This window comes from Aspergillus caelatus (genome assembly GCF_009193585.1).
Source record: "Aspergillus caelatus strain CBS 763.97 unplaced genomic scaffold BDV27scaffold_224, whole genome shotgun sequence".
In the NCBI taxonomy this organism is placed as follows: Eukaryota; Fungi; Ascomycota; class Eurotiomycetes; order Eurotiales; family Aspergillaceae; genus Aspergillus; species Aspergillus caelatus.
In genome coordinates this window covers 1-61,347 of record NW_022475487.1, presented here as the reverse complement: position 1 = coordinate 61,347, position 61,347 = coordinate 1, and the positions used below count along the sequence as shown (strand labels likewise).

The 61,347-nt window shown below is 48.0% G+C and overlaps 19 protein-coding genes across 19 annotated transcripts; 8 read left to right on the top strand and 11 right to left on the bottom strand.

Moving 5' to 3' along the window:
• Positions 1-686: 686 nt before the first annotated feature.
• On the bottom strand, positions 687-6,410 carry BDV27DRAFT_134933 (ATP-binding cassette glutathione S-conjugate transporter YCF1). Its single transcript, XM_032068400.1, has 9 exons — positions 5,983-6,410; positions 3,110-5,923; positions 2,944-3,047; positions 2,842-2,887; positions 2,008-2,792; positions 1,799-1,953; positions 1,665-1,733; positions 1,495-1,586; positions 687-1,403 (listed from the first exon to the last, which is right to left on the bottom strand). The coding sequence occupies exons 1-9, from the start codon at positions 6,265-6,267 to the stop codon at positions 1,149-1,151; spliced, it is 4,605 nt and encodes a 1,534-aa protein (XP_031923284.1). The 5' UTR covers positions 6,268-6,410; the 3' UTR covers positions 687-1,148.
• A 1,635-nt stretch (positions 6,411-8,045) lies between these two features.
• BDV27DRAFT_134930 (putative C2H2 finger and ankyrin domain protein) lies at positions 8,046-10,393 on the top strand. The gene is made up of 2 exons (XM_032068399.1): positions 8,046-8,215; positions 8,294-10,393. Exons 1-2 carry the CDS (start codon positions 8,164-8,166, stop codon positions 10,162-10,164), a joined length of 1,923 nt encoding a protein of 640 aa, XP_031923283.1. The 5' UTR covers positions 8,046-8,163; the 3' UTR covers positions 10,165-10,393.
• BDV27DRAFT_168061 (uncharacterized protein) lies at positions 10,364-11,592 on the bottom strand. The gene is made up of 6 exons (XM_032074669.1): positions 11,259-11,592; positions 11,133-11,185; positions 11,020-11,079; positions 10,889-10,966; positions 10,759-10,836; positions 10,364-10,700 (listed from the first exon to the last, which is right to left on the bottom strand). Exons 1-6 carry the CDS (start codon positions 11,504-11,506, stop codon positions 10,546-10,548), a joined length of 672 nt encoding a protein of 223 aa, XP_031923282.1. The 5' UTR covers positions 11,507-11,592; the 3' UTR covers positions 10,364-10,545.
• Positions 11,593-12,626: 1,034 nt separating this feature from the next.
• Positions 12,627-14,710, top strand: BDV27DRAFT_161908 (FHA domain-containing serine/threonine-protein kinase; the record flags this gene model as incomplete). The annotated part of the gene is made up of 6 exons (XM_032073305.1): positions 12,627-12,760; positions 12,817-13,102; positions 13,156-13,467; positions 13,525-13,571; positions 13,618-13,911; positions 13,963-14,710. The coding sequence occupies 6 exons, from the start codon at positions 12,627-12,629 to the stop codon at positions 14,708-14,710; spliced, it is 1,821 nt and encodes a 606-aa protein (XP_031923281.1).
• A 3,605-nt stretch (positions 14,711-18,315) lies between these two features.
• Positions 18,316-19,693, top strand: BDV27DRAFT_43893 (uncharacterized protein). Its single transcript, XM_032076642.1, has one exon. It carries the CDS (start codon positions 18,720-18,722, stop codon positions 19,509-19,511), a length of 792 nt encoding a protein of 263 aa, XP_031923280.1. The 5' UTR covers positions 18,316-18,719; the 3' UTR covers positions 19,512-19,693.
• A 533-nt stretch (positions 19,694-20,226) lies between these two features.
• On the bottom strand, positions 20,227-22,128 carry BDV27DRAFT_134913 (AP-2 complex subunit mu). Its single transcript, XM_032068398.1, has 3 exons — positions 21,689-22,128; positions 20,567-21,545; positions 20,227-20,489 (listed from the first exon to the last, which is right to left on the bottom strand). The coding sequence occupies exons 1-3, from the start codon at positions 22,023-22,025 to the stop codon at positions 20,483-20,485; spliced, it is 1,323 nt and encodes a 440-aa protein (XP_031923279.1). The 5' UTR covers positions 22,026-22,128; the 3' UTR covers positions 20,227-20,482.
• Positions 22,129-22,758: 630 nt separating this feature from the next.
• BDV27DRAFT_161905 (uncharacterized protein) lies at positions 22,759-29,045 on the bottom strand (the record flags this gene model as incomplete). Its single annotated transcript, XM_032073304.1, has 6 exons — positions 22,759-24,147; positions 25,528-27,968; positions 28,027-28,414; positions 28,474-28,522; positions 28,575-28,704; positions 28,760-29,045. 6 exons carry the CDS (start codon positions 29,043-29,045, stop codon positions 22,759-22,761), a joined length of 4,683 nt encoding a protein of 1,560 aa, XP_031923278.1.
• A 60-nt stretch (positions 29,046-29,105) lies between these two features.
• On the bottom strand, positions 29,106-29,719 carry BDV27DRAFT_134907 (uncharacterized protein). The gene has a single exon (XM_032068397.1). The coding sequence runs from the start codon at positions 29,512-29,514 to the stop codon at positions 29,332-29,334; it is 183 nt and encodes a 60-aa protein (XP_031923277.1). The 5' UTR covers positions 29,515-29,719; the 3' UTR covers positions 29,106-29,331.
• Positions 29,720-31,134: 1,415 nt separating this feature from the next.
• On the top strand, positions 31,135-32,183 carry BDV27DRAFT_134904 (single-stranded DNA-binding protein). Its single transcript, XM_032068396.1, has 3 exons — positions 31,135-31,500; positions 31,617-31,705; positions 31,771-32,183. Exons 1-3 carry the CDS (start codon positions 31,211-31,213, stop codon positions 31,824-31,826), a joined length of 435 nt encoding a protein of 144 aa, XP_031923276.1. The 5' UTR covers positions 31,135-31,210; the 3' UTR covers positions 31,827-32,183.
• Positions 32,184-32,512: 329 nt separating this feature from the next.
• On the bottom strand, positions 32,513-34,018 carry BDV27DRAFT_161903 (pheromone receptor; the record flags this gene model as incomplete). Its single annotated transcript, XM_032073303.1, has 3 exons — positions 32,513-32,858; positions 32,912-33,401; positions 33,457-34,018. 3 exons carry the CDS (start codon positions 34,016-34,018, stop codon positions 32,513-32,515), a joined length of 1,398 nt encoding a protein of 465 aa, XP_031923275.1.
• A 4,775-nt stretch (positions 34,019-38,793) lies between these two features.
• BDV27DRAFT_134903 (uncharacterized protein) lies at positions 38,794-40,494 on the top strand. Its single transcript, XM_032068395.1, has 2 exons — positions 38,794-39,198; positions 39,260-40,494. Exons 1-2 carry the CDS (start codon positions 38,849-38,851, stop codon positions 40,275-40,277), a joined length of 1,368 nt encoding a protein of 455 aa, XP_031923274.1. The 5' UTR covers positions 38,794-38,848; the 3' UTR covers positions 40,278-40,494.
• A 13-nt stretch (positions 40,495-40,507) lies between these two features.
• On the bottom strand, positions 40,508-44,411 carry BDV27DRAFT_134902 (phosphatase family protein). The gene has a single exon (XM_032068394.1). It carries the CDS (start codon positions 43,934-43,936, stop codon positions 40,829-40,831), a length of 3,108 nt encoding a protein of 1,035 aa, XP_031923273.1. The 5' UTR covers positions 43,937-44,411; the 3' UTR covers positions 40,508-40,828.
• A 130-nt stretch (positions 44,412-44,541) lies between these two features.
• Positions 44,542-45,761, top strand: BDV27DRAFT_134901 (Dcp1 family protein). Its single transcript, XM_032068393.1, has one exon. It carries the CDS (start codon positions 44,700-44,702, stop codon positions 45,627-45,629), a length of 930 nt encoding a protein of 309 aa, XP_031923272.1. The 5' UTR covers positions 44,542-44,699; the 3' UTR covers positions 45,630-45,761.
• A 134-nt stretch (positions 45,762-45,895) lies between these two features.
• On the bottom strand, positions 45,896-47,135 carry BDV27DRAFT_148905 (bifunctional triacylglycerol lipase/ester hydrolase; the record flags this gene model as incomplete). The annotated part of the gene is made up of 4 exons (XM_032070984.1): positions 45,896-45,957; positions 46,029-46,261; positions 46,332-46,492; positions 46,587-47,135. The coding sequence occupies 4 exons, from the start codon at positions 47,133-47,135 to the stop codon at positions 45,896-45,898; spliced, it is 1,005 nt and encodes a 334-aa protein (XP_031923271.1).
• Positions 47,136-47,959: 824 nt separating this feature from the next.
• BDV27DRAFT_43805 (SMEK family protein) lies at positions 47,960-51,658 on the bottom strand. Its single transcript, XM_032076640.1, has 9 exons — positions 51,403-51,658; positions 51,180-51,276; positions 51,024-51,105; positions 50,909-50,958; positions 50,503-50,829; positions 49,649-50,449; positions 49,416-49,583; positions 48,916-49,352; positions 47,960-48,855 (listed from the first exon to the last, which is right to left on the bottom strand). Exons 1-9 carry the CDS (start codon positions 51,514-51,516, stop codon positions 48,253-48,255), a joined length of 2,679 nt encoding a protein of 892 aa, XP_031923270.1. The 5' UTR covers positions 51,517-51,658; the 3' UTR covers positions 47,960-48,252.
• A 378-nt stretch (positions 51,659-52,036) lies between these two features.
• On the bottom strand, positions 52,037-52,568 carry BDV27DRAFT_43824 (uncharacterized protein). The gene has a single exon (XM_032076641.1). The coding sequence runs from the start codon at positions 52,366-52,368 to the stop codon at positions 52,084-52,086; it is 285 nt and encodes a 94-aa protein (XP_031923269.1). The 5' UTR covers positions 52,369-52,568; the 3' UTR covers positions 52,037-52,083.
• A 1,418-nt stretch (positions 52,569-53,986) lies between these two features.
• BDV27DRAFT_43767 (DUF914 domain membrane protein) lies at positions 53,987-55,686 on the top strand. Its single transcript, XM_032076639.1, has 3 exons — positions 53,987-54,452; positions 54,519-54,709; positions 54,779-55,686. The coding sequence occupies exons 1-3, from the start codon at positions 54,223-54,225 to the stop codon at positions 55,648-55,650; spliced, it is 1,293 nt and encodes a 430-aa protein (XP_031923268.1). The 5' UTR covers positions 53,987-54,222; the 3' UTR covers positions 55,651-55,686.
• A 1,148-nt stretch (positions 55,687-56,834) lies between these two features.
• Positions 56,835-58,594, bottom strand: BDV27DRAFT_148902 (uncharacterized protein; the record flags this gene model as incomplete). Its single annotated transcript, XM_032070983.1, has 5 exons — positions 56,835-57,619; positions 57,795-58,016; positions 58,073-58,177; positions 58,381-58,437; positions 58,510-58,594. The coding sequence occupies 5 exons, from the start codon at positions 58,592-58,594 to the stop codon at positions 56,835-56,837; spliced, it is 1,254 nt and encodes a 417-aa protein (XP_031923267.1).
• A 10-nt stretch (positions 58,595-58,604) lies between these two features.
• On the top strand, positions 58,605-59,204 carry BDV27DRAFT_134894 (uncharacterized protein). The gene has a single exon (XM_032068392.1). It carries the CDS (start codon positions 58,733-58,735, stop codon positions 58,895-58,897), a length of 165 nt encoding a protein of 54 aa, XP_031923266.1. The 5' UTR covers positions 58,605-58,732; the 3' UTR covers positions 58,898-59,204.
• The last annotated feature ends 2,143 nt before the right edge of the window (positions 59,205-61,347 follow it).

Genomic DNA, 61,347 nt, shown 5'->3' with positions numbered 1-61,347 from the left:
AAACATTAGGTAAACAATTGTACTGCAGTTGTGGTGGCAGTCCGGAATATTCAGGGTTAGAGAAATCCTACGTATACTATCTATAGAAATTTTTTTTTTTTTCTTTTTCTTTTGTTCGTTTAAGTAACTGTGCGCATGGCTGGCAGGTGATTAGATCATTGGAAGTTAAAATTCGCGGCCAATAGTGGGGGAGAGATATCAAATTGCACCTTCTTTGCTTTTCCTTTTCCTTTTTCTTTTTCTTTTCTGTTTGCCTTTTTGACATTTTTTATAACCCAAAAAGAGTGTGTGGGTGTGCGTGTGTGCGTGTGTGCGTGTGTGCGTGTGTGTGTTTTCTGCGGGGTTGTAAGTTGTTGGGTTCTGGATGGTGGCTGGTTTCTTGGTGTTGTGTATTAACCTCTGTTTTTTTCTACATTGAGCCTGATAAGGAAGAGATGATGATAGAGGCATATGGATAATTAGGTGTCATTTCTCTTGCCCGTTTGGGAGAATTGGGATTTCTAATCAAAATCGGGTGGTTCCGACTACTTCCTAGTTGCTGCAGTGGCATCCATTTCAATGGTTGAAGGTATGCAGATAATTGCTGCATTGGCTTACAGGGGATCCCCTACACCGCTATTGTTGACACATCGTTTTTTGTTTCTTCTGCTTCTACTTGATTCGAGTGGAAATAAATGGCACGCGAATTCGCACGCAATTTCAATCATTATTGGCTATGTGCAGTAGATACAGGACTTTTTCAATATAGGTAGACATCGAAAGTGAAAAAAGGCAACCAGACAATTAATTAATTAAACTCCTTCCGACGCCATGGGTACGAAGCGATCATCGACCCGTACTTTTGGTTCCTCGTCTAAAAAGAGAAAAGCTGGGAACGGATCGGCTCTCTGTGATCTTGCCGAGCTCGTATAATAGAGGGAAAGGGCCCTTGATCCTTCATCAACCCCTCTCCCGTGCGCACAGACGCTTAATGGATCGCCTAGTGTTGGTGGTGTATGCGAGTTCAGCCAAGATGCGGTCATCCTCTTTCTCACCTGGTCTCCTACGAGGTCCAGATTCGAGAGATCGGCCCGAGATTATAGAGAAGGCTCTCTCGCTTTGGCCCAGCCACTCACAGGTCTTCGCCACTCTGTACGAGAGGTCTGCAATTATTGCACAAGGGCAAGTCCTTCGTTATCAAGCAGACCTGCTTCCTTGACTAGCTCGTAGAATTTCCCGCCAGACTTAATCAGATTGGCAGGTGTGTCAAATTCGGCCACTCTGCCCTTGTCCAACACAACAATTCGGTCAGAATCGATGATCGTGTTGATGCGATGGGCGATAGTGATAATAGTGCGATCCTGGAAGATACTACTGCGCAAGGTGCGTTGCAGTAATGCATCTGTTTCCACATCCACGGCCGCCTAAAGTCAACCGTTAGTAAATACTAAAAAAGTAAATTGGAAGGAAAAGGCGGTAGAGGGGAAAAAACGGTGTGGCAAACTGGCCACTTACTGTCGCTTCATCGAGAACCAAAATATTGCTAGGCGTCAACAATGCCCGTGCTAGAGACACCAGCTGACGCTGGCCTTGACTCAAATTGGATCCTATTGTGCCATGTTAGTCCAGCCCTAGGAAGTCCAACGTCACGCTGCTGCAAGCGCGAAAAGCGGCCAAATTCTTACCTCCTTCTTGAATTCGGGCATCCAGCTGGCCATCCATGCTTGCAACGTGATCTTTCAGTCGTGCGTGTTCTGCGAGTTAACGGGTTAGTCAGTCATTCACTTTCTCCACATGCAAAGAGGTGAGCCCAACGTACCGAGCACACTCCACAGCTCTGTGTCATCATGCACATGACGAGGGTCCAGATTGTCCCGTACGGTACCCTCAAACATGGCCGGGTCCTGAGGAATGATGGCAAGGCGGCCTCGCAAGTCAAACAGGCCAATAGTAGACACATTTAGCCCATCAATGCTATCAATCAAGTTAGCGCAGCACCAGCATGAACAGTCGGGCACCAGGACTCACCTAATGCTGCCACCATCTGGCTCGATGATGCGAAAGAGCGCCAGAGTAAGAGAACTTTTTCCTGCACCAGTGCGGCCAACGACACCAATCTTCTCGTGAGGCTTGATATCAAGGTTGATATCCTTAAGCACAAGGTCGAGCCCAGGACGGTACCGTGTGCTGTAGTTTTTGAATGACACCGCGCCTTGCGCTGGCCAGCCAATGGCGGGACGGTGCTTGAATATCACTTCAGGCGCCTCACTTGGCAGGTTAGCGTACTCCAGAACACGTTCCACGGACACGATGTTCGTCTCGACCTCGACCGTTTGACGAACGATCCAGTTCAGAGACTGTGTAATTTGAAGGGCGTACGACATGGCCAAACCAACCATGCCTGGTGAGATAGGGGTGCCAGTGCCGACTGCGATGATAGCAAGCACCGCAGAGGCCAGAATAATGATCGAACCAATGAATTCAAGGCGGACTGCCAACCACCTATTCGCGCTAATGGAAGGGAAGTAGGCGCGAAGGTTTTCATCCATTCGCCACTCATTTTCGAGCGTAAATCGGTTTTCCTGCTTATACGCGCGGATAGTCGAGATACCTCCAAGAGATTCTTGGAAATGAGCATAGATGGGACTGCGTGTAACACTGTCCAAGCGCTTCAATTCTCGGGAAGTCCGCAGATAGTACTTTTGATAACTCAGATAGATGTAGCCCAAAGGAACAATCAAGATAAGGAACGCAGGCGTTGCCGACGCGATAACGCCCATCGTAAACAGTGCCTTCGCTGAGTTTCCAAACAACTAAAATTGAGTTAGCTCGAAGTTCCCTCTAAGAAGATGCAGGGCTTACCATGTTAAATGTGCGCGCAAGGACTTCATCAATACGATATACATCACTAGAGCAACAGCTATCAATTTCCGTATATAACATGTCAACCTCACACACACTCACCTTGAAAACCTGTTGAGGATTCTTCCAGACGGGGTAGTTTCGAAAAAGCTCATGGGAGAACGGAAGATTGCGAACGCCATTCTCTCGTGTAATTTTCGAGATGCCTGTTAATGTTCATTAGTATGGACACGGTCTGGACTAGCCAGAGCGCTAAGGGTAAACGTACTTCAATTGAGCAGAAGATCCATAGAATAAGATTCTGGACTATAACTAGGATAGAAGATCCAAGTCCAAAAGCTAGGTAGACGCCGATGAATTTGCCAACATTAGGGTTCACTTGCACTTCGCTAGCCTCTGACCAGTACTTGAGCCAGTAGCTGCCAGCGACCTGGGCTGTCTGTGCACCCAACAGAGCAGCAAGGTAAAAACAGACGGCGACGATGTTGCTGTTCTTGGCATATTCCCCATATACACTCCACTTGACCTTACCTTGCTGTGAGGTCTCCTGGGTCTGTTTGCTCTTCAAAATATTCTCCTCGTCTCCTAGCTTGCGCCTAGGGCCTTTCCAACTAACGGTGCTGGCGCGTCGCAAAGTCACCGTACTTGTTCTCCGGTTGGCACCAGATCTAATGGGAAGGAGTGAACCAATTTGCTGTTCGGCTTCGTCGGTATCCGAAAGCTCATCAGAATCTGCGTTATCGATTATCGTAGTAGAGTCCGAGCTTTCGGGACTGGCAAGGCCATTGTCACTCGAGTTATCATCGTCCGAGTCGTTCATAGTAGTACGAATGAGATTAGCAACTTCGCCTTTCATAGCCAGCAGCTGGTCATAGGTGCCCTTTTCAACCAAAGTCTTATCTCGTAGCAATCCGATGAAATCCGCCTCCTTCAAAACGGGAATGGCATTGGTCGCAAGAATTCTAGTCTTGCTGCCGAGTATTCCACTTGGCCCAAGGACTTTGTTGATAAGGTGCCGACCCACATGCTGATCAACTGCCGATAAAACATCGTCGAGAAGATAAATATCTGCACGAGCGTAGACTGCTCTAGCCAAAGTTAACCGAGCCTTCTGTCCGCCGGAGAGCGAGATACCCCTTTCTCCAACTTCGGTTTGATCACCATCCGGCAGGTTCTTGAAATCATCCAGCAAGGCGCAAGCTTCAACAGTGAGCTCGTAAAAGTCAGGATCCCATCGATGCCCGAAGACAATGTTCTCTCGGACACTAGCGTTCATCACCCAAGGTGACTGTGCAACGTATGCGATACGGCCACGGATAATGACTTCTCCTTCCGTTCTCCACAAATCGCCTAAAAGTGACTGGAGAAGAGATGATTTGCCTGCGCCGACACGGCCTACTATGCAGCTCAATTCACCCTTACGAGCACTGAAGTTGATGTTCTCCACGACGTGAGTGCCATCGTACCTGTTCCAGGTGAACGACGCATCACGAATCCGCACAGACTCATCCCCGACATGAGACACTGGGTCCTCGCGCTTGACCGCATTGGTTTGTAGTTCCTCGGCGCTGAAATAATCAGTCAACCGCTTAACAGCCACGGAAGCCTCAATGATTGACGTGATTACCATAGGCAAAATGGAGAGCGGGAAGGTAAGTAGGTTAAAAAGCGTCAGAGCTGGGAACACCACCGAAGTAGTCAGAGGCCGGGGGTCCGTCAAAGCATAAACAGTGAATGTAGAACAGGAGACAAGGAAGGGAGTAGACTGCCATGTAAAGTTTGCAACCGACTGCGTCGCTCCAATTTTGCGAAGGGTATTCAATTCCAAGTCGTTACGAATGTGACTAAGCTTATTCATAAAGGCAGTGTTCCAGGCATAAAGCTTGATGCTCTTGATGTTGTTCAAAATCTCAGTCATCAGCCTCGACCTCGAATCCTTGTTCTTCATCTGGACGAGCTGAAGCTTTTTCATCATCCGAGCTATGACACCATTCAATGGGATCATAAGAATCATGACACCGATACCGGCGAACATGCTCACGCCGACGAGCTGATAAAGCGATAGCATGCAGAGGGTGATTTGGAACGGCGCAGACCACAGCTGCGTACCAAATTGAGTCAGATCAGATAAACGCTGCTGGTCGACAGCCATATGGTTCACAATATCGCCGGTAGTCTTCGATGTACGGCCCTCGCTTGAAAGCCGAAGCGACTTGGCATAGATCATTGCCGTCAACGACGACTTCACGCGCATACCAGTGTCAAAGGCCCTCTGGAAATATTGATGAAGGCACATTGTTTGCGACACCGAGACAAAGAACATCGCCAAGGCAATAGCAACACCCCGTATGATTGGCTGGGGGTTGTCAGTTCTATACGAGCTGATGAAGTCAATCAGAACTCGAAGAAGCTGAGGCTGGACAAAGGCAAGCATATCACTGCCGCATTTAATGATCGCACCTCTGGTATATGAACCACCAAAAGACTTGAAAAGTGCAATCCACAGAGATGGTTTGTCCTTTTGCAGCTCCTGTTCCCAGTTTTCCGCCAAGGTCTCCCCAGTGACGCGAGTGGTATCACGATGTCGTAGATTCCACAGGTCATCTTGGGTCAGGAAGTTCTTATAACCAAACTTCATCATTGGTGTCATCCAGCTGAAGCTGAGCACCGAGAATATGTCCGCATACTCATAGGGACATTCATCTTCGTCGCCCAAGGCATCGTACGCGCTCTGCTTCTTGGGAACGAGGTATTCCAGTCCAAATTCCAGTAGCGCAAGCCCTAAGCTTATGTTGAAGCAGACGAAGTATGGCAGGTTGTCCTCATAGGTCTTTTGTGCAACAAGCGAGCGCAACTTAATCCCATAGGCGATGGTAAAGAAAAGCCAGTAAAAGAGAACGACACCGTTAGGTTGCCTACTCCGCCAATGCTCGTGGTACTGGACTGCGAATATCACACAAAGAGAAGCAAACACAACAATCGAACTCCAAAACCGAACATCAGCCAACCAGTTATTCGCAAAAGTCTCGACTTGAATCGCTGCTTGAAGAGCCGTTGTGAATATCAGAGCGGATAGCACGATCTATTTTAGACGTTAGGTTAGTCCCAGATAACTTGATCCAAAAGGGTCCCGAAACCGACCAGTTTAGCGTAAAAATGCCAATTCTTCGACACGGGTTGGGGGATTCGCTTTTTGAGCAGAAACCAAATGGCACCTGCTCCCATGATTAAGCCCCATGTTGCAACAATAGCCACCCCAAGGTCTAGGAAGCAGGGCGTCAGGTCAAACCTGAATTTGCTTAAGGGTCCCCATCCTTCGACATTGCCGCAGAAAGGCTCTAGTTTAGGCGATTGCAATGCTGACTTCAAGGTTGACGGTCCCGGGGCAGAATCCCCGAGGATCGCCTGGGAGTTGCCTTCAAGCATCTTCTAACCCCGACTGCAGGATCCCTATTCCTTTCAACCCACAAGAAGGAAGGAAGAGGGAGTCAGAAAAACTCCCAGGGTGCTCTCACGCAAATGATGGACGCGATTACGGGTGGGGAGAACTTTCTGATCGAGGATGATAACTGCGAGGCCAATCCTCTTGTGAGCTGCAAGCTGCTTACTAAATGAGACGGCCTAAGCTTCGGCGATAAACCGATAGGACTTTGCCGGAGATGCGGAATTTCGCCTAGCTTACCTTACTATTTCTCCTCCTATGACCATTGCAGTCTAGTCAATGGAGTGGATTCGTAAAGAGATTTTCTCTCCTTCAATCTCAAGGCTCTGTTTCCTTGCTTTCTCTTCATCCTGAGGCACAAAGCGTGACATTTGCGTTCGGTGCTTATGACATAAGCCGGGCCATTACATGTCTTGGCATCTTCAAAGCCTCCCGTACGTCATGAGGTGACTCAAAAATCCTTTGAGTCAAGCATTCTAGAATTCCAATTGCAGGCCAGTAATTTTTCCGGGGGTAAACCATTCATTTCCGGGTGCGAAACAGATGGGTTTGCTTACAAATTGCAATTGCTTAGACTATGAACGAATACGAAGAGGCTGCAAATGGAAATTGATTATGGAGTTAGCAGCATGATGACAGACTAGGCCAGAACCGGCAAAGCGCCATCAACCCGGCCAGTGCTCGGCATTAATTACCACATCCATCAATGACATTCATAACAAAGACTCGAGTATTTATATTGTCTAGACTGTGATGATCGAGCTGATAAGAAGATGGAGAATATATTGATGAGATAACTTAGCTGGGCATGAACCTCAAGTGAACTGGCAATTGGTGAGTCGCAGTAATCACATAGGATGTCGGTTCACATAGACAATGAGTGGATATGGATATGGATATATATATATTGAGTACTCCGTATTAGTTCTGTAGTCAATTATACTTTACATGCCCTTAGTTCAGGAAAAAAGCTTTGAAGATGTCTACATACAATCTCTCTCTCTCTCTCTTTCTCTTTATTTTACTCTGCTTTTCTTTCTTTCTTTCTTTCTTTCTTTCTTTTTTATTTATTTTTTTTTGGGCAACGTAGTTGAATAATACTAGGTTGCCGATATCCAACTAAGGGCGCCAATATAGCTTTGAGCCTGCGGTTGTCCGATATGAGATGTAGCTCTGTCGAAAGTATTGATAGGGCCGTGATATAGAGGCATAAAGGTAGGTCTCTTTCATGACACATAATTCATATTTTAAAAGTTGAAAGCTGTGACTGCTCCTGTCACCTAGACTCATAAGTTCCTAGCACGCCAAATCGTCTTCCAGATTCAAAGACTTGAAGAGCTCTAGGTAGTAAGTATATATTATCAGAACCTGATAATGGTCATGTGTAACGACTGTATCCAACAATAAGCATATATGCTTGAAGAATTTTTTTCGACTAGGAACAATGTGATGTTATTATGAATGGATCGGATTAGTTACTATGCGTTACATAAGTACAATATGTCGAGAGAGAGACTGTATCGCTATATCCATCAGCCGAGGAGTAAACATAAACGAGCCAAGGCGGATTCATGAGAGTTTAGCATACTTTCAGTAGCCTATAAAAATCGGCGAGCCAATAATAGAGCCGTTAAAATACTTACTCCGTAGAGTGGACTGAGTCACTGTGACTCAAGATTACACCTGTGGATCGAACGTTACGTCACACATTTCAATGGTCGCAGATTTAATACAAGATGGAGTACTACGTACATTGAATATTCTTTATTCGGTGCCTTAAAGGCGGTAAAGCTCCAACAAGAGGGGCATTTGTTCTGCCATCGCATTGCACTCCGCGATTTCATCGGCGCAACTCATCGCTTGTACATAATTTAGTCAATATGGCCACGGAAGCTTCTATCGCGGAAGAGCTCCTAAAGAGGCCGCTATATGGTCCGTATTTCTTTTGACTTCGTTCCGTGCTGCGCTTTCTGTTTTGCATACAATTCCGTCACTAACTCCCAGATCTAGTGTATGATCTTCCGCAGCAACTACTCGCAACGTTAAGCGCCAAAAGCGAGGATGATGCGATAAATACGTCAGACAATGCAATTAATACACCTGAGAAGCCCCAAGATACTGTACAAGAATATGCGGTTGCTACATCTACCTCTTGCGCTCTCTGCAATGTGTCTTTCCTGAACGTCCAAGAGCAGCGGGGTCACGTCCGGTCAGATCACCATCGGTACAATCTTAAGGCCCAACTTCGAGGGAATCCCACCTTGGACGAGGTTCAGTTCAACAAGGCTGTTGGGGAGTTGGACGAATCTATTTCTGGATCCGAGTCGTCATCGGAAGAGGATGAAGATGCCGGGACGCAGCTTACTGCCTTGTTGAAAAGGCAAGCGAAAATTTCGCAAACAGGTGAAGAAGAGGATGCGCCATCGAAGAAGCGGACCGGAAAGCATCCTTTATTCTGGCTTTCGAGCTCTCTGCTACCGTCCAACACTTCGTTAGGTGTATATAGGGCTTTGTTCTCTGATGCTGAACAGGAAGAGCCTAGGTATCTAGTTGATTCTCTGCGGAAGAAACAGCTAGCCCCCATCAACGCACCACGGAATAATGGCCAGAACCAAATGCCTTCCACATCATATAGCCCACATGTATTCCTGTGCATGATCGGTGGTGGTCACTTTGCGGCAATGATCGTTTCCTTGGCTCCTGAGATTCATCGCAAGCAAGGCGGCGTAGACGAGAGGCAGGCTCGAGTGATCGCGCACAAAACGTTCCATCGTTATACAACTAGGCGAAAACAGGGAGGATCACAATCTGCTAGCGATGCTGCTAGAGGAGCTGCACATTCGGCTGGTTCTAGCCTAAGACGTTACAATGAGGCTGCGCTGGAGAAGGAGATTAGAGAATTGTTATCGGAATGGAGGAATATGATCGATAATTCCCAATTGCTCTTTGTTCGGGCCACAGGCAGTACAAATCGGCGGATTTTGTTCAGTCAGTATGATGGTCAGGTTCTGAGACAGAACGATCCTAGATTGAGAGGGTTTCCCTTCAGCACACGCCGCGCTACTCAAGGAGAACTTATGAGATGCTTCAAGGAACTGACTCGCGTAAAGGTGAGTCAGATTGATGAAGCTGCCCTTGCAGCAGCTGAGGCCAAACAACGAGAAGAAAAATCAAAGCCATCTACTCCACGGCCTCAACAGCAAAAGCCAAAAGTGTCCAAGGAGGACGAAGCTGCTATGCTTCATACAACCCAAATACAGGCACTCATCCGTCGCTCTAAAATCCCGGCATTGATGTCGTATCTCTCTAAGAACTCGATTCCCTCTTCCTTCACATTCCAACCCTCAGATTCTCAGCAGAACTTCCGTTGCCCTACTGCTCTTCATCTCGCATCAAACCTTAATTCGCCAGCGATGGTTTCTGCCCTTCTTAATAAAGCGGAGGCAGACCCGACAACCATCAATGGTGAAGGGAGAACACCCTTTGAGCTCGCAGGTGACCGGGCCACGCGTGATGCCTTCCGCGTTGCCCGTCACGAACTTGGCGAGTCGAAATGGAACTGGGAGGCCGCCAAGGTGCCATCGGCAATTTCAAAAGCCGACGTTGACAGCAGGGCCGAAAGGGAGCAGAAAGCTGCAGAGGAAGAAGAGAAAAACCGACGTAAAGCTGAATTACATCGCTTGAAGATGGAAGATGCCGCCAAGGAAGCTTTACAAGCAAAGCGCTCGGGTGGCAGAGCCTTAGGATCTGTAGAGAAGACTGCTTCCGAGAAAAGGGAGGAAGAAATGCGTGGCATGACGCCAGAAATGAGGATGCGATTGGAAAGAGAGCGTCGGGCACGGGCAGCTGAAGAACGTATCAAGCGGATGCAAGGAAAATAATGAGGACTTACCAGTTGCAGTTGATAGACAGAACAAGTCGAGGCTCGCTCTTCAATCACGATGCGCAAGATAAAAGGTATGCTGTTTATTACGAATAACATAGACGAATATATAGAGATACTCGCTTTCTAGATGTATGTATTGACATGATACGAGAAGCAGGCTTTGCCTTACCTGACTTCCCCATGTCAACCGAATAAGCCTGTTTGCAATATAATTTGAGGCAAATCACGTCGGAGTAAACAATTCTATCCTCGTCTTAAGGAAAGCCACACCTTTCGTCAATCCTATGTACAATATATCAAGGGTAGAACGACAATGAGAATATATAGGAGGGACGAAAACGTCCTTTGGTACATATACACAACGCCCTTTCATGTCTTAGAAAGAGTGCTCATGAATGTTGATGGTAGTCACCTTCCAGGTCTTGCCATTGTCGGAGGTCGTCAAGCCAGTGGAGTCAGCATCGGTGAGGCCGAGGGTATCACGGAAGGTCAGGTCAGCGGCATCGAGGATGATGGTAGTATCAAGGTACTCTGCACAACGGTTTAGTTCTCTTTCCTTAGGAAGACGCCGAGATATGGTAGTACTTACGGTGTGCAGCAACAGTGCTCTTAGAGGCGTTGTCCTGGGCCTCAACGGCAGTACCCCATCCTTGGGCCTGGCCAGAGCCTTCGCGGTGTCAGTCATTGCGATTACGAAGGAGTAAGAATTATGAACTTACTAGTTGAGAGGCTCGAGACGACCTCGCCGTTGATGGTCACTGTCTGGTCATATTTGCCGGTACTATCGTTGTACTTGTCTGCATTGTTTTTTGATTAGCTTCAAACGGGGTGCGAGCGCAGGGTAGCTTACAGTGCATGACAAGCTTGTCGCCTGCAGAGGCCGGAACTTGTTTCCCGCCCAGTTGGGTTCCTGTTTCCGCTCAGCATTATGCACTTCTATATCTGTTTATTCGCATCCTTTACCCTGAAGAGTGCTTGCCCATGTGCACCATTGGCCGGAGCTAGCGCCGCAGTTTCTGTATGGAAATTAATTAGTATGTGTGACTTGAGTTGTTTCACAGCAAATTATTCTTCAGTTTAAGCACTCACGCTGCAGGGTCTGAGAAAGAGACAGCGAGAGCCTGGATCAGGTCACCACCGCTGGTTCCCATTCCTGGCCAGAGTGCAAGGCGATCTTCCTGAGGGCTTGGTGCTTCGGGCAGCACCAGCGTAGTAGTCGCTTCACGGATCCATGACTTGGTAGGGCCGAGGGAGAACGCAGGGCCGAAGACGATGTTATCCTGGGCTTGGACCAAGCCGAAAACGGCGAGGGAGGCAAGGCTTCTGAGACCGCGCATTTTCAATTTCGAACTTGTGATGGACTGGTTTGTTTTCCGTATGGAGCGAGAGGACAGAGAAGTAAAGCTTGCACCCTGGGCCTTAGTTGCATTTATATGGTAGACAGGCTCATCCGAAGAAGGCCCGTGGAAGGGTTTAGATCTACGTAATTTCTCCGTTTGGCCCGTCAATGTGAGTCGGTAGTTTCATTCCTTAATATCCTGAAACTGGCGGTGGATTAGCCCGCGGGTCATGGTGCAGCTAAGCTCCGGTCAGGGGCACACTAGTTTCACATCGGCAGATATTGTGGTGTGGTCATTCTTGTCCTGTCTCAATGTTATACTGTGTTTTGTCTCCACGGATGTTTTGGACAAAGTCCTGATAAGTGGAAGAATCTGTTCAAAACAATGATTGGTGGGTTGTTGAGGTAGGGTTATTGCCGTGAGGAGTTTGGACAAAGATCGGCAGTTGAATATCCCAGGTCCTATATTTAACTTATTCTAGACCCAATGCCATATACTCTCCAAAGAAGCGTTCGATGATTAATATAAAATAGTCAATGTACCATCCTTGCGGTAGATTGGCCCTCCTATTGAAATATGGTTTGATACTAGTATTTCTATAGTCATCTAATCCTCTGAAACATTCGAAATTGCCCTGCACTTTTCTAATATTGTAACAACGTTTTTTCCCCCTGAGCTCCTATGCCGAAGCTTACCTGGGAAAGGCGAATGTGTTTGCGAAGAATGGGTTGGGGTTACCGAGCTTTATAGGGTCGAAACCAGATTTAAAAATGCTGATGTTATAGGAAACCTCATATGGGATACTCAGAGCTTCCGGATATTGACCAGACTAATATCTTCTAAATGTGTAGAAACAGTAGATTAAATAGTCACTAGCGGCTTCGAGGACGATATGGAAGGCTGGTTGTGCTGTGACGTCGTGATTTGATACCAGGTGACATGCACGAGATCTCTAACTTCCTCGACACGTCTCTCTTCCAGTAACGAATCACAACTCCTACAAATTCATTCATACTATCCCCTCTACACAATTCTATGTTATCTATGTAAAATCGCATTATCAAATAGACAACAGGTGATCAATTAGCCCCATTCAACGCTCCTATACGGTTGCACTATGTCGTTCTTGTCAACACCTATTGACCTTGTTGGTACTGTTTCAGTGTGGGATGCACAGCTTAAAAGGGCTACGAATTCTTTCCCTATATATAGTAACGTGGAGGTATACGTGGGTCGTGATCAAAGGCGCTGGTATGTTGCCCTTTGTTTTGCTTCATTGATGCTTCCTGACACTGACTGAGCTTAAGTAACCATGTTGTGGACGATCCAGTCATCTCCAACATCCATCTGCGGATCTACACAATAATATTTGACCGAGAAAACCCCGATGAAGTTGCACCTTTAGTATACGCTCAAGACTTATCGATGAATGGCACCTCATGGAACGGTTACCCTATGGGAAAGGGCAAGGAAAGCTTTCTTCTTAGTGACGGTGATGTACTACGGCTGTCTCCGAAGCTCTCTCTCCATTTTCGTTGCGCTGTACAGGGAAAAGAAGACTGCTTTGACATGCTTCAAATGATAGAGATGAGGGTATTCTTCCCTATATCCGTGGGCCGTGTTGTGTTTGCTGATCAGCGGCACAGGTGTTTGAAGACCAGTACAGCGTTACGCCGCAAAAGTTGGGATCTGGAGCTTACGGACAAGTACATATGGCATTCAAGAAGGACACTGGCCAGCAACTCGCCTGTAAGATTGTCGACCTCCGAGCTCTAAAGAACAAAGTTGTTAGGGAAGCCGAAGATCAGCACTCTAGGCACTTTAAAGAGGACGCGTTTCCCCCCAACAGAAACAGGTTGCTCGTTACTCGTGCTTTCAAGAAATCCCTTCAAAGGAAGATCCAGGAGAAGCTTGACGTATACAGCCGCGAGGCTAGAATACTTGAGAGCCTCTGTCATGTAAGTTTCTTACACACAAGTCGATTGGAAGTCCATTGTCGATCCTGACATGGTTAGCCCAACATCATTAGCATTGAGAAAGTCATCGAGTCAAGCAATACAATGTGGGTTCCTAGATGCTTTCTCTTAGAATTAGCTAAACCTGGACAGTTACCTTTTCCAAGAACTCGTCACCGCTGGTGATCTATTCTCCTACATCCAGTATAAGGGCGGAAAGCTAGACGATATTGAAGCCGCAGTCATCGTGCGACAGGTCCTGATGGCCTTGGACTATCTGCATCAACGGGAAATTGTCCATCGTGATCTAAAGCCAGATAATATTCTTATGACATCTCTAGCTGATGGATGCAGAGTCGTACTCACCGATTTCGGATGTGCCAGGTTTGTGCGGCCAACTGTTGAGCGGATGTCTACGCTGATCGGCACATTCGACTACAGCGCGCCGTTAGTATGACGCAAGCAAAATTAGCCATAGAAGCTAACATTCATAAATAGTGAAATGCTAAAGTCCAAGCAAGGCTACACAAAAGCTGTAGATTTGTGGTCACTGGGCTGTGTAGCAGCTGTTCTCCTGACCGGAGACATCCCATTTAAGAACTCATTGACTACTGATCCGACAGATCTCTCTCGAGAGCGTGACCTTGAGAAACTCGAAGCCGATATGGAGTGGAACAAGATCAGACAGCGCGCGAGGGACCTTGTTCGCAAGCTTCTCGTGTTTGATGAAGCGAAGCGCATAGACGTTAAACAAGCGTTAAATCATAACTGGTTCACCAACCCATCTCATCGGGTGGAGTTCGAAGCTCTATACCGACGAGCGATCAGGGGCTGGAAACCTCGTACGCATAAGGGTTCTCTGATTAGCAACCTGGGCAGTTTAATAAAAATACCAGAGCAGGACAGCGCACCCATGCAGACTCTGTGCTCTGACGGGTATTCAAGGGTCGATTCGGGGCAGTCGTATGCTGCTGAAGAGATACCATATCAAGCAAGAGATTCGTCAACACCTCCAGTCTCACAGGAGTATGAGTTATGTCGTGGACATTCCGCATCCATGTCTACGACTCTTTCAGACCCTGAACTCCCGCCGCACTGCTGGGTAGGACACGCAGACACGAGGCCACCAGGACATCCACATAGAAATCAAGACCGAGATTGCTTCTGCCCAGATCCATTGGAGTTTATCTTGCAAGAGCAAAGTTCTCATATGCAAACCTTCAGTGCAGGATATGGCATGACTTAGTCCGCCTGGTAACGAGCAGTACACGGATACATACCTATTCACAAACGATGGAATCAAGGGTTCACGTCCTACATTGAATGGGACTCAAAGTCTTGCAGCAAACACCAAACGGGGCACTGCATAAAAACAGCAAAAGCACCCTGGAGGGATGTTCTCAGGGAAACCACAAAAATGTCTAAGAGCAAGTAACCAAGTCGATAAAATCACTGAGTCCAGCGAGTTGAGATAGTCTGCACAAAGAAGACCTAATAATAGAAAAACTTCAGATCGGAATGTAATTTGACTTTCAATAGTTCATCTCCCGCATAAAGCAAAAGACTCGGGTAAGCATTGCATTGAGTTCTTCACAGCCCAACTTTAACCTAAGGCTTAAAAGCTATCGCTTAGGCGACGCAGGCACAGCGCACGGTAAGACCAAGACGCATGCATGCATTTGAACTCTAGTTGAATGAGGACTAGAAGGAAATAAGAAAGGTTTTCTTGTTAAAATCAGGAGGAAAGAAAGACAACAAAGCCAGACTTGCATCGATTCTATTCTTTCCGAAGCAGGCACTTCGCCCCTGAGAGGCGCCTCAAACGTACACTCCCTTTCGAGAGTCGACGTCAGCAAAGCTGCTAGTATATGAGACAAAAATAGATCATAGGATACGGCAACTAGGAAGAGCAAAGGGTAGTCAAGAAGGGATTAGGAGAGAAGGCAAAACTAGCAAAGGGGCCAAAGAAGAAGAGGAGAGAAAAGCAATACGGTGTACAGGGTGGCCTTCTATGGTGTACCACAAAAGGGCTGAGACGGGCTACTGAACTCGGGCAGCCATATTATGTTGCAAATAGGGAGAGCTAGGAAGAGGCGAAGAGGGAGAAGGAGGTGTATGGTCTCAAGGCACCTCCTATCCCCTTCTCAAAGGACGATGTTCAATGGCTTGATTGTACTCCGTACCCTTGATGTTGCAATTCTAGGTCTATTATTAGGCACTTGTTTCCTTTGCGCTAGGCAATCAGTCAATCTCGATTGGAGGATATGAGGTTGTCAGGTGGTGTCATGTAAGGTGCCACAATGGTGGACTTATTCATTGGATAGCTTTGAGATAATGGAGGGTGAAGGGGTCAAGGAGAATTAACATGGGATGCGTGGTGACATCAGCCGGGGGGAAGACATTCGCTCGACATATCTTGTTCTGTTATCGATAGGGGGAAGTCAAAGAAGGTCGATCTTGAGGGAGGTTTACAACCCCAAAGACAAAGAAGAGGGGCGAATCGTGCCATTGGAGGAGCAGAGAGTGAAAGCAATCAGTCTTACCAGCCACCCGAAGGCACGAGAAAGGATATCATCTATACAAAGGATCTACGCATGGCATCATAGGTGGAAAGGGATCAGGCCTTACCACAACCGGTAATACAAGGACTTGCATCTGTCAAATGATAATGCAAGTGCGCGTTGAAATGTTCTGCAGACTCGTGCCCTGTGAGTGTGTTCTCCACTGTGCGGCGATTTTCTCGCATCTGGTTGCACCGGTTCCTGATACCCCTTGCATGAGTCTTGGATTGCACTCGGAGGCTGGGGTACAGCTGAAGGGTCGGCGTTTTTTTGCGTTTAGCTGTTTCGCAGTAAGCTTTCCTTAGAGTTCAGAGTCTATGTCCTTTAGTTTTACCTGCTACCGGAGCGAATAGTAAGTAGTCATTGTTGGACCATTGTATGAGGGGTGAGTAACCCTTCCCAACCTCCTGGGTTCCTGTACTCCTCTGTACTCCCATAGAGTATCAATGAGAGGGCTTGGGCCATAGTTTATTTTCTCGAGGACCATTCACATGATGTGATTTTTTCCAGAAAGAGGTTTATCAGCTTTGGCTAATGAACTTGAACTGTGGATTGTCATCTCTGCTGACGTCGATGCAACTGTTCCGTCCACCAAGTGATACCGTGGCGTATTCGTAGAATTTGTTGCAGCAGCAGTCTGCGAGATAACGCGACATTGTGGATTCCCCCGACCAAATCCCCGAGATCAAGGATCAGGACCACCTGATTGTAAACGCAAGGCACCGCAATTGCCCGAATGCGCGTCCGTGACGGGTGGTGGCGGGGTTGCAGCTCAAGACAAGGACGCCAATAGATCTGAATCAGGACAAACTAACCAACTGTATACGTTCCAGGACACAATTAGAAAGGGACAGTCATGCAACCTCAGGTACTGCCAATTGCAGCATCAACTGATTCGTTTTGAGTTTCATCGCACCTCGAGCAAGAATGCGGGAGCGACGACCCTTGGCCCTTCAGGGAAGCAAGGAGGCCGCGTATCTCTGATAAGATCGCGCACGATAGGAGGAAATTCATCTAGCCACTTCATTTTCTCGGACGATTAACCGGATCAGCGGCGCCTTGAACAGGGGGTTGGCTCCTGTTCTCGTTCTTCTTCTCGCCTAGTCCGACGACGATAATATCGCTCATGCAGGTGGTGGGTTGATGTTCGTAACGTGACCTTGTCATCTGAAGCCTTCAACGGACCCGAGCCTTATCAATGCCATCTGTGATTGGCGGACGCGTACTGTATCGTGACGCGGGATATACGCGACGCGTTCGCGATTCCGATAGTGTGTGAGGCAATATAACCCGATTGGGAATATGGAGTATAGAGATGTGCCAATGAAGTCGAGTCAATTGGGGACAAAAGAGTTGCCTGATAATCGGTTCTACGTTCGGGATGAAGGCGCTCTTTAATAATAAATATCCTGAAAGGGTTTCTGAGTGGGATGAATCAATGTTGAAGCTCCTCAAGGAAGAATGGGAGAGAAACGGAATCTAGGTCTACACTCTAATCTTTGATCTAGGGTATATCGAGGAGCTATTGTACTAGTTGTGGGGTGAGTAGAAGATAGAGAATGACATAGATATGTTCTAGTCAACATTACATTACAGTATAATGGTCTGTCTAAGTGGCTACAGCAGAGCTTGGCCAATATCGAATTCAACCGCCACACATGCTCCGCTCTGATGAAGAACATTGTTGCTGCAAGTGACAATTCGCATGCATTGCAGCTGCTGCAATGCAGCTCGAAATTCGTGCCGCAACGGCACGAGCCACGAAAGAGGATATCGTCACGGACTGCTGACAGGAAAAAAAAAAAAAAAGTGGGATGATGCATGGTAAGCAAGGGCGTGAGACGGTGCTGGTTGCACACCCTGTCTTCAGTAAAGTCAAAAATAAACCCGTCTCGTGGGTGGCTTTTCGGCGGTTTTTTGCTCTCTCAGATAATGCCTTGCTTCATGCATCCCTCTTTTGAAGACTCCCTTTTGTCCTTGTCTCACTGCAGCCGAGAAGAGGGTGAGAGGGGAAAGATTGTAGTCTTTGTAGACCTTCATAATGGAGCCATTCCCCTGGAACAGGGAGAAGAAGACAGCAGCAACCCTGAGTAGAAAGAAAGAAGGAGAGCAAAGAAACCCTGAGGGGATATGATTAGACTTGAATCATCAGTCATTCTTTGCTAAGACATTCCTGCCTCATTGAGAGGGAAGTTCGTTTGCTTCACTTTCATTTTTCATCATTGTAATTGAGCAACTTGCACTAGGAAGTTGGTTTCTTTCGTCATTCTTTTGACATAGTTGCAGACCAGTTTTCTGGAGTGGCTTAACCACTGGAACGGAGTCGACAAAGCACTTTGTCGTTTGCGGAACATTCCTCTCCTTTTCCCGCGCCACTCCCACTCATTTCCCAAACGTTGATCCATCTACCCACTCCCTCATCATCTATCTATCAACGCACTTTTTCACCTCGTCGCATCACTCGGAACCAGCCGATATTGAAGCGCTGATATTGAAATTCCTATCGGTCTGAATTTCACCACCCAGTCTCTCCCTGGTCTTAACGTGACCTCCTCCGGCGCAAATCCAGCGCTGCCCGCGCAACCGGCGCACATAACAATCAGCGATCTTGACCAACCACCACACTTTCTACCATCGCACATTCCTTCGTCTCTCAATATCTTTCCCACGCGATAACCACACCTCTGCGCAATTATGTTGCTCCCATCCGCTCTACCCTGCGACATGCGCCGCCCCGCGACTCAGTCGCGCCTGGATCCCAGCCGCCTATTCACAACCCCCCCACCATCCGACGATGAATTCCCATCTAGCAATGGCCTCTTGGGCACCTGTCGCGCCCTCCAATCGCTTCTAAACAGTTCTCCCGCTCCTTCGCCACGAAGCACAAAACCAGAGCGCCTTCAAAGTCCCCTTCACATCAGAATCACGCCTTCCGCCCGGTCGCGGAGGCAAAAGGATCCCAAGCCATCACCCAAACCTTCGCGAAGCATCAACAAACGCAAGCGCGATCGCTCCGAGGTAAACGATGACACCAGCGACACAGAAAGCACTACTCGTGGCATGCGATTCTCAACCCCGAAGCGCACTCGTCACGCCCCCTACGAGCTTCCTCTGGGTCTCTCGCAATCAGACTTCTATGCCCTTCACTCTCCACCAATCTCACAGTCGCCTCCGTCGCCTGTGCATTGTCGCCAATTGGAACTGAGTCCCGAGCAAAGCGCGCAATTATTTAATCCTGACGCAGTATTGCCGTCTATCGAAGAGACACAGGAAACTCCGTCAAACGAGACCTGGAACGCAGACGACGACCAGCGACTTGTCGAGTTAGTTCTTCAAAATTTCCAGCTTTCCCAGCGAGATCTGGAGGACTGCGCCCGACGCATGGGCAAAGATGATGCTAGCGTCGGACGTCGATGGCAGGACCTCGTGGGAGAGGGAAATGTCGGATTACTAGATCGGCGAGTGGTTCGTCCTCGTTGGCTATAGATGCCCTTCTTCTCATGACTCCCTCTCCCTCTCTTTTTATCCTTCCTCCTCATATTTTCTTCACCTTTCTATGAACATCTTTGACGGATATCCGGTATCATGTATTCTACGGGCTCACGGTTCGCTTTTCTTCAACTCCACACCGATGTATTACTACCCTATCGCTTCTTCACACTTGTCTTTTATCCCCCCGTCGCGTCTGGACTGAGATCGTCCTGTTCTGTATTTCTTCCATTCAGTTCACCTGATGAGTTCTATGTATTATTTACGTGCTATTGACTTGGGCTATCGATTGTACACCATCGATTTCTTGTATGATTTACATTTTTATTTTTATTTTTCTCTGGTACCATGATGTGCATTATTAGTTGCTTTTTATCTTACTATATGGACGATGGTCCTTATGTCTGGGGATGAATGGGTTGGAGTTCAAAATCAAGGTTTCTTCTTCTACTGCAGTATTAGAATGGTTTTCGTAGTGTACTTAAGCTTGTAGATATTAATCTAGGTAGATGGATGACCATTGGAAAACAAAGGCCAAGTTCTGATATGATTGTTTATTTATTTGTTTATACCTTTTTTTTTTTTTTTTTTTTTCAATGTGATGAACTTGAGTGGATGTAACATGACTAGACTATTAGTGTTACGTATAAGTTGCCTCGGACTTGCCCCCGGAGTGGTGGAAAGACTAGTTCTTCTCGTTGATATTTCCCGTGCTTACTATAAGTTCCAATGGGCAAAAAGCGGTAGTAAATTGGGCTGAACGTTTATTATAGAAAAGGTTCCACAGAAAACTATACAATTATAGTCTCGCTCATACAGTACATATCCAGGAAAGAACAAGGACCACAACGCCATACACCCAGCTCATGGTTAGTTAATAGATATTGATATTGGTAATGATGTTGATAATGCCATTGCTAATGGTATAGATGAATGGTGAATCTGGCTGCCTGGCCTGCAGTGACAAGCTAGAATCTATGGTAGCGTTAGTATCCCAACATTATAAATGGTAGTAAGATGGGAAACGGAAGGGAGGAGATCAAAAAACGTACCGAATCTCATAACTTCCTGCTCGAGTCATATACCGTACCCATTTCACACTGCTATAGTTGCTCTTCTCGAAGACCTTGAGATACCGAACCAAGAGTCCGCTACTTGTGAACATAAGGAGACTGAACGAAAGACTGAGCGGCGGCCGGCTCCAAGCCTTCTGATGTGTCATGCTGGTGAGCGTTGCCTCGGCCGTCAGCACGTACTCACTTCCACCGGAGAAACGGGCGATCTTCCAGACAATGTTGTTGTGTTCGGGTTCATATTTAGCACGGCCTTGACTGGTGCGCTCGGTAGTTTTGGCTGTGTTGAGCGGCGTAGGGATGCGGATGACGACGTTTGTCGCGAAGAGCTTCGAGCTATAGTTCGCCTTGATGGCGACGCTGTATTCGACCTTCGTCGTACCCACTTCCCTCACGATGGGGTGCACTTTGAATGGAAGATTTACGTTTTCCGTTGCGCGGTATCGCATGAGCTCGAACTCGCCGTCCGGCGGAACAAACGAGATGATCCGGTCTGCGTCGAAACGGCCCAGTTTCACGCACTGGTGGAATTGACAGTCCTCAAGTGTGACCGAGCCCGCTGCGGCGCGAGTCCCCTTCGTTGCTAGGCCCCGGTTACCGGATTCTGAGCCACCGGCCGCATCGGTATCGAGCAGCAAACGGTCGTTGAGGCCGAACTTGCACTCCGGCGTGCCGGAGAGGTAGGCGCGCATGATGATCTGGCCGTTGACGTCGGCGCGGAGCACAGTGCCAGTCGCTGACATTAGGAGGTTGACATCTTCGATCACGTCTACGAAGGCCTCGTTCTTGCGGTATTTGATATCGGAGCGGCGCCAGGAGAGCGCGCCGGTGGCTTGCATGGTGATGCGGCTTGAGTCGGTGGGGTTGTTGGTGATGGCGGATTTGACTCCCTCCGTCGTGATGTACATCTTCAGGGTGTCCGTTTCCGTGTTTTGGGGATATCCGAAATCGAGGATCTCTGGATCATATCTGTTAGTTATCTGCCCTCACTGTTGGTTCCCCTTTTCCTGGAGTCCTTGCTTCCATGCCACATTCACCCCACCACCCACATGACCAGCTATATCATAGCTCACAAGAAAACAATGTGCAAAAAGAACTCACCATCCAGCAACTCATAAACCAAAACGAAATTATTCTTGACCGCCTCCTCATCGAACTTTCCAAAGTAGCTCTTCCCCAGCATCACCAACCGATACAGAAACTCAAACACGAGCGCCGCATTGGCGTTGCTCTTCGTCACCGCCACCAGGTAGATATTCTCGTGCTTCACATGGCTGAACGTCGTGGATCCTAGCGTGAGAATGGGCGAGCGTACTTGCGGGTTGGAGATGACCTGGATGCGGAAGATGTCGGCCAACCGGGGGCGACAGTCATTGCGGAAGGCACGGAAGATGAGATTTTCGCCTTTTTGATTAAAAATTAGGATACCGGAGAGCATTGTGAAGGAGTGGGAGGGGAGGAGAGTAAAGGGGAAGTGTTTAGGGAGGTCGCGAAAAGTTCGGGGGTGGAAAGTTGGGTTTAGAGATCGGCGTTGAGTGGAAGTAAGCTTCTGGACTGAGAGACGTGGGGACTTAATTTAGCTGCGGTCCCTGTTGGAAATATACCCTCCGTCCTGCGAATAATAAGAATCCCGACTACAGTTCTTCTGTGTACCGTCACTCATGCACTTATTCACTCAATCATGATTGTATTATTATTATTATTATTATTATTATTATTTTTTTTTATATATTCACTATTGTTATTTTCTAACTTGTTTCTGGCGTTCAGAGCCCTCTCTCGTTATGCACAACCGGCATATCTGACATACACCGAACGAACCGAACTATAGACACAGACAGTATACAGAATATAAACAGGAACTCCCATCCCATAACAGGCGAAAACCAGAAGGGGTTTGGGGCAAATTCAGAGACATGCTATCAACGATCTGAAATCAAAGACGTGGATATCGTCAAATCGAAAAGAAGGAAGGGTAATCAGGAAGAACATCCCAAGTCGCTAGAATCGTGCAGCTGCAGGTCGCAGTGGAGAAAGCAAAAATTAAAAATGGGGTTAAAATCAAGGAATACAGGAAAAGAAGAAAAAAGAAGAGAAAAGAATAAAATAAGAAAAAAAAAAGGACTTCGAAGCATCAAGTCCTAAATCGTCCCCACCTTTTAGCCTCAAGACTATACACCACTGCTTGGTCGAGTCCCGGGCAGTGATGGCCCACGCTCACTGGGAATGATGCCAACCTTGGGGTCAGGAATCTGTATGTCCAACGACATGTAAGCCGTCCGTCGAAGACTCCAGATATATACCCCATCCTTTGCGCCGACCTCACGGTTCCAATTCTCCACCCAGTCTTCTATCTGCTTGAGCTGGCTTTTGACTCCCGTGGCCCCTATATCCTCCCAGATCCAGCCGGTCAACAACGCCAGCGCTCCATCTATCCAGTTCCGAAGGCTGAATGGATCAAATGCTTTTACAAGCTTGTCATTGACCGTAGCAATAATCCTGCGGAACTCCTGCTCAGGCAGTAACGGATCGAGAATCTCCGGGTACAAGTTGGAAAACGTCGGGGCCAAATCTCCCCTAACCATCCAGTCTCGACGAATACGAATAATGCGTGTCGTATGATACTCCTGGGACCTCACTGATACATGCGGGTTGATATGAGGGTAACACGGGTGGGCTGGTCCCCAGGCTAACTCCTCCGCCACGTCGGCTTCGCCACCGGGGTGTTGCCCCGTATGCGACGGTATCGAAGCGATCTGTGCTTGCGACCGTAGAGAAGCCTGTGATTGTATATGTCGGGGGCGCTCATCGAGGGGATTCGATCGGTCGACGACGGGGTCTAGGGTCAGATGTGCCCGGTCGGGTGGACGAATACTATGTGCCTCCGGACTCCCATGATTTCCAGCTGATTCTGGCATTTCCTGTAACGGCCAATCTTCGTTGAAGGTACCACTGCGCCTTTGCGCTCGAGGCACTGCGATGCTGGAGCGCCCACTTTCGGTCTCCCCCTGGCTGCGCTCCACCACTAGACTATTCGGGGATGGGCTGAGTCGGCTGCGACGTTGCTCGGGAATCGACAGGAGAGGGTATGCGTCGCGGTGCGCCTCGAGACAGAGATTCTCTTCGGAGCTCTGGAAGGGATGGGGGACGGTGACCGGCGTAATTCGCGGGACGTAGTTGACGGGGTTCGCGAGTCGAACTGAGGGAGGCCGTAAGATGGTGGAGGGAGTCCAGAAACCCTTGTGTCGCGGTATGGATCGGGAGGAGCTCGTTGGCTTGGAGTGATAGGCCGATGACGATGCACGCTGGTGGGACTCCCACGAACGGCGCGGGCTTCGATAGCCACGCGGGGGCAGGGAAGACTCTTCGGCCTCGGGCGGGGATATAAGAGGAGGATCCCGAGGGGCCGCGAAAGACGCCGTTTCCGACACGGGCGACGAGTCGAGAATATATGAGAGACGAGAAGGAGGAGGAGACACGGTGACAGGAAGGGCCGTCGTGGTGAAGATTGCTGAGAGAAGAAAAGCAGCAACAAATCGATGAGCGACAGAGGCGGGACGCTGATTGGCGGGTGAGAGGCAGAAAGGGGCAAGGCAAGGGTCACGATTCGGTCAAAGCGCGACATTAGTCGCTAAGAAGCAGAAAAAAAAGTATTGCCCTCAATATGTTCTGTCTAGAAAAGAAATGAAATATCTATGAGTAGTGACGATGGTAAGTGAAGACTGAGAATTCTTTATCGTATGTTCAATCCGTGGATTTTCACTTCAATAGTTCTTTTCGTCGGATCTTTCGGCGGATCTATAGCTCGCCGTTTAAGTACTCCGTATGGGTCAATATGAGCCCATTTCCTAGTTGGATTCAAAAACAAGACGAGGACAACATGGACAAGAAAAACAAAAATCAAGTCAATCAATGGACAAGAAGTAAACCGAACGGCAGATGCGACGGGATCTTAATCTTTATTCTAAATAGATAAATAACCCTTCTCACCATCCCGGAAGCATCACACCCCCCTGACGAAACAATAAATGGATCAATAGCCCAACCGGAAAGTAAGGCTTTTAAGCCTTTGCGTCACTCACGAATCCTTTCCCTTAGGGCACTTCTATCACGGGAGGAGAACAGGCAGCGGGAAATCGATCCCGCCAGGGCAACTAGAAGAGTAAGCAAAAACAAATAAAAATAAAAATTAAAAAAAGCAAAACAAGAAAAAAAAAAAAACTTTAGGACAGTTAAACGACCTGCATCATATGTCATATAGCATAGATTAATGACATTATGTGTGACACTCTGACCATGATTAAGATGCCTCTTATGCAGTCATTTCCAGGATGGATACATCTAAAAGCTCCCGTAGGGCAGCATTCCCGTACCCGACAAGCCGTAGATTTTTTGTCCATCAATCAACCTGAAGCAATTACGACGTTGCTCTCTTTGTCCAGACGGGGAGCTTAGATTCACCCAAGACCGAGACCCCTGGCGTTGATTGCTGCTAATTATAATGGTGGACCTTAAACCGTCTTCTTGGCCGCTCCTTCATTAGTCGCCGTTTAACCCGTCATTGTGTAGCTGGAAGTTCAGTGAACTAGCCCGTACTCCCGTAAGTTAGGGCACCAATTTTCAATAGTACCGTTTAGTGAGAGACCTTTGCTCCTGAAGTCGATCAGATCCAACTAACACTGAGATGAATGTACTATATATACTATATATACTGGAGCAAACGGTCTAGTTCTCAAGATTACTAAATATTAATCCATTTTAAGTACTGTAGTTTTTAGTCACTCATGGACCCATCTATATAACACTCATTAAGATTCGTTTTGAACACCGTCCCGCGGAACTCCGAAACGCGTACAGACATGATTAAATCATCAAAAACGACGTGAAACCCTCACTGCTGCAAGCCCAGCCGAAGCGCAGACGAGTCATTTGCCATTCACTTTTCGATTGGCCATAGCTTGCATCCGTCGCAAGGCTTCGCGATGCAAGTCTGTCATGTCTCCTCGCTGCATGCCTTCCGCAATCGCGTTCTCAAACTTGGCTGACGAGGCTCTTCCCCGCAGCTTCTTGGAAGAGGTTGGATTCCGCGCAACAGTCCCTTGACTGGTAATTGGAGGCTTCTGGGCTGGGAGACTTCGCCTGTCATATACATTTTCTCGTACAGCTTCCCGCCGTGCCGGCAATAAGCTTGGCGTGTTGAGTGGGGTTGATGCACTCCTTCTCACGGGAGTTTGGCTTACATTAGACTGCACAGCCATCTGCTGATGCAGCAGTGTGCGACGTCGGGAGAGAGGCATGTCGTCTGCTTCTTCGGGGATGGGGAAAGTTGATTGTCGGGGCGAAACCTCGGCTCCCTGGACGAACCTTGAGGGCCAGGGGTCAGCACTGAGCGAGACAGATGACAGCCTGTTTCGCACCATGCCCTCGCGCACTGCAATGAGAGGGGGTGGCCCTTTCCACTGGGGTCTAGCCACCTCGGCCTCCCCATGTGGTGGTTGCCCTGGGTCGACTGTAGGAGATACCGCGTCGTAGGTATTGGCAGCATCAGGAACTCCCTGGACTGGTTGGCCTTGGATTCCTGGATGCGCAGCATGAGTAAGTTCGGTTTCCGAGTAGACAGTTGACCCGGAAACTGCTCTCTTATGCGCTCGAGAGCTGAACTGCAACTGAGGGTCGTTGAGCATCTGGCTATTTTCCTTTGTAACCGGTGGCTCAGCGATAGAGACACGCCTCTCGACGACAGGCGGTGGCTGCGCATTCAAAGGTGTTTGCAGTAGCTCTTCTACTTTGACAGGTGCAGCGGCCTCTTTAACTTCATCAGGGATTTCGGGGTCGTCCTCTTCGACTGGCTCGATCGGTTCAGGTTCGGGAACTTCCGCATCGTCCAAATGCTTAGCCCACTCGTTCGTTCGATAGGACTGTATTACCCTTGATGTTCGTTGTGGAAGTCGTTTTACAGTTTCTGTATCCAATCGGGGTGGTGCTTCTTTTGTAAGCCTGGTCTTGGTTTCAGATCCGGACTTCGAAGATCTCTGCTTGACAGGGGCAGAATTCTTAGTATTTGGAGGGGATTCTTTGGGCGAAGACTCCCTTGATTGGCTGGCTTCGACTGGCTTCTCATCTTGATCTTTTGTCACCGAGCCATTCACATTGGGCCCAATGACCTGTGACTTGTCATCGTTCTGGTCTGCGGGCCCTGTTGTCTCGGCTGTTATCTCAGTTTTTTGAAGCATTTCTGTCGACTGCTTGTCAAGTTTTGGCTCGGGTAGGTCTTTCTCCTGGGCCGATAATAGTGACGGGCGGCGCTCACTAGGGTTTTCTTTTGTTGGGATACACTCTTTCATCTCTTGTTTGTCCCCCTCTTGCTCCACTCCACCGAACTTTTGCTCGTCTACCCCTCGAGAATAGACGCTAGGCTCCCCGATACTTTTTTCAACTTCTTTCTCAGGACCGGGTGTCTCCTTACCATTAGCTTCCTGTATAGCAGAGGGAATTGGAGCATCTTCCGGATTAGATGTAAGCCCATCTTCTTCCCCCACATTATTTCCCACCACATTACTGTGACTATCAGAGGCGGCGGCAGAGCTTCTGTCTACGGTGTCTTGCACGGATGAACCATCGCAGGAGACCAGCGCTTCTTGAGACTGAGACATAAGCCTTGCGCTATTTTTCGCAGACACCCTGTCCAATAGGTCTCTCCCGGAAAGCCGCTTGGATCGTATTGTTCCTGCTTCGGAGCCAACGATAGCTGTCATATCAGAGCTATTGTCATCTTTGATCTTGGCTGCAGCTGCCCCATCAAACACTTTCAGCGGGGACTTTTCCCTGTCGGGAGAGGAGTCATCTTGGTCTTCTGTCTCGACTCCCACCGTGGTATCTTCTAGCTGTCGACTCTGAGAATCTCCAGTGTACCCACTCATGCATGAAGCAGCATAAGCAGATTCGCCATTCGTTCGCCTCCCTAAGCAATCAGAGCACCGATAGGACTCCTGTGAAGAGCTTGCAACAGTTGACGTGTCAACTGTACCGCCTTTCTCCACATCTACTGCGTGATCTGCAGGACATTCGCTCTTTGAGTTGTCTGCAAGCTCTGGAATGCCGGAGTCGGGATTGCCATGTCTGGCTTCCCATTCTAAACGATCTTCCATATTCTTTTCTTCGAACCTCCGCCCGATCTCGAGCTCGGCTTCCTCTTTTTCTTTCTGCTCCTTCTCGCGAACCTCATTCTCTTTCTGCCTTCTTTCCCGGATTACTTTCCATAGCCTGAGTTGTGAGATCACACCTAGGACGGCAATAATGACTGTGGCGGCAAGCTCAACTTTAATGTTACGAGTCACAGGGTAGGTACTTGTGCCCAAAGGAAAAATGTCGTCATTCAGAGCTAGACATCGGTCAGAGGAACGATCCTAGTATTACTAGGAGTGAAAGACAATACTTACCCCAAATATACAGCCAGAACTCCTTCCAACCAGCGCGACTAAAGCAGTCGATTCCTAATGCAACGGCAGTACCTCCAGAAATACCAGTCGATGCCATTAGTCCATAGGGTCGGGTGTAGTGACTGAATGACAGAGCATAGAATGCGACTGAGATAGCGCCGATGAACCCGCTTTTGGCATCCGTTTGTGTGAGAAGGCCGCCTGACTTAAGGGAGAGAAGCCACATGCTGCAGCAGAATCCGCCTAGAAGACAGCCAAGCCCCTCTGTTAATTCCTTAAAAACAAGCGATAGTGCTCCAAAAGTCACTCCTGTGAAGAAAATGGCGACGAGGTAGGCACCCTGAACTGCGACACGCACTGGGGGATTCATGACGTAGACGATGAGAACCTACAAGAGCGAAGTTGATTAGAATCATGTCACACTTAGACACAGACAGTGGAGCTCACAGTTACTCCAATACCAGCTAAGAAAGCGGTTGATAAGAAGACTTGGATCCTGAGCCTGGTGAGCTATGTATACCAATCGTGAACAAGTCATCAAATCTTACCATAGATTCCGTATTCCTATTATTGCAAGGACTGCGCCGGCGGCGATTAGAATGAAGCCACCGATTCCCAACGCAGGTGTTATCGTAGGTTGCAAAGGGAGCGCACCAGGTGCGATCGGAGTCGTTTCATCTGTAAAGCCTCAGTATTGAGAACAAGGAAGTATAGATTGGATCTTTCCACTCACTACCAGTTGGGACCGGAGTAGCCAGAGTCGCTGTAGCCGTAGTGGCCGAGGTGGTTGTATTCGACGCCGAGGTGGAATTGGCTGTGGCCGTCGCATGGCCAGTTGCGCTCGCTGTTGTCCCAGTGGTTGCATCTGCTGTTGTTGTAGTCACTTGGCCTGTTGCTCTAGCTTCTATTATGGCGATGCTCCCATACTTATTGCCCTCACTGTGAGGTATCCGTGTCGCAAACACGAACAGACACGGCACAAGATACGCGAGAAGCGCAAGCAAAGGAAGCAGCCGCATCTTGCGAAGGGGGATTGGTGTATTCAGGGTCTCAGAGAAACATCAACGGAGTCAAGAGTAGCCTGACCTGAAACCAGAACAGGGTCTCAAGAATCTGCAGAAAGTCCCTTCGTAACCTCTACTCACATATCCTTTCATGTACATTGAACGGTCAAGTATGAGCAGAGAATTTTAACTATTGAGGAGAAATGGAAACACGCAATAGAGAACAGGGAACGTCGTTAGAGCAGTAGAAGAACAGGCAGGACTTGTGGGCCCTAGTTGGTTAGTCTCCACTATGTATATTCTATCGTATGTATGTACTAGTATGGATGCATGAAAACCGAAAAGGAGCTCTCATACTTAGATCCTGGTACCCGGGAACTCCGTACCCCGTAAATAGCGTTGTTAGCGCGCACAAGCAGAGGCCCAAGCAAGCCATATTACCAAATGGACTAAACGGATGAACGGCGCAAGACGGCCCACTCATCGAAAGTAAAAAGATAGCGGTTACATGCGTGGTAAATTGAGTGATCTAGTGGGATCGGCAATTGAGTTCACGATGGCGACGACAGCTGAACGACTATATCGCATCAGGATAAGCTCGTAGGTCGTGAGCACCACTCAAGGAACTAAACTAAAGAGACTTCAGGGAGATCCACGATGGCGTCCGATAGACCGAACTAAGTCTGTAAGGAGAATTATCGCCTCGAAAGGCTGAATGTTAATCGGAATAATGTTCAGTGCTCTTTGAGATTAGCAATAGCATGGTGTCGGGATGCGATGAAAATCACACGCACAGGGTAAGCCAATTTGCAATCTGACGGAATCGCAGTCTGACGTGGCACGACCACGCTGAGCTGATAATCATGATTCAGCGAAGATGGTATAGGATTGAGTTAAGAGAGTACCCCCGTAGTGTGCTCTAGTGAAGGCCTCGCCTAGCTATGGCCTCTAGTCGTGCTTACTAGTTCGTTAATCGTTGACTAAATTGTTATAAACCTTCCAAGTTTCGGGGCCGTCATTGCGCTAGCAGCACTAGCAACCTTCAGAATGGGTTTAGGGCGTGTGATCGGCTGCATGAGGCGATAGGTCTAATTTCTCCCACGAACATCTCTTCAGCCTATCACCCTCCACGATCAAAACACAATGGCCTTGATCACAAGGCACCGCTCGCTCAATGGAGGACGGAAGCCACACTAACATCCGAGCTAGATCCCTTCTCCAGGAACCATGCTCATCTTCGGGACAGAGATCTTGTTGGAGTCTTGGAGATGCATACTTAGTCAGGAGTAAGACCAAGGATAGGTGGTCGCTTAGTTAACCGAACACCGGTTCTTCCGAAATGGCGGGCTCCTCAGCATGTTCTCGTTTCTGTCAGCCCACTCCATCACGTCGGAAATTTATTCAGAACCTGCTAGTCGCAATCCCCAACGCATCTTTTCAATAATGGAATGTACGGTCGCGATGCGGTGAACATATCACGGCACGAGTAAAAATGACCTGGAGACCACTATTCCAAGGTTTGAGTTAAAAAAGACGAGCCTACTGTCACGGTCAATGCATGAAATTGATATCTCACATGTCATAAATGCATGAACACCAATGAATCCTTGACCGCACAGTTGGCGATACGATCGGTAGCATATTTTCAGTGGTAAAAAGTTTATTACGATTGATATATGCATGCATGTCCCGAGAATCATGGCGAAAATGGCAACTGTCAGCTCACTCCAGGGCCTCCCACAAGCGAATGGGAGGCAAAGGTGTTACTTCGGTCACCATTCTTTGTATTACAGAGTGTCATGGTATCACTTTTGTCTAGTTCTTCTTTTAAGTAGAAGGTGGACATATCTTGGGTGGGGGAAGAATGCATAGTCATCCCATGAATAAGAACGAGAAGGTATCCATGAACAACCCATACATGGTATGTACAAAGTAGAACAAGAAGTAGATAAGATAAATGGATGAGGAGCCAAACAATACCCAATGATCGCCCATAGCCATCACGTGAGACCCACACCGCATTCCAAATCGCGCAAGCAAAGGAACTTAATGACAGTTAAACACCTACGAGAAGCTGTGACATTTTACTTCCGATTCCTTTTTTGTTTTTTTTTTTATTCTCACCGACCATTATCCCTAATACTTGCTCAAAGGCAAAGAGTCCGAACACCAGCCATACCATGTCTGCCTTCGCCTCATCCCTGCGCCCATTGATGCGCACCGCCACCGGCGGAGCTCTCTCCGCGCGTTCCTTCAGCTCTTCCTCGTCGCGTTCGGTAGCTCGTATGATCATCACCGGTCGTTTGGCCGCCGCTCCGGAGCTGCAGGCCACCTCATCCGGTCAGGATGTTATCAGATACACCGTTGCTACCTCGACCGGGGCCCGCGACAACCGACAGACAAGCTGGTTTAAGGTCGCAAGCTTCGACCAGGGTGCTCAGCGCGATTACGTGCTGGGTCTGCAGAAGGGGTACGTAGTATCGACCTTATTCTCATGCCGCGCATATCTATTTATATTTGATTGCAATGCATGCATAGGAAAGGTGTTAAGGTGTGGTGCTAACTCTGATTTTTCTCATTTGCCAGAACCCTTGTTTACCTCGAGGGAAGCGCCAGCCTGCGGGACTGGGAAGATGCAGAGGGCAAGAAGCAGACCTCTCTAAACATTGTTCAACGTAAGATTCCCGTCCAAGACGAACTCAATCCGTCGGATTACGCTAACTTCCGTGTCACTATCCAGGGAACCTCGAGGTCCTCAAACGCCCGGCCAACCCTAACGAAAATGAGTCTGCCTAAAGCTCTGTCGGCCGAACATAAGCTTGCACAAGGAGGACTACATGCTAGCTTGAAGGGCGGACATTCAAAGATCAGAGGCTTGATGTGATCCCTTGTAGGTTTTATCAGTGAAAGTGAAACGGCCATTATGTGTTCTAATTATATTTTGGATCATACGGCTTCTGTATTGTAGTTGTTGTACAAGTATACCCTTGAATACTAGCGCTCTTTTATCATATTGCTTCGTGGCTCTCATGGGACAAGCTTAAAATGGACCTGACGCGTCCGATGCGTTGGTCAACCTGCTTATCTATGATGGTGTGCATGCTAGTCATGCTATTTGTTACTTGTGGCATATCACATACCAGATCAGTCAATAAATTAGTAAAGCCTTTCGGTTACATCTTAGAGAGTGATTAGATCTAGCATACTGAATTATCTAACTATTGGAGAAACAGAAGCAATAGACTCATCGCAGACTTTAAACCCAGCTTCTCCGTTGGAGGTCATACGTTATAAACTTAATGCAACATCAGCCACACATCTAGACGGGAAGAAAAAAAGCAAGGTAATTAGAAGAGAGCATGAAGCATTCTCAACGGACGAGTGGGAGTGAAAAGTAAGAGACCGTTAAAATCCCGGGGTGCAGGTACTTCACCTGGGTTGCCAGTTAGGTAAAAGGCCTGTCTCAGGAGTATTATACGACCTCATTTTCGCACTTCGCTCTCCTGGCTGATGTCGCGTTTCACTCGGATAAAGGCTTCCCTTCCAGGCATAAAGGTAAGATCGCTACTCCCCCGGCTTTGGCTGGAGCCCGCCCATGCATTAGCGGAAACTGTATTTGACGGGGCAGAGAGATTAGGATGGGATAAGATTCTCTTGCCACTAAAGGTAGACGAGCGGTGAAGTGGACGGTGCAAAATTGACCAAGGATGCTTGAGCCACGACATAGTTTGTCCTCGCTGGGGTTTCGGCGAAGAGACCCTGCCCTTCTCGATGTCATCAGAGCTCCTATCGATACTATTCGCAGTAGCGGGGTTCTCTGCACAAGTTCTACGGCCATAGTTAGTACATGACTCGTTAGAGCTAGTGCAGCTGATCCTTACCCTGCTGTAGAAGTCCATGAAATATGAAAGAGTAGTCCAAGTCGGCTGTTCGAAAAACCCGAAGTGTGGGAACGGGATGCATCTGGCGAAGAGTCGTGGGCTCTGACGAAGCAGTGATCCAGGCGCAGCAAGCGGAGGTATGAACCATACATCCTGGAAGCGTCTCTCCCGCACCCGAAGAGGATGAATAACATGAACCCCGAGGCAACTGGAAACCAGCGATCGAAGAAGGCCTCACCACCCGATGGTATCTTCTGAACTCTATTCCAATATGGTCCATGTACCACACTCCATGAGTAAGAGTGCCACGGCAACGAAAGTTCTATGTTCTTGTAGACAACGTAAGTCTGAACCGGTAGAATAGCCAGGAGCACAATGAAGGAAAGTATGAATAGCCGCATGAATCTAGATTTGTTCAAGTTGCTGTTTGATGCTTGTAGGATGTCACCAAACTGATTTCGGTACCTGTGAAGACGATAAACCACAAGGCCTGGTAGGCTGTTAGCTGTTTGGACCAAGGATGCCGCAGACAGGTGTTAACGTACTGCAATAATAGCCAGCCATGAGGCAGATCACTAGAGGCCAGATCCATGCCAGTATGAGGCTCACCCAACTTTCATCAAAGCTGTTAACGCAGCCTGAGATGCCGATCAGAATGTATCGGCTCGCCTGGTAGACTATATGTGTGGCCATTGCCACAACGGGTACGATCACACAAAACAGCATGTCTATGCCAAAATTCCACCACCGTTGCTGCTTGCTCGGGACAAGCATTGCACGTCTAGTATCAATCATGCCAGCCAGAGCGCGGAAGATGCAGACCAAATTCCCAGGCACCGCAACATAGCTGGCAATCATCACCTTGACTTCCACATCACAAAGACCGGCGCCATCCCACCAACTATCCATATCATCATTAGGCCAAATGAATGCATTAATAATGTTGAACAAGTTCAGACATAAGAGCCAGCATATGAGGGAAACGACAGGAAAATTCCTATTCTTCCAATGCAAGATCAACGGAGGGATGGTCAGCAGAATGCATAGGATAGAAAGCGATGGAATAATCACCGCCTGGGCATAGGGAGCAGTGCTTGAAGCCGACATAATTTTGATACAAGTACAATCGTGCGATCTGATAAAAGCGAACTGTTGGTGTTAAGTGATAGACGTCTCAGTCGTTAGGTGGTAGGCAAAATGACTTCCAGAGCCACTGGACTAACTGAGAAGGATATGAGCTCGGCACGAAGGAAAGGGGGGCATCGTGTGGAAAGAAGTATGGGCACTGAAGGAGAAACACGATAATTGAGAGGCCTTCAGAGACAGATGTCTTATTGAGACGAAGCGTAAGAAATAGGAAGAGGGTGTTCCACGCAGAAGCAGCTGAAACATGGGCTTCCACTATACGTCCTGCTTGTATAGAATGATTCACATTTGAAATAGAGTAGACAGAACGACAATCCAGACCCTCTAGGCCGTTTATTCGGGTTGCTGCAGTCGACCCAGTTACATCCTGTATGGGCAGTTGTCGTATAGTTCCTGCAGAATAAACTTGGCTTCGCGGATCTGCAGCCGAAAACTAGAGCGGCCCGTCATATAACAGATATAATTATTAAATTAGTGCCTATAAGAAAGTCAATGATCAAAAGAAACGATGGTGAAGCGATTGGCCATTGACTAGATAACCAGCAATAGGGCTTCCTCAGTGAGTACATACCGGGTGACATCATCTGCCAGCCGACCTTTCCCATTCGGGGGATCAATAGAGGACAATCAATCGACGTTCAATAAGCCGTCAAGCCGGATATTTAAGACATCGGGGTATTTCTAAATATATGGACAAGTACCGAGATTGAAAATTGGTCCGATTTACTCCCGGGTCAATTGGCACGGTGAGACTCTCCGCCCCGTAGCCTGCAGGTATCCAACCAGCAGGGAATACTGTCACATTGAATCACACGTTGACGCATCATGGGGCCATGTGGGATCGGTGGCTAAGAACGTCATTAATGTGTTATCCTTGACGGGGAAAGAAAGGGGTGGGGGAGTTTGCGCAGGGTACTCTTGTATGTATGGAGTACTGCTGTTGCATATTGGAATGGGGTGGTTCTCTTTGGCATGTCTTCCCTCTTTCGAGATGTTCTTGAGGTTCTCACTCAAAGAAACGGCCAAAAAGAAAGGAATGACAAGTCCTCTATTCAGTGGCACTTGAAAGTTATAAACTGATCGGGACTTCCGAAGTTGGTGGTACATAAACGCCATTAAGTTACTAACACAGCCGGCAGCAGTCGAATCATGGGGACATATCAAAATTGATTTGTAAGAATCATTGATGTTGTACGTATGTTCCTGTATATAACACACGGTATAAATCGTGGCTCCGTATTTATACAAGAACAAACATGCAGCTTCTCGCATAAATTGTGAAGCGTCTGCCCAGCCTATGCTGTGGTGTATTAACAAAAGCAAATCAGCTCACCGAAAATCGTTCAAAAACACAATTCTCCGCCATTTACATTTATATTACCCAATCTATGTAAAAATTGACTTTTCCATCAGACATGTAAGTCAAATGGCCCCTGTAACAGGATATTTACTTTACTGGCTTCATAGAAATCTAGATACGAAATACACAACCATACACAACCATACACCGCAAGGGCCACGATGTTTAGACCAGGACCCTTGTCAATGCTATGCAGCTTCAATACATTCTGAGCAACGCATCCTGGCTGTCGGTCTTATTCCAGACCATCTATCACGTATGCAACGACATTAGCCATGCAATACTTCGGAGGACGCATAAGCCACAATTTGGAAAACCTTAAGGCATGTTTGTACTCAAAAAGCCCGCAAATAATCAGTTCATAAGCAATAATGCTTTCGAAAACGCCCTATCTTGGATCAGAGTTAGAAGGGGGCCAGTGTTAAGAGACAGTGGGTCGTAGCTAACTCACGAAAATCAGGACAAGGAGCTACCGAACAAGGCCAATTAATGTATGTACTAAGATACTGTCGCCTGAGAGGGGTGCTGTGAATATAGAAAAGATGATACCCAGTTGATCCAAGAGCCTGGATGAAACGTGACAAGAAAAGGGTGGGTTGCCTAATCAAACCAATTCCTACCTTCCGAATATATTTGCTCTTTTGTCATCTATCCAGGTAGCCTCAATCTTGCGGCAAAATTAGGGTCTATCGGACAGCCAGGATGATTTATACATGGTAGTTCTGACTGTGCCACATAGGAGCACATAGCCCTGGCTGTAGAAGGTGGTAAGCAACGGTTATCGTAGGATACTTGGTATTGTCTTCGAATATGCCTCCAGGAAACATATGGATCGCCGGATTCTGTCCGCTGGCCAGGGGATTCACAAAGGTGGCCTTATCGCTACCGTAGAGTCCCCTGACAATGCTAAGCTCCCCATGTTTGAAGGTGGTGCTGATAGAGTTAAGATTGGCCATCAATAAACGGTTGCTTAGGATTTTTGTATCACGCCTGGTCATGCATAGAGCGCAGGTGATCAATTAAACGTTCAGGCCTGAGGTGTATGTCGCTGCATTTAAAGATTCAAGCTCCAAGCTAGCGCATGACAGCTGAATTCATGGCAGGAAGTAGTCAAATCGACATAGATCCTAGTTAGATATTTTTTTTTCTTTCTTTCTACTCAGACGTACATATCATGTATATACTGAAGGTTTTCTAGCGTCTCTTCCGCCAAATCCTCTATTTTAACAATTTCTAGCAATCCAATAACAGATAGTCCTTATACCAAAACGTATACATCAGCCCATAAACTCCTAAAATCGGCCAACGACTGCATACCCAATCTCCCAGCTTCAATATCCACAACCGCTGCCTGACGACCTCCTCCAACCAAATACAGACTTTCTAATACATATTCAGTAAGTACAACGTATGATACTTCTATCGTAAGCCATCCATTGTATCACGGTCATAGATCGAACAAAATTCCTCCCCTGTATAATAGGTCCGTGCACATAGCCACTTTTGACCCCAAAGCATGTTGACGACACTCTCAAGCTTACGATTAAAGTCGATGAAGTTCTTCTTACCCTTCGGCCCCGGTCCTCACACCCCCACGCTGAGCATCATATCGCGACGATTCAAGTCAGGCTGGTCTCATCGTTGCGCCATCAGTCCCGAGACATGTGTAGTTTAAGTACGGACAGGACAAAGCCATAATAAATATTTCCCAGCGGGCCATCCAGAAAACCAATCAGCTCCTTCGCACCAGCATACGGCACCGCAACATCCTGAATAGTGTACTCCTTGAAAAGCGTGTTGTTGTGGACAGCATGATACACGACCCTTGTGTGGGAGATACCGTCCAGCATCCATCGCTTAAACTTCGTCTGGGGAAATAGGAAATATTCGAACGCGTAATCCCCCCCGCCCCCCAAAAGAGGCCTCCCCTATCATAGCGGAGCAAAGTATTCGGGCAAAGGGACCAGCTCCTCGTGTGTTTTCCCCTTCTCAAGGTTTGCTGGCGAGGAAACTAGATTCTCAGCATGCATATAGAACCACGGATCGGTGGGACGAGTAAAGGTTTGAACCTGGTCTCCCTCTATCAGGCTGGCTATCGACCCGGCATAGACACACCCAATCACAATCTCAATCCAAGAAATTGTTCGATCAAAGAAACCATGCTCATACGAACTACTTTCTCCTGATGTTCCTGTGAATTTGCCACCCACTGTTATCCCGGGATACTCCATCACTACCGGTGGAATGAATCCATGGGGGAGGATTGCGTTGACAAATATGTCTATCGGAACATTAGGCTCGACTAATACTACCTTGCGTGTCCGGTCCATCCCGAGGACACGATCGAGGCTGCTTATATCGATGGTATTGGGCGTGGACTTTTTTGAAGGGCGTGTCGAATTTGTAAAGCCGTGATATATTACCTCTTCTGTGTTCCATAAGATAGGTTTACTAACCCCATATTTGTTGAGCTTAATCAACAAGACCTGAATTTTGATCATGCAGTGGTCATTGCTGCGGTGAAGGACGGTGGTGTGCCCAGTGAACAAGGGTATGTGAAGCTGCGAAGCAGAGTCTTTGCTCTGAGATCCAGTAGGACTGGATCTAATGTGAGGGGCTTTGTAAGGATCCGAGAAAGGTGCCCTTAAATGAGTAGAAGCACCATATCCGTTCCACCCCAATGTTAGCTGAGCAAAGTTTCAGCCTTGACGTCAGAATACTCCGGCATATATGGCATCTCACATCCTATTCCAGGGTTGTTCCCAGGCCACGCGCATCGCACATATGGGAATGGATTCATTTTTATAATCAACATTGGAAAAGAGAACATCTTCTGGCTACTATCGTCCCATTCCGGGAAGGCGTACCGTTACCCTGATATGCCGCGCCATTCGCAAGACCGGGCATCAATCGACCAGCAGGTATGTATAAGTCCTGTACATACATCATTCAGCTGAGGGCATCTCTTGGCACATGGCGTCATAGTCGATATGATACAGTTTCTCTCCGCAATTGAATTCGGGTTTAAGATTAGTTGATTGGGGCTTTAGTCACGAACTACTCCACTTGACCCCGTCTTGGCTTTGCCGCAAAAGGGTAAGAGGAGGATCTGCAAGTGATGAGATGAGGTACCGTACCGTATGTATGTACTATGTATGGGCGTGACCTACACATGATTTAATCATGGCTGAACCTGAAGAATCATTCATGACCTGAGGCAACACTACAGGCTGCCCTCTTTAATTTCGAATTAATTTGCTGCAACTTTCCTCTCCTGATCGGGATCTCGACCACAGCATATCGGAATATGGTCAACCAATTGTCTAGCCTACCCTCCTCCTCTTGGTTCCTTTTCAGTCATGCGACCATCAGCTTCTCCCTTCCAGAACAATCAGACTAGTAGTAATCCCCGCGCCCATTCCCCCGGTTCCATGAATCTTCGTCATCGAGGCCCGGCCCGCTCTGCCACCTTCGCAGAGGGCTGTTCATCAAATCTAAAACATGAACGACGCAACTCGACCTTCTCAGATTCGGTCTCCGAAGCACGGAATTCCATCCGATCTTCCACGGACGATCTATTCTTCCCGCGCGCAGCCAAGGGTTCCTACGACGCCGCGGATGCGCCCAATGAGGAGTCGCACTGGCATTCTGCACCCCTGGGCCTTGCCCTCCTGCCTGCTATCGCGGGGGTCTTTTTCAAGAATGGAAGCGCCGTCGTAACAGATGTTACTCTGCTGGTGTTAGCAGCCATCTTTTTGAACTGGTCTGTCAGACTACCATGGTAAGACAGACCCATACTATCCACATCCCCCAAATATCACCCCTGTTAACCAGTATGTCAGGGATTGGTATCGCTCCGCCCAAGCGATCCGACAAGACAAGTTCTACGATGCGATCGAAATCCCTGTAGACATAGAGATCGACCACAGCCAGGACGCAAAGGAAGGCTCGGCGCCAGCTAAAAAACGCACAACTGACACAGCTAGCACCGCTAGTAGGGAATTACAAATCCACGAAATCCTCGCTCTGGCTTCGTGCTTCATCTTCCCGCTCATCGGAACATGGCTGTTACACGCAATCCGATCCAAACTGTCCCGACCCTCAGAGGGCTTAGTCTCGAACTACAACCTAACCATATTCCTCCTAGCATCAGAGATCAGACCCTTCGCCCACCTGCTACGAATGGTCCAAGCGCGCACGCTCCATCTCCAGCGCGTCGTCGCATCATCCACCGAAGCCCCTAAAGACAGAATAGATGCCAGCAAGATCATGGACCTCTCCAAAAGACTAGAAGAGCTCGAAGCCCACGTAGCAGAAACAGCCGCGGCGCGCCTCGCCTCCAGCCAGGAACAACAGTCCCAGCCCCAAGCGCAAGACTCCATCGTCTCACAAACCACAGCAGAAGTCCGGAAATCGGTCCAACCGGATATCGATGCCCTGAACCGCGCTGTGAGACGCTACGAGAAACGTACCACGATGACTTCCTTCCAGACGGACTCTAGACTCGATGCGCTAGAGGGTCAGGTCCGGGATGCCATTTCTCTAGCTGCTGCTGCGCAGCGTTCCAGTATACGGAAACCGAGGAATTCTGTGTTTGTGCTCCTCGAGTGGCTTTATACGCTCGCTATGCTTCCTGCTCAGGTTTTCATGTCCTTGGCTGTACTGCCATTCCACGTCGCGAGACGGTGTCTGCGGTTTATCCAAGATATGCTCTTTTCGAAACCACACCCACAACCAAAACCCGCGAAAGGCAAGATGCCGCAGGACCGTAAAGCACAATCTCCGAAACGCTCAAGGCGAGTACCCCAGCAAGACCCAGCCGAGGCGAAAGGACTAAAGTCCATTCGCGAATATACATGACCGGTTATACGTCGCGATATGATTATAGTATACTTTTTTGCGAGAGTGCTGGGAGTAATTGTAGAACGACTGGTATCCGAAAATGGTCTCTACTTCTTTGTCGATTGCTACAGCGTGAGTATTTCTGTCCAAATTGATTCCAATATGGTTGGATGGGGAAGGACGGGATACTCTAATCAAGCATTGCTTTGTATTGCTCTCAGTCACTTTCTTTAAATTTAGGTAGTATTTAGAAGTGTATAGCTATATAGCATACAGCATCGCCAAGTATACAGTGCCTACGGACAATAAGTACTATACTCGCCAACTTGCGAAAAGAAAAAGCTTATACTATCAAACATCGAAACACGTTTTGTGCCCACATCGTCACGATGTCTCCAGTAGTTACCGTCGAATAACCTAAAAACCAATGAATGAAGAATATATATACAACATAATACATACAGAACCCAGCTCGAATCTATAGGTAATATAAAACATCCGAGATCATCGAGGAGAAAGGGAAACGCAAATCTGGGCGCATATATACGGGACAAGCATTGTGTAAGAGCTCAAGACCAACCACCGGAGGGACCTTTATTGTCAACCCCGATGGTCTTCAAGAATGGCTCAATTATACTTCGTTTCCGGTCCTCCTGTGCTCGCCGTTGGTTATCCTTTGCTGGGACAGGGACGTCTGCGGAGATAAGGACACTGGAGAATATACCCGCGAGGGCGGTTTCGACAGCTTGTCGGCGGATGGCGAGGGGATTGGTGGTAGGTTCTGGCATGTTTGAGGTGAAGGTGAGGGTTCGCCGTCGGAGATTGCCTGCGGCAGCGACTGCGGCAGCGGCAGCTGTTGCGGTTGGTGTGGTGGGTTGTTTGTTGGGGTTGGCTTGTTCATCGGACGGCTTTTCGGAGGATTGTCGCAGGGGCATAGATGTTACTGGGGCGACTTCGTTGGCGATGCGAGCAAGCATGAAGGTGACGAAAGTGAAGGAGACGCTGTGCGCGGGGGAATATGTTAGGCTCTCTAGGACCCAGGCTTGGGATTCTTCCCAGGATAAAGGCGGTGCTTTAGTCTTTTCGCGAGCGAGAATTTGTTGGTCTAGATCGGACCAAACTGGCGCAGTGACTATCCCATCCTTCAAAGATCTGAGGAATACCAGTAAGGTCTCGCTTAAGATCTCCAGACGGTGAAGCGAAGACACTTCGGGTGGAATGACATGGTTGAAGGGCTTATTGGTATCCAAGGCTTCCCGGGCAGATGCCAGAAGGGAAGAGCGCTCATCTTTGTCCGTCAGAGTCCAAGACTCTGGTTCGAAAGGCCATCCAAACCCATGTGGCTCTCTAACCCACGGTGGCGAGTCTTCGGACTCGCCTCTGATCATGCTCCATTCGGCAATAGCACGTTCGGACAACTCTGATATCGATTCCGTCAAGCGGAAAAGCTCCCGTGGGGCTGACAAGGGAATTCCTACTTCGTCCTTCTGGCGACTCATTATTTCTGTAGCTGGTAATGTTCGTGCGCCCGCTTCAGGCATGACGGTAAGTTCTTCCAAGCTGCGGCCAAAGCAGGTGGGCAACCACTCCCCATATACAGGGATGAAATGATCTCGGCCGTTGGTCACCCGAAGGACCAAAACTTCCTCTAGCTTCAACTTTCCGTCATTGAGCAAACGTGCAAGCTGTATATCTTTAACACATGCAGTAACTTCAATATTGGTGAGTTCTCCAGGCAGCAATGTGCACTCCTGCAAAGGTAAAGTAGATACTTGATCTTCCGGATTGTCACGGTGCGGTGGCTCGATCTGATATTCAAGCCAAGACGGGTGATAATGACAACCTTCTCCTTGTTCTGGCTTTTCGAATGAGAATGTTGCAGGCACGCCGCTAGTGTTCGCAACTGTCAAGGATCGAGTGACGGATACATCAAAAGGTACGTTACCAAAATCAAGCGCATTTGGATCCTTCGTCATGTCTTTACTGGGCTCATGACCGTGGCTGTCTACCACAACCGTCAAACCCGGTCGAGACTCGTTTTCAGCCTTATCCAGCTCTCGGACCACTTCCTGGTGAATCTTGGCCTTTAATTGAGGGTCAACCGACTCATACGTTATAGTGAAGCCGGCTGCTAAGGGCTTGTGGTCAGATGAGAGGATTCCTTGATGCGAGATATAATAGTCAAGCCTAAGTGATTGGTCCGGATCACTCTGCGAATTGAACGAAGCACCGTCACTCGCGTCATCTTTGTCCGGGTCGTATTCGTCTGCACTGTCTGCACCATCAACATCAGGGTCATAGTCGAATAGAACGTTGTCATCTGCTGCAGCCTTGTCTAGTCCCCTAGCTTTCATTTCTTCGTCCCGTTTCCTGGCTTCAGCTGCTTGCTTGACTAATTGTTCATGTCTTAACATATCCCGCCGTGTTCGATACAAAATCCTATCGCACCAACTAGGGCCCCGTTGCTTTTCGCTGGAGTCAAACTTGGCGACGCTTCCTACATCGTACTTGTATGTTGGCAGAAATGATATGCTACCTTCCCTCCATCCTTCGTGGAACGCCTTCTGTTTGGTTTGTTGCAGGCGAAGCTGATCATGCGGAAGTAAAGACGATATGGTAGTTTGCAAAGAGGCTGGGTCTGTGTGAGGGTCCACGTCCTCATCGGAAACGGGCGGAGGAGCTCTACTTGTCTCGTTCACCCGTTTTGGTGATTCCTCTGAATCGTCTTCATCGGCCACATGGGTTGAGTTGTGCGTTTTATCGTACTCGTTCTCTGTATGTCGAGCAAGGACCTGTCGCACATCATCTCCAGGTATATCCTCTAGTCTATAATTAAGATCACCAAACCAGAAAGCAAAATCTTCTTTGCCAATACTCTCGGTCGGCTCATCCCTAAGTGCACTTTCAGTATCGATCGGGTCAAACTTTGCGCGTTGGAGAATCTGGGAGGCGTCCCAGTTCCGTCGTTCCAGGCTGTTTTTATCCGACCCAGCTGCCAAGTGACAGTTGACGAAGACAAAACACGTAGCCTCACCCAGCATCAGGCGCGTTACTGCAGCGCCTTTGTTACCCATGTACCCGAACAGGCCGGTACCCACATTGGTACAGCTGACCGACGATACAGTCTCAGCAACAGAAGGAGAGGCGTAAATCAACAGTAACAGCCCCACTAGCTGCGACTCTGCAACCAGTTGGTAGCCCGAGGGTAAAGCATTCTGCATCGCAGCTTTCCACCTATTTGCCGGCGCTGGATCAACGTAGGGCCTCAAGGCCTCCGCCGGGGAAGAGATATCCACGATCTCTTGTAACCCAAGGACATAGAGTCCCACTTGGTCAGATTCGGATCCAGTCTCATTCGGGGAACCATCACTCGTTTTACTAGGAGTTTCTTCTAGGCCGGAGACTCGTAACCCGGCGAGCTGTTCGCATATCCCCTCCCGCTGTACAAACCACTTTCCAATATCTCCCTCCGTACCTGGAATGGCAGCCACATTCCACGTTCCGACTTTGACACGAATAGACTGTTGAGTTGTATACTCAGATTTCCTCGCTTTAACGGCCTGTGGGAGCGATGAGGGGTCGAGGGAGGTATCCGGGGACGATCCGTCAGAGTGCGAGTCACCTGCGCCGGTACCGACCGGAGACTGCGACGCGCGCTGTTCGCTTTCTGACACCATGCTGAATAGAAACACTAGGATCGGTTATAAGGGAGGATTTGCTCATCGCCTGCAGCAGAGAATTCTATAGAGGTCCGATGGCCCTCGGTAATTTGCTAAATTGAGCGTTCACCTTGCGGGTTGGCAGCTCTTCAACAGCAGGCAATACGAAAAGGTTAATGACCAATTGGAACGAGGCGTGGCGATCAGAGGGTCATTGCGACGGTATATCAATCGTAGTTTGAGCCAGTTAAATGCCAAGTACCTGTCCGATTATCACGCGCTCGTTGGCGGGAAGTATAAGAGAGATCAAGAGGGGTGGGTTTAGCCCGCGGTAGGATAGGTATGAGCCGATACGAATGAATGACGACAACGATAAGAGGATAGTGCCGAGTTGGTCGAGTCAGATAACACCGAGGTATCCTCGAAGCGAAAGAATGGGCGGTAGACGCAGAATTAGACAAACATTGAACCTAATGATTGAACTGGACTGAAAGGATCAGGAGGAAGCAGGAGTGGTTGTGGATCATCATGAGCTGTGCTTTCGCTCTGACGAATGTCCGTGGGGCTGCCGACCGCTTCCCAGAACGGAGCTTCTCCATTTAATAAATCCATCACCTGAGCTTATTTACGCCTTTTGCTCATTCCTCCATAACAACACTTGTCGCTATTGTTCATTCTCTGATTAATTCACTCCCGTTAGATAAATACCGCCATTGTCCCTCGTCATCTTTGCCAAAAACAGCCCATATTTATTTCCTCTTTTTCTTCCCTCCACTTCACAATGACAACACGCAGGCCCCGACGACAAAACAACAATCACCGACACAATCAGCCTCAACCCTCGGACTACGATTCAGACTACCAGAATTATTTCTCAGATACCCAACAGCAAGAAATTAGCATGCCACCTCCCCCAGTCCGTTCCAACGAAGAGCTAAACATCTCCGTCCTCCGCCGTCACAACCCCGCCATAACGTCGATTCTCTCCTTAGCGCCTTATGCCGTCATCTACATATTCAGCCCAACCACACGGCAGTGGGAAAAGAGCGGAGTGGAAGGCTCACTGTTTGTTTGTCAATTGTCGCAAGGGTCTCTAGGCGAAGAACGATATAACGTTTTCGTACTGAATCGGCGGGGTCTGCAGAATTTCGATGTTCCCCTGACGGAAGGGGATAATGTGGAAATTACAGAGGAATATGTGATCCTTAAGGTTGATGAAGACTCCGGGTTGGGTGTGGATAATAATAACAGCACGAATGGGAAAAGCGCCGATCTCCGCATATACGGTCTTTGGATTTATTCAGAACCGCCTCCCAACTCTACAGCCGAAACGCGCAGTATCAATGCTCAGGTGATTCGGGAATGCGCCATACATGCAGGTCAAAGTTTGAAGCTGGCTCGCGAGCGACTGGAAGCTACTCGCCAGAATGGCCTGCACGCTGCAGCTGCGGCTGCGGCTTCTACCGCTGACCCTGTGGATGAGGTGCAATCAAGTGTTGCCATGGGTCGCCAGGTTTCTTTAAGGGATCTATTTGGGCAACAAAGGGCCCAGGATGATGGTTGGAGTACAACAGCGCACCATGTTAGTCCCCAGGGATGGCACCAATCTGGGATGAGTGTTCCGATAGCCCAGCCGCAGCCGCAGCCGCAACAAGACGTACTGGGCGATCTATTTAGGAGAGCTGGGTTAGCGTACCAGGGGGGTCCCTGATCGAGGAACCCCCGCTATTATCCGAAAGATGTCTGTTAGAGGCCTAATGTCATGACACTTGCGATACCCATGATATTTGCACAATGAGCGCAGTTTACCTCCAATGGGAAAACGGACAACCATGCATTATATATGAATTAGAACAAGGTGATACAAAGAAGAATATCCAGTCTAACTACTCTTATGAAATCCAAACAACAAAGTCTATAAGTACCCAGACATAGAATCACCACCAACAAACCAACAAACCACCCCTCCAAGTTCATTCAATCCTTTACTATATCCAACACCATACCGGCCACTTTCTTCGCCACAACATCACTATATTCTACAAGCCATCCACATCAGCAAACTGCACCCCCAACACTTCCAAAAGGGAGACAGGGTGAAAGTACTCACTCAAAACAAAAGCATGTGGCAGACCCTCCTCACAAACCACCATCTTCGGACCACCCTCCGTCCGTCCCCTCAATTCTATAACCTCATCTCTCGTCCGCTCCGCAACCCAATGATCATTCCGACCAAAGTAGAAAAACAATCGCGTAACTGGATCCTTCACGTTAGACATGCCCCAAACATCATCGCTCCATTTATCCGACGTGATGGTTTGCATCTCATCAGCAGCCATGTGTCTTAAAACCCCAGTTAGAATACTCTTCAAATCTGTTCGGGACACCGCTAAAAAAAATTAGAGTAACATACAAAGCTTGCTGCACACCATAGCCACACTCCAAAAAAGCAGCCGTAGTCTCGACCATATTATCCTGCGGCGATCCCATATAAGACCTAACCAGAGATCGTAGAAGACTACCCGGGAGAAGGGCTGTCAGGATGCGGACCAAGAAGCCCACTACGACAGCCAACTGCGGGATAAAAGATAGCATGCGCTGCAATCCATCCGATTAGCCCATGTGTTTCCCACAACCAATCAAAAGAAAATAGACAATGTATACTCACCGTCAATTTCTGGCCGGAGGGCGATTTCGCAATATCGACAACAGTAGGAAACAGCATAACGCCGCCGATGATATCGAAATCAACAGAGGGCGAGGCGCTACTCGTCGAGCGCTCGCGGTGTCTCCGGAGGATCTCCATGGCAATATAGCTACCCACCGAATGGCCGATGAGGATCACTTTGGGTCTTGGTATTGGGACCCCGTTCGATGCATTGCTGCAGCTAGTGAGGAAATCATCCAGCTTGTTTTGGACGAAACAGATCTGTTCTTCCAAGTCGTAGTACCTTGGTTCCGAGCCTGGTGTTTTGGTAAGCTCGAATCCTCCCAGGCTGTGTCCGTAGATTTGGAAGGCATGGTTTTTTCTTGTTTGTTGCGTGGATTGTGTGTTTAGCTTGTCTGAGAGAGTGGAGAGAAATGTGTGGTAGTACCCAATTAGGCCTGGATTGCCGGATATCATGTAGATGGTGATGGGGGACAGTGATGGGTCGGATGCGGACGATGTGTGGAAGAAGCTGTCTGCGGAAATGTGGGGTTGTCGGGTGGAAGACATGGTGCTCATGCACTTGCGCCTTATGGCAGATGATTTTAATATATATTTATACCCTATACGTGTCGAATTGGCGTACCTGAGGTGGTACATGGGTGGGATTCATATGTACAAAGGGTATGGAATTCGACAAAATTGGATCGGAGAAATCGGAGTTCCCGTTATGCCTCGGCACCGATTTACATCGACTTACATACAAATTATACTAACACTCTTATTAAAAAGTTTTAGGACATTCAGATACGGTATGTTGTTCTCGACAATAGTTCAAAGACGCGGTTCGTTGTGAAGGTAGCGAGTTACTGTGCCGACAAGTATGTGCACCAATATCTCCTCAGAAGAACGCAAATATCAACTCTCTCGACACCCCGCTCCATCAAACATTCCCAATCACAATAAGGAACAGAAAGAAACGAGATCCTCCATACCAGAACCTCTGAAATGCAGACATACGCACAGTGTGATTCATCGCAATTCATCGCATCCAGCCAGACTCCATCCCTATCAACCAGAGCTCCTTAAACCCCATAGATAGACCGAAGAACAATACAGAAAGCTCCAGTTATGCCAAAGACCCAGGTGGAACAACACCGACCATCAGACGCAAGAGGCTGGCAGCATGCGCGCTACTTCCTCGTTTCTGATTGCATATCCATTTTGTTTTGTTTTTCGCCACGCATTGACAGTGCAAATGACCCATGAGGTGCTTAAAGGAAGGACACTCAAAGTAAAACAAGAAAAATTGGGAAAAGAAACAGACAAGACATGGTAGCTGTACACCAGGCCAAAATTTCGACGATGAGAAGGTAAGAATAAGACAGAAATCGCAGGCTTCAGAGCAACTAGAAACCTAATACATGATATCTAAGAATGCCAAAAGAAAAGCACGAAGATGTATAGCTAATGATGAGGGAATCGTACAAAGATATGCTGTGAATCAGTAAAAGGGAAAATGAAGAAATGAAAAAGACGAAATCATTACTTCATCTGGTATCTAGGAGGTTTGCGGGAAATGCAGATAGAACTCCAAGTACTCGGACAAACGAGAATGATGCTTGCGGGGAAGTCCACTCATGCGACCAAATCCATGAATGGCAGGAGAATTATCTCGGGAGAATTGTTAACCACTTTCACCGTGGTTCCCGCCACGGTTTTCTTTCTCACTGCTTGGAGTACTTGCCGCAGAATCAGTAGAGTCCGTCTCTGGCGATGGCTTAGAGCTAAGATTGATGGCTATCCTTTTTGGTGCTGTGCTGCCAGTCACGGTTCCCAGGATACTCTGCGTTGTTCCTTTTTCAGCAGCAGCTGATAGCGATCCAATTGACACGCTTCTCTTCTTTCGCAGCATACCAGCCCCTCCAGGACTGCCACTGGTCGAGCTCCTTCGTTTCGGCCCAGAGCTGAGCTTAACCAGCTCATCATCGTCCTCCTCCTCACGCCGGCGCTTCTCTGACAAACGCTCCGGAGGTGTCTGCACGGTGGATGAAACCGGAGTCGACGGTGCGTTTGCGCTAGACTCGGTAGCCGCGTCAGGGGTTGGGGTACCCTCTTGTCGTACCGACTGTTGCTGCTTCTGCTCTTCACTACCCTCCGGCTTTGTATCCATAGCATCATCATCCTCATCGTCATCTGGATAGTCGACTAGGGGCTTAACGACTGGTGAGGCGGAACCGTTCTGCATCTGAGGAGCCATTGTTGCACTGGCCACAGTTTCATGTTGCCACTAGCAAAAAAATCAGTATGCTGACTGATATTCATTGAAGACGGATATCAATTGTCTTACCTCTTCCTCATCATCAGACGTGTTGAAATACTCTTCCTCTGCCGCATCCATCTCCCTAACACCCTGCCAACGTTGTCCGTTGGGCGGGACTCGACGAGCTGGTGTACTTTCATCTTGAGAGTAGAGAGTGGACTCCGCTTCTGTACCATAGCCCTGCATTTGCTCGTAGCGTAGAATCAAGTCCTGGAATGTGTTGACATAGGTAATATTCTTGAGCTTTTCACCGTACTTCTCCACGACGTGCAGAACTATGGGTTTGATATTTTCTCGTTTGATGAATTCGAAGAGTTCAAGGCAAGCTGAATTAAGGAGGTTATCACGTGGCATTGTTTCATATACAATGTCAAGAATCAAACCAAACGTGTTGTTATGGGTCATCAAAGCTTGGTAAAACGTGTCTTGGAGGCTAATTAATGTACGGAAAAACTTCAACGCGACTATCCCGAAAGTAAACAGTTAGACACTAGTCTCTATATGCGACTTCGAATGAGTCAACTTACTCAGCTTGAGGTGCTTCTGGGGCACTGTAAGTAACTGAGCAACTCTGGGAGCGAGTGCTTCATTATGGATGACAGCACGACTTCTGTACAGATGCTGACGGACAAAGAAAGTAAGGATATCAACAAGATGAGCATGCAAGGCCACCTCTTGAAACTTGAGGTCGCTAACTAAAGAAGTGAAGAGAATTAGCCGCGTGAGCAGACTCAGGCTAATGTAGACCAACAATACTTACGGCTGGCGCGGTTCTCGAGGCGTTTTAACGGCATGAATAGCCTCTTAGCAGATTCATCAAAGTGGTTTTGAACAAAAGCATCAGAGAGGATATTGGGACGTGGCTTCGAGTACTGTTCGGGTCCAGCCCGACCCATCGTGTCCTGCAAAAGTATCTGGGGGTCCAGTAGAACCTTGATTGCATCTGCGAGTTGATTCTTAACACCGAGATCCGACTCCAAGTGAAGCAAATCAATCAACGTATCAGTCAGCGGCGTCTTCTTCTCATTCACGGCCTTAAGCATATATCCCCGCATCATGAGAGGATCATGGTCAAGCAGTGCAACTAGAATATCAATTCCCGTCGTGCGCATAGCGGGGTTAGGGTGCTTTATAGCGAAGGCGATCACAGCGAAGAGGCCATGACTGATGAAGTTTGCGAAGAGATTGGCGCGCGCCGGTGCTTGCAGGTTTTTGGCAATGGATGCGCATTGGTGGAGGAACTGCACTGCATCCTCCTTGCGCTTTGCATCGGTATTCCTCGGATCGAACACCGAAAATAATTCCTTCAGGAAAGGACCGTTTGATTGGATATGGTTTACGATTTCGACCTGGTTGAAAAATATCAACGAATTGAGAACTGAGAAAGTCGGGTCGTCTAATATCCGGGCCAAGACCACATCCTTTAGATATTGCAAACGCCAGGTGTATCGGATTTTGCGACGGATGAGGGCATCTTTAATCGGGACCACCTCTTTGTAGCGTGACTGGTCTGCAAGGTATTGCCGATGGTTGGCTTTGTGTGTAGGAAACTCAGGGTCGTCTAAGATCTCATTAGCAATCACACTATGACACAACAAACCCCATATCACGTACATTCCAGCGCCCCCACAACTCCCAGAATAATAGGATCTGTAACGACGGTCTCGATAATGGTATTGTCATTAAGGAGGATGAGGGATTTCATGATATTGCAGAGACGGTGTAGGTCCAGCAGGTTCTCGAGACCTTCTGCCCTCGTGACTAATGGTATGAGCTTTGTTATGTACTCTTCCCGGATAACAAACTTCGACAATGCATCTCGGCCGGCTTGTGTCATGCTGGCTGCTCTCATAACATGGTCAATTTCGGGGAGGTTTCCGAGCTCGGGAGCGGGTAGCATTATCGACTGATAGGTTTCGAGATCGTCGGAAAATGCATCGTCTAGGGGAGAGCCCCATGTCAGTAACGAGAGTCAACCAATCTGCCAATGGCAGACAAAATAGGAACGCCGGGTGTCTACCTGCTGGTGCCAGGTTCGTAAGATGTTGCTGAACGCCATTGACAAAATTCCTTTCGCGATTGTTGTCAGCCAAGAGAAAAGGACACTGAGTCACAATGTCCGAGCGATGCCCTACCAAATCACGGCGCAACCATCAGGTTCCTGGAAGCTCAATGCCATGTCCGTCCCATTGGGCTCCGTCCATACTATCAAGGTCTCTAGTAGTGTCGCACGAGTGTTAGTATCTTCCCTATTTAAGTTTGCGGTGCGGAGGACGATGGGAGAATGGAACCTTGCTGTTTCTGGTACCCATCATCTTTGGAGATTTTTGTCTCCAAAAGTACTCGTTCGGGTTCATCTTCAGATTGGACAAATATTCGCGGTTCATCCTGCAGGAAGATAGAGTGGGGATGTCAGCGACCGGAATGAATGTTTGAGAAAGCGCGATCCGTAGCGTTTGCGCCCGACGACCGATGTCGCGCTGGACGGACGATCCCCCATGCGATGAAACTTACGTCCAGGAACTCCCCAGTACAAAACCCAGTACCTCTATCAAACCAGTCGTTATCTCTCAGTTCGTAGACCTTGACTCGTTTGCGATCGCTGGGCGGTTGCACCTCCAACGCCATGATCTGGCAACAGGGGGGAGGTGGCGTCTCGTCACTCCGGGACAACTCAGGAACGAGTGCACCGGCGCGCAGAGAGGCCCGAAGTTGCGGGAGAGGTAAGAGTGAGCCGCTGCCTTGTCCGGATTGGACGAGGGGTTGCGGTCGGGATTAAATGGAAGAAGTATGATGGGGGGTGGAAAGAATTGTGATGGAGATGATGAAAAAGATGGACGGATCGGAAAGACGAACAGGTCACAGGTGATAACGGGGATGGCACACTTTGCTGCTTTTGCTGCGGATGATGAATGATGATCCTGAGTTTGGGTCGGGACCACCTGACGGCCTCGGTAGCGGTCGGCCACTATTTTTTTTTTTTTTCTTTTTTCTTTTTTTCTTTTCCCTTTTTTAAAGGCTTTTGGGGTTGGCGGCGCGCAACAATGGAAAACCAAAACCAGCACACGCGACCGAAAAGGGACGAACACCAAAAGAGCTGAAACTGCTGTAAATGATTTAAGGTACCCAACCCTTGCCTGATCGGGTGTGGGGTTCAGTGTCGAGACTCTTGAAAATCTCCGGAAGATCTACTTTCTACAAATAATCAACAATAAAAAAAAAAAGTAACCAGTAAATAAGATAAGAAAGAGCTAAGTGTATCTGGGGGGTCTCCGATTCAAGGCGAAAGGAGGATAGTTTGAAGCACTGATCGAAGAGAGTGGTTTCGAGAAAGGAGAGAAGCCGGCAAACTACGGGGATCTGCAAGGCAATGAGTGGATGGAATGACGTGCACCCGCGGTTTTCACACAACCTTAGAATAGAAATCATCTCGGAAAAGGTGTCAAAACAAACCATTAGAAATAAGGTAAGCAGAAACATGAGGCATACTCCTCTGGGGGGAAATTAAAGAGGGCGATCTCCATGATTCATGTATGTGTGTATGTTGATAGTGCAGTACATTTGGCTTATGATTCGCAACAGTAATGGTCCCTCAATTAATTATAGTTATGCATTATATATGTTAGTCCCAACAGGATTGAACATCATTATATTGTGCATAATTAAGATGTACTTATGTGTATGTATGTATATACTGTCAGACAATGTTCAGGGGTGGATAAATAGAGTGCAAAAGGTCTAGGCCATGTTGATTAAGGGCTATTCCCGTTCTGCCTTATATAGAACTCTACTTGTCAGCTAAGAATAGCAGGGACTCCTCCTAGTTAGGTAGGTCTCTCTTTTCGGAAACTTCCCCAACCCAAATCCTTCCCCCCCCCCGCTTTACCCATGGAACCTCAATGGGACCTTCGAGGTTGAATGCAACTCGAAGTCCCAATCGGGGTTTTCAGCACGAAGAACTGAATTGTCTGAACAAGGTATTTTGAAACATATTATCTCACGTTGCATATAGTAGTTGTATCCATGGATGCTTATCGTTGATCGTGTGGCTTACATCTATGCATGCACTAGGCATCTACTACTAGTACCGTCTCTGTCATGGCCAATACTCATCACCCGATCACCATGTCAAGCATCTCTTTCCCTACCGAGATGTTCCCTGCTAATGAATGTGACATTAAGTCTTCTCAGCACGAGCCTCCTCCCAACTTAACAACTACTAAGGAATGGGGAAAAAAAGCGGCGATGGGGAGGGTTTTGTCATTTCCGCAGGAGCTATCAGAATGATAGTCAGGACAATAGCCAACAATACATACTCCCTTCCATCAACTTCAAAATCTTTCCGACCATATCGGTTCAGTGGCTTTTTCCAGAAAAAAGCGGGACTGTAGTCGATGAGGTCATTGCCACCTTAATTTAAAGTCTATTATTATGGCCTGAGGCATCAACAAAAGGTCATGTGAGCATGACAGAATGAGATCATAGCACGTTGCTTTTATCTTATGAACTAGGTTCCCTTGATGTCCAGCGACAATGAACGGTGAAGCATATGTTTTGACTTCCTTGTGGGCAAGTGATCTACGATGATGCCTATCGTACGTTGAACAATGGTATACGGGATTGAACGACTAATCCATGCAAGAACAGCCTTCGCACTTTCTCCCTTGCTGATATTAGGTAGCTCCTCGCCTATAAAGCTCTGCAACATGCTCATAACCAGTGATCGCGATCAGGATTAGTAGTGATACACCGGTACCTCTGATAGTGAACTATCGGGGTCTGAGCGTTTTGCACCATCAGGATATAAGGTGTGTGCTCTGTTCTCCCGCCCCGTCATGCTGTCGGGCTTCCCATTCGCTGATTGGCCGCCAAGGATGGATAGTGGACGGACTGGCGTCGGACAGATCCGCCCCATCCACTCGTATTGAAATTAGCTAATTACACAGTGGGGTAGCTGTGGCAATGATTGGCCAGGACTTCCACGAGGTCTCCTGAGCGGATATCGTCCAATCGATGGGGCCACTGGCGAAAATTCCCCAATCAGGATAGGCTCAGTTCTTCCGCCGTCTGGACCTTTGCCCACGAGATTTTTTTTCTTCTTCCCTCCTCCTCCTCTCGTCTTTATCTACACAACTTTTTCTGAGTTGAAACATTCAGAGACCATAGGCGAGCGACTTCCGGGAGTTTTGCGCTCGTTTAGGTCTTCAAAAGCTCCCATTCACGCTTATCAACCCATACCCCACTATCTCGATGGTGCGAGAACCAACCACTCTAGATAACGTTTAATTTCGCCTTCTCAAAAACTGCTCGGACAGTCAGTCCGCTGGTCTCATCATGTCGGACGTCAAAGATCAAATCACCGTTCAAGCGTCGGCCACAACTCCGCGCGATAACTCCTCGCTTGCCCAATTTCCGAAGGATGATACTTCGGCGGGTGTTGGTGCAAATGCTCATGAAGTAAACTCTGCTTCGGAGGAGGTTCCCGCGGACCAGATCGACAAGAAAAAGAAAGGATTCCTGGCATATTTTACGACAAAGGAGTTTTATATAATTCTGATACTTGGGTAAGTTGCGAATTTTCCTAGTTCGAACCTTGGTCTTAACGGCCAGTGTCTTACATTTTACCACAGACAGATCTTGGCAATCACAAACACAGCTACTAGTACTTTCAGTACACTCCTTTCAGACGAAGGCACCTCAATCCCGGCTTTCCAGACTTTCTTCAATTATGTGCTGCTGAACATCATGTTCACTCCGTACACCATGTACCGTTACGGCATCAAGGGCTGGGCCCGAATGGTGTGGAAAACCGGCTGGAAATGTAAGCAAAGCTCCATGTTGCTGTACACGGAACTAGCTGTATCTAACTATCAGAATCTTTGCGATTTAGATATTATTTTAGCGTTTTGCGACGTCGAAGGCAATTATTTCATTGTGCTGGCATACCGATACACAACTATGCTTAGTGCCCAGTTAATCAATTTCTGGGCCATTGCAGTCGTCGTCATCATCTCGTTCCTGTTCTTACGCGTTCGCTATCACATCACGCAAGTCCTGGGTATCCTGGTCTGTATCGGCGGCATGGGCGTCCTGATCGCATCCGACCATATCACCGGCACCAACGGCGGCGATATCAGCAGCGGCAACCAACTCAAAGGTGACCTGTTCGCCCTCCTAGGCGCAACTTTCTACGGTCTCGCCAACACCGGAGAAGAGTACTTCGTCAGCACAGCACCCGTCTACGAAGTGTTGGGCCAGATGGCTTTCTGGGGCATGATCATCAACGGCGCCCAGGCCGGCATTTTCGACCGTGCCTCGTTCAGAACCGCCACCTGGAACAGCCAAGTCGGTGGTTATCTCGCCGGATACACCCTCTGCCTGACCTTTTTCTACTGCATGGCTCCGCTCCTCTTCCGCTTGTCGTCCGCTGCTTTCTTCAACATCTCCATGCTGACCATGAACTTCTGGGGCGTCATCATCGGCATCAAGGTCTTCCACTACACTATTCACTTCATGTATCCGATCGCCTTCGTGCTGATCATTGTCGGTCAGCTGATCTATTTCCTCGGTCGTCGGGTCCTGGGCGAAGCGCGCAAACCTTGGCTGGGTAAGAACCAGGAACGTGGTGTATCGGGTCTGTTCACTGCGAAGAGAATGATTGAAACTGAGGCTGTCACGCCTAATCATAATCCTAATTCTACGACTCATGATTCTGCCACGGCCAATAATGATCCTCTCACGTCACATACTAGTCCGGTTTAGGGTGGCGTTTGGGGTTTATTATCTTTTTTTTTTTTTTTTTTTTTCTCTTGTTTTGCCGAATATTTTATATTTCTCTTCATATTCGACCTTTAATTCCGCTCTATATATCTCTTCATCACTCTATGATCTCCGTATAACGGTTATCGCGCTGATGTGTGGTGTGCTATTGTTTAAAAGTTATTGTTTTCTTATCTCATCTTTGTTTCTCCAACATAATGCTATCTCTATGTTCTCTCGAATATACACTAGAGATAGAAAATTCAACATACCAGATTTTGGTATAATTAAGAAGCAAAATTCCCATGTGTCTACTATAACTTGATACCGGAACCTCAGATTAAATGTATGGGAGACGTGACTTCGTATCATGAGATATGCCAATTAGAAAACCAGACCTGCATATAATAGAGACGGATCGAATGGATTGGAGAATAAATATATGAAAACAGAACACAAGACAAAATCAATATAAAATCCAAAATGACACACCATAACCTAAGTGCAGATCAGACTCCGATAACTCTTTTTATGTTTCCCTGCTCCCCCTATGTTCCGATGCCCATGCTCCAAGATAAGAAGAAACAAGGTGACAGAAGAAAAAAAGAGAGAAACTAAACCTTTTGGTGCCCATACCTATCGCAAATTAAAGAATCGCATGCTTTGGCCAAACTCACAACCAGACCCGAACGATGACATGTAACACCGGAAACCTTCCCGAATGAGCTGGAAACAAGAGCCCGAGACATACACTCACAAGCATGTAAATACAAACCCCAACCAAGAAAAAGAAAAAGGCCGCAAATGCCAATGAGATATCCAAAAGTGAAAACATGGAACAAATGCAAGGAAACCGTCACAGAGACCAAGTTACCAGACATGGAGATAAAAGATGAATGAACTCACAAATGCCAAAAGCACACCATGGGGGAATACCGACTCCAGTAACCAACAGGCCAACCAAGTTCCATAGTCAGTAAACCAACCTGTACCAATTAACTGTCCACATATGACGGAGCGCTAAACAGAACGTATTCTTGCACCACTTCTCCCATATATGTACCATGCTCTTTCCCAAGATTTGAATCATAAATAGAACCCTCTCTTATAACGCCACGACATAGAAGCGAACGCATATTGAATGATGAAGTAAGCGTCAATCGGAGCCAAATCATTTGGTTCGTAAATCAACCCCAGACGGAAGCTTGGACGCCCAGTCCGTTCTTCGATCCCCAAACGCCGCCGCCATTACCCCATCCGAGCGCCACACCACCAGTAGACTCTTTCACACCAGGTGTTCCCGCAGAGGCGGAGGTGGAAGGGTTCGAGGCCGACGAGGCCGAACGATCATTGGTTGCGCCTGCGTCACTGGGTGTGAAGCCGAAACCAAGAGGAGACGGCAGGGGTGTCGTGGAGCGTTTGTTCAGTGCCGGGTTGGCAGCCTGAGCTTGACCCGCCGGCTGGACCGGGCGAGATCCGATAGGGCCGACGGAGCCAATGGGACCGCTGGTTGGCTTCGAATGCACCTGCCTCGCGGAAGGCGAGTCAGCTCTCCCGGGGGAGGAGGTCGAGGTCATCGGTTGCTCGGCGTTGTCATACTTGCCGAAGACAGGGTTAATGCCCGAGCTCGGCGAGGACGTACTGGTTGCGCGGGAAGGAGATTGAAGAGACGCGCCGGCTTGAGCAATGTTATCAGTGCTACCTTGGACTGGGGTCTGGGCCATGCCGAAAGGATCAACACCGCGCGGAGATGGGCCACGGACACCAGTGGCAGATGTTGGGGTTCCACCCCCCTGGCTCTCCGATCGTGGGTTGTCATCTCCAAAACTGCCAGGCGGGAAGAAGGCGGGGCTTTCGTTGCCGTACAAAGCCCTATGCTGGCGAGCTAGGAGGTCTCGACGGCTTTCTTCGCTCATGGCGGCCGGACTGAGCGAACGATCGGACTTGTTTCCAGACATTTCGGCAAGCAGGCCTTTGAGAAAAGAGAGGAATATTAAAACTCATGTTCAAGAAAGGAACCACGTCCCAATGTATTATACAATGCAACCGATACATGTGGGCAAAGGAAGAAGTCATGGGGAATATTGGAGAAAGAAGCCAAAAAAAAAGAGGAAAAAAAAGCTCCAAAGACAAATGCTACCACGTACTTCGGTTGTACTGTTGCTCCTGGTGATAGTTGCGGAGCTCCCTTTCACGCTGTGCCGCCATCCGACGCTTTGCTTGCATCATGTGCTCTACTTCATTTGGGCGTCCCTGAAAACGCTGGGAGGCATAGAACCCCTGAAGGTTGGGGTTCGGGTGCATCCTGGCTCCGTCGAAGTCGCTAATCGAGTGGTGACGCTGGGACATATTATTGGACACACGGGGATCTGCAACCATGTTTAGATATCGATTGGTGGCAATAAAGCAGTCTAAGGTTTCATACCGTAGTCGGGAAATGGACGGCCCATCATCATGGGCATCGAGTCCCTCCGGGGAGCAGACCACAATTTTCCGCTCTTGACAAGGTTGTCGATAGCACGATCCACCTCTAGGGAAAAGGAGTCAGCAATTGTTCGACTCTGTTTCTTCGGCGATACGGAGTGCCGATAACAATCCACTGTAATCAGCATGACGTGATAGGCGACCACATCAGAAAACCCGACCAAAACCACTAATAGCCGGTATTTCGCAGATTGTACTTCTCAAGCCAACGTTGGAGCATATGACAGAATGGGGAAGACACGGTCATACCGTCAAACTGAGAGGAAAAGGCAGGAACTTCGTCGCGTTGAGAGACAGAGCTCGATCCTGGAAGTCGGAGCATTAGCTTCACTGTGTAGGGCAAGAGCATCATCGCCGAGGCTTATGATCAAACCATACCTGAACGCGACGGGGGAACAGGTTGCTCCCAAGATACCTGGCGCGCAGCGGGCGCCTGCCAGCCTTGAGGTTCGTAGTAAGACATATTCACCGACAAAAATCGCGACGACCAACGGAACGGAGGCGGCGAAGGTTGATGATCCGCTCGGAGCTGGTCAGGGGACTGTTGTAAAGTGAGGGTAAGCGTAAGCTCCCGGGCCAAATTAAGACAACATGTAGATGAATGACAAGATATCGCGGATTGAAGCGGTGGTTCCAAATGGATAAACCTGTTGTGCGAGAGATAGAGAGAGAAGGCGCACGGCGACCAACGATGACATTAGTCGGACTGATTTTAGGATGCGGAATGTTTCTTCAAGCACTCCGTATCAGAAACTTTTTTTTATAATTTCTTGGCTTCTCTCGACCGACAGCGAACACAGGCGGAACCATTTGGAACACACCGACTGCAATCAAATCAGGGGGAAAGGTAGCGTCTGTTTTCAAGTAGAATAGCAAGGGGTCTTTTTTTTGTTTTTCTTTTTATTTAATTATTTTTTTTAAAGAAAAAAAAAAGGAAATCTTCTGGGACGTTGACATGCGCAGCCCAAAATGCCAATGCGTTGTTCGGTAGGGGAGTGGACTTACAAAAAAGGAGTGATTGTCCTCCCAACAAAAAGTCCGGACGGCTCTACCACGAGTGAACGAGGCAGAATGGTAGCAATAGACAGCGACTTCTCACCCTAGAGGCACGACAGACGAAGAGTCTGGCGTGGGGAAATCAAAGGGACTGAGAAGGTGTGAAAAGGGAAGAGTAGACCGGGGGAGGGGAGGGTAAGAGGGAAGGAAGACGAGAGAAGGTAAAGGAGGAAGTGGTCGGGTAACAGAGCAGGTGCGACAAGCCAAAGAGAGAAACTTGGACTTGAATTGGACTGGACTGGACTGGGGCCGTGAGGGGACAAGAAAGAGGGGGAGAAAAGGAAAGAAACGAAAAAGCGTGATTATTTCGGTCTCTCTGTCTCTCTCTCTCTCTTTTTTTTTTTTTTTCTTTGACCGGGGGATAAGGAAAGATAGAGATTGTTTTTCGAATTACTGTACAGTAATACTGAGTTTGGGCACGCTCCAGACTCGAAAAGGAAAAATAGGTATCGCCCTTTGAAAAAAAAGGAAAATGAATTCAAAAAGATTGGAAATTAAAAGGCAAATAGGAACAAAAATTACCACACACCTTGGGAGAGAAGCACACACAAACACACTTTCTCGTCCACACCACAACACACAATCAATCCACCAGTCCCGAGAAACACAAAATTATTATTAACAATAAAAAGACTAGGGTGGGCATCGGATGGATTTTGCTTATTCTGGTTGGTGATGGAGACTCGGCTTGTTGAATCGCTTCTTCCCGGTCCCCATTTTTTTTTTTTTTTGGTAATTTTTATTGTGAACACTCACCATCTCTCCTTAACCCGTCTGGTCACCTGCTATTCTCCTCTCCCTACTCCGGGAAAGGAAAAGTAATTCATAAGTTGGTTTAAAGTCACTTAATACTCCTTCAGTGTAGGTAGGACCACCCTGGAGTACTGAAACACCCTCTTTAGTTCCTCATATCTCACGATCAGATTTATAAGGCAAATACTCGGTGTCCCCTGGGACCGTTCCACTTGTAGGTATCCATCCAAACTCGGTATCGATCAGTACAGTTACTGTACCGAGTGAAGCCACTGTGCCATACCTACAGAAGAACAAGAGAATTAATTAACGACAGCTGCAATAATAAGTTCTCAATATTAGGGCGGGTTATAATTTCATCAGTCTGCTGATATGCCTAATTGGAAATAGACGAAATCATCCTCCGGCTCAGCAGTCCTATGAAAAGGCATCATCCCAGAGAAGCCGCTGCACAATGGCGTATGGGTTGTCTGAGGGTTAGCCGGTAACCGGAGATTATTCTTGGATGTAATATTCTGTCATGTTTCTTAGCGCGGCCCATCAACCTTTTTGATAGAGACCGTCCCACCTCTAGAGGTACTTCTCCGAAGGACGACCCAAGTACTCCTATCAAGGTATTATCTCTTGTGAATGTGATTCAGATTCGAAAGACATTGTGAGCAACACTATTCTCACCTGGTCTCAGTGACAATGTGACAATTGAAACTAGCAACTGCTAGAGATGATTATCTGGTAGTTTTCATCACACTGATAAATATCTTCTACCTCGTGGGGGTGGGAATTGAGGCATTTCTATACTCAGAGTGACATTAACTTTGGACTCTCCTTAAAAGAATCTCAAACTAGATTGGGTGGGACCAGAATACCGTACTGTACCGTAAAGGGTACCACGCACCCCTCAAGGTCATACAAGTACTACTACGTCCGGAGTAGTAGTGGGCATAGTTAATTCATATTTCTATTGATAACGAACATAATTAGTGATGAAAACCTAAATTGACTTCCACATTCCTCGTGGGGATTAAATTAGAACTCCAGGGTACGCTACTTTGGGTTTAGCGCGAGTGTCTTTGCGGGTCGCATCTCAGTCGGTTCTCGAGATCAATTGTCTAAGACTTTTCTACTATGTAAAGCTTGAGCATGTCTTGTCTGAAATCTACCCGTGCTTATTGCTTATAAAGGTATGTACTGTTGCTTGCGTTCCATGATCAGAAGTATTGATCTCTGTCGATGTAGGATGTCAGCCCGGGTACGTTTCCTTCCTTAATACGGGGTATACTAGTATTCTTTACGCCGAAGTGGATTATATATTTTGGGAATTGTTATTTGGACCTCACGCTAGTTATTTGGACCTCACGCTAAACCTGTATAGGAAGGCCTAATACTATGTAATGGTAATTCAGAACC

Excerpts from the sequence above, each read along its gene's own strand:
- BDV27DRAFT_134933 (XM_032068400.1), bottom strand. The coding sequence starts at position 6,267 with ATGCTTGAAGGCAACTCCCAGGCGATCCTCGGGGATTCTGCCCCGGGA. Across the intron at positions 1,587-1,664 it reads TGCCCGAATTCAAGAAGGAG|GATCCAATTTGAGTCAAGGC; the intron begins GTAAGAATTTGG and ends ATGGCACAATAG. Across the intron at positions 1,404-1,494 it reads TGGTTCTCGATGAAGCGACA|GCGGCCGTGGATGTGGAAAC; the intron begins GTAAGTGGCCAG and ends GGTTGACTTTAG.
- BDV27DRAFT_168061 (XM_032074669.1), bottom strand. The coding sequence starts at position 11,506 with ATGCGCGGTCTCAGAAGCCTTGCCTCCCTCGCCGTTTTCGGCTTGGTC. Across the intron at positions 11,186-11,258 it reads TCTTTCTCAGACCCTGCAGC|AAACTGCGGCGCTAGCTCCG; the intron begins GTGAGTGCTTAA and ends ATTTCCATACAG. Across the intron at positions 10,837-10,888 it reads CGTCTCGAGCCTCTCAACTA|GCTCTGGCCAGGCCCAAGGA; the intron begins GTAAGTTCATAA and ends GACACCGCGAAG.
- BDV27DRAFT_134903 (XM_032068395.1), top strand. The coding sequence starts at position 38,849 with ATGAATCTTCGTCATCGAGGCCCGGCCCGCTCTGCCACCTTCGCAGAG. Across the intron at positions 39,199-39,259 it reads TGGTCTGTCAGACTACCATG|GGATTGGTATCGCTCCGCCC; the intron begins GTAAGACAGACC and ends CCAGTATGTCAG.
- BDV27DRAFT_134894 (XM_032068392.1), top strand. The coding sequence starts at position 58,733 with ATGACAAGATATCGCGGATTGAAGCGGTGGTTCCAAATGGATAAACCT.
- BDV27DRAFT_43767 (XM_032076639.1), top strand. The coding sequence starts at position 54,223 with ATGTCGGACGTCAAAGATCAAATCACCGTTCAAGCGTCGGCCACAACT. Across the intron at positions 54,453-54,518 it reads TATATAATTCTGATACTTGG|ACAGATCTTGGCAATCACAA; the intron begins GTAAGTTGCGAA and ends ATTTTACCACAG. Across the intron at positions 54,710-54,778 it reads GTGGAAAACCGGCTGGAAAT|ATATTATTTTAGCGTTTTGC; the intron begins GTAAGCAAAGCT and ends TTTGCGATTTAG.
- BDV27DRAFT_134907 (XM_032068397.1), bottom strand. The coding sequence starts at position 29,514 with ATGAGTGGGCCGTCTTGCGCCGTTCATCCGTTTAGTCCATTTGGTAAT.
- BDV27DRAFT_134904 (XM_032068396.1), top strand. The coding sequence starts at position 31,211 with ATGTCTGCCTTCGCCTCATCCCTGCGCCCATTGATGCGCACCGCCACC. Across the intron at positions 31,501-31,616 it reads GTGCTGGGTCTGCAGAAGGG|AACCCTTGTTTACCTCGAGG; the intron begins GTACGTAGTATC and ends CTCATTTGCCAG. Across the intron at positions 31,706-31,770 it reads CTCTCTAAACATTGTTCAAC|GGAACCTCGAGGTCCTCAAA; the intron begins GTAAGATTCCCG and ends GTCACTATCCAG.
- BDV27DRAFT_134930 (XM_032068399.1), top strand. The coding sequence starts at position 8,164 with ATGGCCACGGAAGCTTCTATCGCGGAAGAGCTCCTAAAGAGGCCGCTA. Across the intron at positions 8,216-8,293 it reads CCTAAAGAGGCCGCTATATG|TGTATGATCTTCCGCAGCAA; the intron begins GTCCGTATTTCT and ends TCCCAGATCTAG.
- BDV27DRAFT_43893 (XM_032076642.1), top strand. The coding sequence starts at position 18,720 with ATGTTGCTCCCATCCGCTCTACCCTGCGACATGCGCCGCCCCGCGACT.
- BDV27DRAFT_134901 (XM_032068393.1), top strand. The coding sequence starts at position 44,700 with ATGACAACACGCAGGCCCCGACGACAAAACAACAATCACCGACACAAT.
- BDV27DRAFT_43824 (XM_032076641.1), bottom strand. The coding sequence starts at position 52,368 with ATGTTTCTGCTTACCTTATTTCTAATGGTTTGTTTTGACACCTTTTCC.
- BDV27DRAFT_134913 (XM_032068398.1), bottom strand. The coding sequence starts at position 22,025 with ATGCTCTCCGGTATCCTAATTTTTAATCAAAAAGGCGAAAATCTCATC. Across the intron at positions 21,546-21,688 it reads GGTTTATGAGTTGCTGGATG|AGATCCTCGATTTCGGATAT; the intron begins GTGAGTTCTTTT and ends GATATGATCCAG.
- BDV27DRAFT_43805 (XM_032076640.1), bottom strand. The coding sequence starts at position 51,516 with ATGGCGTTGGAGGTGCAACCGCCCAGCGATCGCAAACGAGTCAAGGTC. Across the intron at positions 50,450-50,502 it reads AGTTGTGGGGGCGCTGGAAT|ACGACCCTGAGTTTCCTACA; the intron begins GTACGTGATATG and ends ATGAGATCTTAG. Across the intron at positions 48,856-48,915 it reads CGTCTGATGATGAGGAAGAG|TGGCAACATGAAACTGTGGC; the intron begins GTAAGACAATTG and ends TTTTTTTGCTAG.
- BDV27DRAFT_134902 (XM_032068394.1), bottom strand. The coding sequence starts at position 43,936 with ATGGTGTCAGAAAGCGAACAGCGCGCGTCGCAGTCTCCGGTCGGTACC.